We start from the raw sequence: 72089 nt of genomic DNA on the forward strand, positions 1-72089 counted from the left end.
TCTACATATCAAAATAATGTATACATCTTAAATTTGATTTGCAAATCTATACGTAGGTTTGCCTTGAGAAAAGAGCATATGCATGCAGGTTCAACACATGGAAGTAGCGTATACCTCATAAAATATGTTTTAGATACTTCTATTTGCTGTTGTAGTGTTCTGGGTTCTGGCTTGGGTTCTGGTTATTGTGTTCTAGTTACTGTATTCTTGTTACAACATTATGAAAAGTGACTAATTAATTCAGTTGTGATTGGTGCAAAGGAGATTGGTTGATGCAGATATATTTGATGATTGAATGATGTTATTGATGGATCCAGTCTGAAAATTTATGAAACGTGGTCCCTGGAAGAAAAGAGAAGGTTGTAGCCTTCTGTAGGGCGGCACCTACGTAATAGTAAAGATATCAGCTAGTACTTCCAGGAGAAGCTGGAGAATGAGAGAAGGTTATAGCCTTTTGCAGGTAGAAGCCTCTGTACTGGTATATTATTGCACCAATACAAAAATTGTAAAAAGAAGTTTCTTATTAAAAGGAAGAAAGGAATGATTGCAGCAGGTAGTTTTCACCCACATTGGGTTTCCACCTTATATCTTGTGTTCATGTGTGTGATTGTTTGTTCTGTTTTTACTACACCTGGTTACTATTTATATGGTTCTGATGCACTGATTAAAGATTAACATATGATGAATCAACCGAATCATAAGTTTGTAGGATATACGCTAGTTGCCTTAAATACAGTTGCGTATACACACAAGTTCCATTAACTAAAGTAGTATATATGAATCTGATTTTCGAAATGAAAAATTATTGATTTGATACTACTGATTCACCCCCCCTCCCAATATTATTTCTAACAATTGGTATTAGAGCAGGTCCTTCAGAAGAAGCTTGATCACTTGAAGGAAGATCCATCATCATGAGTAATCAAGAAAGAGAGGGATCCATCAGACCACCAATCTTTGATGGAAGCAACTTCGTTTATTGGAAGGTAAGAACCACAACCTATCTTCAATCTCTTGGAATAGATGTCTGGGAAATCGTGGAAGGAGGATATACATTTCCATCAGCAATTCCTATAGATGCAACAGGTAAAAAAAAATATGAAACCAATGCCAAGGCTGTCAATACACTATTAGGAAGTCTGTCAAAATCAGAATTTGTCAAAGTTATGCAGCTCAAATCTGCCAAAGAAATATGGGACAAAATCATTCTAAACTATGAAGGAGATGCTCGGGTAAAATGTGCAAAACTGCAAACTCTCATAATTCAATATGAAACTCTCAAAATGCACAATGATGAAAGTATAGCTAATTTTTTCTTACGTATAGATGAGAATGTTAATTGCATGAAGAATTTTGGTGAAGAGATAAAATAAGTTACATTAGTTGAAAAGGTTTTAAGATCCTTTTCTGCTAAGTTTGAATCAAAAGTATCTACCATAGAAGAAAAGCAGGATCTTCAGACTATTACTATGACACAACTACATGAAATATTAACTGCATTCGAGATGAGAAAAGGAGGTCCATCAGATATGAGAGAAGCCGCATTTAAAGCTTCAGGAAGAGAAGAACTCAATGAATCAGGACATATTTCAGAAGGAGAGGAAGAAGCAAACTTTGTTAAGAACCTTCAATGGGGTTCTGGAAGTTTCAGAGGTAAACTACCTTTCAAATGTTTTGCTTGTGGAAGATTCGGTCATTATGCTGCCAAATGTCCTCTTAAAGATAAGCTTGATAAAGGTAAGGAATAAAAAAAAATGGAATAGAAAACAAAGTGTAAGTAATAAGAGCTACTATACACATGAAGATAGTGATGGTTTATCAATTAGTGATGAAGATGAAAATAGTAATGACTATAGACTTCTGATGGCTTTTGAAGATAATGATTTCTTGGATGCTTTAGATGAAGATGACCTTTATGAAGAAATCTCTAAACTCAAAATATGTTTAGAAGAAAAGAATATGATTATAGATACTTTGACATTCCAACTTGCTAAAAGAGAAAAACACAATGAAAAACTAGAATGTGAAATTGTGGGTCTAAGAAAGAATATTGAGAAAACAAAAGCTATCAATCTTAGATTTGCCAAAGGATCAGAAACCTTAAATGAAATCATCAAAGTGCAAAGTTGTCCTCTAATAAAGACAGGTCTTATATACAGAAGAAGCATCTCAAGCACAGAAGCCATCAACCTCCACTAAAAGCTATCTTGATGTAGCAAAGAGCAGTGAATAGTTTGACAATCATCAGCAAAGGCATAAAGATGATCACAAGATAAATCAGGCTCAATTTACTTCAAGGATGAATAGAAGCTACAACCAACCTTAGGTAAATCATACTCAATTTGTTTCAAGAATGAATATGAATAGAAACTACAATCACTAGGTCAGTAGATTTGATAATCGCAAGAACTTCTTTAATGGCCAATGTTTTTCATGTCATAACTTTGGACACAAAGCTCCTCAATGTGTTGCTTACAAGACCATCATGATTAGAGAAGCACAAAATCAAAGGAATGTGACAGGGATCATGAAATAGACCTACAATAAATTTTCTTTTCTTGAAAATGAAATAGAATGCTCTATCTGCAACAACTTTGGTCATGAAGAATCTGAATGCAGGAGTAAATTTTTGCAAACATCTAAAAAGGAACAAACTTCTTTAAGTCCCAAAATATGGAGAAAGAAAGAACCACAAACAGAAAGATGTGGTATAGCCTTGTGTTATAGACATTTTTGTGCCTTACAGCATTGAGCATGAAATGTCCATAATCCAAGGGATCCAAAGTCCCTAAAAGAGTTGTTCCTACCCCTAAAGGAACAAGGTCAACAAATGACAGCTTCTCCCAGAAGTTCTCCACCAGAAACTGCCCAAAACTAGTCAAATCAGGATCAATTCAGAGGCTCCACTAGCTGCTTGCGTTGAAATGCAGAGGCTACACTGGCTAGGTGCATTGCAACGCAGGTGGAAGCACTACCAGGGTGCGCTGAGCGGGAAATGAAAAATGGCAAGCTCATTCAACGAGGTGGAAAGACCCTGGAAGCTTCCAGAATCTTCTCCAATGACACTTGCCTCAATGAATTCGACTAGTGATGAGTAAGAGGCTCTCAACCTCCAAGTGGAAGCAAGAACTGACAGAGAAAAGCCACAAGTCAAAACATAAGTTGACTCATCCTCTCTGCTTACATCTTGTTGTGGTCACCAACAACCCCCCTCTTTGTTTGATATTAGCAATAACACCAAGCAAAGGGGGGACCCTGAATAAAAATCCAAAAAATATTTTTGTTAAAGTTTTTGTGTTTTAGACTCCCTAAGGCTTGATCGCATCGCAAAGAGAGAGTGAAGCGTTTCCTAAGCGCAAAAAACAAGCTACGAAGAAGCGAGGCGAAGTTCATCGCGTCACATACATTCAAAGCGCTCTTAAAAAAGAAAATCTTAAGGAATCGCCGATCGCTGATATGCGACGTCGCATATCGCAACGTCGTTTGAAACAACATAAGTAACTGAATGAAAATCTGCGATCTGCGATATTAACGATCTGCGATCTGCGATCTGCGATATTGGCAATTTGCGATAACACTTAATGACGTCGCAGCCCTCGATACTGCGATTCCAATCGCAGAAAGGACTCATCGCAAGAATTCTCCGACATACACGGTAAACCCAAAATTGAGCGCGCACCTTAAGGGAAATTAATGATCGCATGCTTGAGTATCCAAGAATGATTGTATCGCGTTTTTCGAAGAGTCAAATCATGATGAGTGTCAGAATTACGCATTCATTAGAACTTAATGTTTTCATGTCAATCTTTTCGTCATTTCTCTTCTTCTTTGCGTAAACTGCAAGACATGTAACTGATATAAATCTATATGCAGGAAACATCTAAGGAAAAGAGGAAAGCGCCAATGGGGTAACAGAGAGAAGATGCCTCCGCAAATGGATGCCGCATGCAGCAGGACCGCGGATTCCAGAGTATCACCCAACAGGCGCTGATGAAAATAGACTATCTAAGACTCAGAGTCAAAGGCGCACAAAAGCAGCGTGTTTGCAAAAGATCTTGAAGCTCAGACCGGGTAAAGCAAAAAAGAGAAATGCAGAAGAAGGAGGATGCTCCAGAAAAGCCTGGAACAAAGAACGGAAGCAATTCTTGATACAGGGGATTGTCCAGACAACGCGACTCCTAACTCATTGAGTCATTCGCACGACCGGAAACCGAAATAGCAACAGCAAAATCAGTTCGAAAGGAACCTGGGTTGTACTAAGTATACGCACAGCGAATACACCCAGCTAGAGAAAGGTTTTCGAAAATATCTTCTAGTCTGTCAGAAAGAGGTGCCAGCTCTTGTTGTTTCCACTTTTATCACTCAAACGAAAGAAGAAGACAGCTAGCCGACTCTTCCCAGGCAAACGTTGCATTGCTTACAGCACTAAGGAGCAGATACATAAACGGTTAGAAATTAGATTTGATTTTTAGAAATAAATTTGCTTTTGGTAAAAGGGCGGTCATTTGAAGTCATTCCCTAAATTTGTGTAATTAAGATTAATTAGTTAGTAGTATTTAACCCTTCTCATGGCATTTGGAGAAGGGTCCGGAAATCTGTCAAAAAACTTGTCCTCAGAACATGCACTTTTGCACCCTCGGAGGGGGTTTTTGATGAATGGATGGATCGAGATTTATTTATGTTTGCATTTTAATGTCTGTTACTGATGTTGCACTTCTGTACTCTTAGCAGATATTAGAACAAGTAGAAATAAATCGTTATTGCTTGAAGTTTATTAGTGAAATCAGTCATAAATGGTACTTTTATCTCTTGACTAATTTCTGCTTATATTCCTAAAGTGATATGCAGCTGAGTTCTTTATATGTTAATGTATGAATGTGTGTATTACCATTTGGCACTTCTGTACGGTGGAGTCATTTATTTGTGCTTGACATATGAATAACTAATTATGCGATATGCTGTTCACAACTGTTTTGCCTAACTTTTTATGCAGAATGGTTTATCTTAATGGATTTCTATTCTTATGATAGCTGAATGATCTTTATTACCAGCTATTGTTCGAAATCTTTTTAGATCGCATAATAGAAGAAAAATACCTCGGGTTAGCATAGATTAGATGTATTGTTTTTCATTAGATTACAATAGCATAGAGTTAGTTTAGAAGTTAGAATTAAATTAGCTTAAAATACCCCTAGATCAATACCATCAAACTCTACACACACACACACCCCTCACATTGGGAAACTGGTCCCATTACCCCCAGTCGGACCCACTACTCCAAACGGGCAAGGAGCCACCAACCAGGTTCCGGACCGGGTGGGTATCCCCCTTGTTGTTGACCTGATTTCGGGGCCCTCAACATATTTGGTGCTAGAAGGAGGGCACGAGCTATGAATGGCGCATAAATCAAAATCTAAATACCATTCTGAGAGCAAATCACCCTCACCAACTCCCCCGACTTCTCCGGTACGATTAAACTCGGAGCTATAAGTCGCTCGGGCATCCACGGCTGCTACACACCCTAATACATCAGACCAACTTATCATTGATCCCCCTGAACTTCAAACTTTGATTCGTAAACTCCAGGGATTCTCTATTTTTACTCAGAGGTCTGATAAATCTAAAGGCAGCGTGACTTCGCAGTACAATCCTGCTCATCCCCTGACCAGTTTGAAGAGTGAAAAGTTTGGCATCCAGCCAACTGAAATCCCTCTCCCCACTAGGAAAAGAGCAAGGAAAGCACTTCCAGAGTCTGACAGAGAGACTCTTTCATCTACCTCGTCCATTTCAAATCCCTCACCGCGAAGTCAGCCACCCACATCTTCACCCCAAATCACTCATCCATCTTCCGCAACCCGTCCTCCGCGATCATCGAAGATCATAATATCTCCATCTTCTCAGCATCAGAGATCATCTTCTGCACTTCTATTAACTAGCAGCTCAACGATGGCCCAGTCTCCATGGAACAACCCTGGGGCGGTTTTAATGCCTCCACCCCTGAGTCCAATACCGGCCCATCCTGAGAAATGGCTACCTAAATTCAATCCAGAAACAGGCATGCTAGCTGAAGAACATATCAATAATTTCATGCTTTCTGTTAATCTCAACGGAGTTACCAACGAAGATGCTGTTGTCCGGCTTTTTCCCTATACAATGCAAGGAACAGCCGGGTCATGGTACTTTTCGTTACCTTCCGGATCTATCACGAGCTGGGACATTTTTCAAAGTCAATTTCTAACCAAGTTCGGTGATGATAGATCAACAGCGACATTGATCAACGACTTATCCAATCTTAAAGCTGAGGCTAGAGAACCCATTAAAGATTTCAATTTACGGTTCAATAAGATCCTCAACAAAATCCCCGCTGCTTCTCAACCTAGCGAGGAAGTAAGATGTGAATGGTATATTACGGCCTTACCATCAAACTTGGCCATCTTCGTAGATAGGGCAAGCAAGACAACCTTAGTTGAAAACTTAACAGAGGCGTTAGCAGTTGAAAAACACGTAGTAGCCCTTGAAAAGAGATCTGCAATTGAAGAACGTAAATCTAAGAAAATCTCTTTCAAAGAAGACACCAAGAAGAAACAAACGAAAGATCCTTTCGATATGGAAGGATTACAAAAAGTATTAAAGGCCATGTCCAATGAGATGATTGACATAAGAAAACAAGTAGCAGAAACGTCTTCAAAAAAGCCTTTCAGGACTTTTAAAAGAAACCCTCCCATGGAAACAAAGCCACCCAACGCTGTCTCAAACGTTGAATCTGAAGAAGAAGAAGAAGAGAATACCATCGAAGCACAGACCGACGATGAAGAAGTGGTGGAACTACAAGGAATGTGGGATTTCATCCTCCCACAAGAAGAGGATCAAGAAGCATTTCCGGTTAGCACACGAAGCAAAAATCAACTTGATCCTCCCCAAACTACCCCTAAACAGAAGGGCGCAAGCCCTGCAGCAAAAGATAAGGTCGCAACAAAGAAAACAATCGCCAGAGCGACCCAATTTAGCCCAGTCCAATCAGACCAATCGCCTCCATCAAGAACACTGATAGTGTCAGATGAAATGGAGTATAACATCATCGATGACATGAAAAAGACTAGGGCTAATATCACTCTTTACGAGTTGAGCAAATTGAAACATCAACAGAAAATAATGATGAAAGAATTACATGCCGTGCCTACTACACCTTTACCTACGGCTGTAGCTTCCCACAATGTGGGAAGACCTCCAATCAACATGATCAATAAGATTGATCCAAATGACATCGCCTTAATTGGAGGAAGATCTAGATCTCATACTCCTCCTTTTCTCCTCACTTATGAAATTTTCAATAAAAACGTGCACAATTGCTTGGTTGATTCTGGTGCTTCAACCAATATTTTACCCAGGTCAATATGTGCCAAATTGAATGTTCAACCGCAAAAATCCGCAGTGCGCATAGTTCAACTTGATCGATCGCAAGTCGAAGTGATAGGTGAACTTAATCAAGTGACCATAAGACTGTCGTCTAACCCCAAGGTATGCCAGGTTATCGACATTCTAGTAGCTGATATCCCTGAATTCTATGGTTTGATTCTTAGCAGGGACTGGTCCGAAAAACTCCACGGATACTTTTCAACCGACTGGTCGCACATGTGGTTACCCTACAACGGTAAACCAAATCAAATAAAGGTTGAACGAGAGTTGCACCAAAAATACATAGTGACGGAATTGGAAGGAGAGAATGAAGCAATAGCATACAACAGTAACATCATAGGCAACTACTCGGTAGATTCTTTCCTCAGAAATTTCAATGCTCATATATCACCTTATTTGGAAAATTCAGTTTTGTCCCAAGTAGAAAACTTTTCCCAAACTGATGATTCAAAATGTGTTAGATTTTTAGATAACCCTGTAAATACATCTTTATTTTGGAAATTATATTTTGATGGCTCTAAGTCCAACGAGGGAGCAGGAGCAGGATGCGTTCTGATTAGCCCAGACGGAAATAAGACCATGCTTACATGTAGACTTGAGTTCGATTGTACAAACAATACAACGGAATACAAGGCCTTGGTGCAAGGCCTATATAAAGCAATCGGATTGAACGTTAAGTATCTTCAAGTCTTTGGAGATTCTGAGATTGTCGTCAAACAGGTACGTAACACCATACACTGCCTGTCAAGTCATTTGAAGCATTATCAATCTTTAGTACAAGATCTGACTGCACATTTCATAGCGTTAAATATTTCGTCAATCCCGAGACTCCAAAATGCAAGCGCAGACCTGTTAGCTAACGTAGCCTCTAGACTTATTCCCTCCGAAGATTTCAGTCCAGATAGATTCTCAATAGAATTAATCTTTAGACCGTCCATCCCTGACAACATCACCAACTGGAGAGTATTCAACGACGATCCGGACATCGTAAGTTTCCTCACCTCTGAAGGATCCTACTCAAACCAGATAATCGACGAAGACTGTCATGATCACCAAATACAACAAAGTAGCACTGATAATGCTATACCCAAATCGGTGGTCAAGTTAGAAGACCTATATGATTTGAAAAGTCGGTTCAAAAGGTCAGCTAATGCCAAACTCTACAGTTCAACTCTGAACTATGAATCGGTGAACCTAGGAACCGATGAGAAGCCACAAAACGTTAATCTAGGCCAGGGCCTAGCCCCTGAAGAAAAATCAGCATATATCCGTCTTCTGAGACAATACAAAAACGTTTTTTCCTGGAATTACGATGAGCTGAAGACTTACAACACTTCTATCATTCAACACACTATCCCTATGATTGACAATGAAAAACCTGTCCAACAGAAGCTCAAGAAAATCCACCCCAACTTGGAAAATCAGATAAAGACTGAGCTGAACAAGTTGTTGAGAGCCAGAATAATTTTCTCGGTCAGACATTCCAAATGGGTATCCAATATGGTACCCGTTAGAAAGAAAAACAGAGATATTAGGATCTGTATCTACTTCCGGAATCTCAACAAAGCCTGCCAGAAAGACAATTTTCCCCTCCCACCTATGGATCAAATATTACAGGCAGTAGCAGGCTCAGAGTTAATGTCTTTTTTGGATGGATTTTCAGGATACAATCAAGTGCTGGTACATCCCGATGATCAGTTAAAAACCACCTTCCGAACCAAATGGGGTACCTACGCGTATCGGAAGATGCCATTTGGTCTGATCAATGCTGGCGCTACCTTTCAAAGAGCCATGGACATTGCATTTAAAGGTTTAGTCAATAAATCGGTAGTGATTTACCTGGACGATATAACAATGTACTCCAAGAACCGAAGCGACCACCTCAAAGATTTGAAACAAATCTTTCAAAGATGTTTAAGGTATGGGATCTCACTTAACCCGAAGAAATCTTTTTTCGCATTAAGTGAAGGGAAATTGCTAGGATTCATAGTGTCGAAATCTAGTATTCACATTGAACCTGACAGAATCAAAGAAATTTCCGAGATATCCATGCCCCATAACAAAAAGACCATGCAATCTTTCCTGGGACAGATCAATTTTGTAAAAAGGTTTGTCCCGGATTTTTCACGTATTATTTCTCCTTTACAAAAAATGATAAAAAAGAATTCAAACTTTAAATGGGGTCTAGACGAGCATGAAGCATTGAACTTGATCAAACAAGCCATCATCAACGCTCCATCTTTAGCAACCCCAAATTTTTCAGAACCGTTTATCTTATACACATTTGCCTCAGAGAAATCTTATGCTGCGATTTTAACTCAAGCGAATCAAGAAAAGGTAGAAGCTCCAATCGCATTTTTTAGCTCGAACTTACAAGGTGCTGAACTCAATTATTCAGACGTGGAGAAACAGGCATATGTTGTTTTCAAAGCAATCAAATATTTCATACCTTTCTTGCTAAAAGCCCATACCAAAGTCGTAGTACCGTTCTCAGCGGTAAGAAACCTCCTAATACAGAAGGATGTGGGCGAAAAGAGAGCGAATTGGATCACCGCCTTACAAGAATACGATCTTGAGATCAAGCCAACACACATCGTGAGAGGTCAAGGCTTCTGCAAGATGTTAGCTGGAGCATCGCAAATTCCTGAGAACTCATCTGAAGAGGTACACACATATGAGGTAAGCCTAAACGACGTAGAATCATTATATGCTGACACCATTTATTTTCTTAAGAACGGGTATGCTCCATTTCACCTAGATCACACCAAGAAGAGAGCCCTGAGATTGAAAGCTAAACAATACCAGCTCATAAATGATGTTCTGTTTAAAAGAAATTACGATTTTGTGCTTCTTAGATGTCTTGAGAAAACTGAAGCCGAAAAGGTTTTGCAGGAACTTCACGATGGACCAGCAGGTGGACACTATGCTGGAGAAGCCACCGCACATAAAATCTTACGTGCAGGATATTACTGGCCCACGTTGTTCAAAGACTCATACAATTACGTAAGGAAATGCCAAGTCTGCCAGACTGCTGCAGGGAAACAAAAGAAGTCATCCATGCCACTGCAGCCGGTTAACATTGAGCAACCGTTCAGTCAATGGGGCCTGGACATAATAGGTGAGATCGTTCCTCACTCTTCTAAATAGCATAGGTATATCCTCACAGCAACTGACTATTTTACCAAATGGGTAGAAGCAGTTCCTCTCAAGACAACTAATTCTGAAAACATTATTGAATTCATAGATCAGTTTATCATCACTAGGTTTGGATTGCCAACGGCCTTAATGTTTGATAATGCATCATATTTTTCTGGAAATGCAATGACTGAGTTTGCGCTCAAAAGAGGGTTCAAACTGAAGTATTCTGCCAACTACTATCCGCAAGGTAATGGGTTGGCCGAATCAACAAACAAGAACCTAGTCAGGATTATTAAAAAGACAGTTGACCAAAACCAAAAGAATTGGCACAAAGCGCTGGTAAATGCCTTATGGGCAGATAGAATTACAAAGAAAGCTTCTATCGACACTTCTCCCTTTAATTTAGTTTATGGGAGAGAAACGGTTCTTCCTACTCACTTAGTCATCCCCTCTTTGTCCTTAGTTCAATACATCGATGAAGTACCTACTTCCTCCTTACAATTAAGACAAATGGAAATAATCAAACTAGAAGAACGACGAGAACAAGCTAAGAAAACCAATGCTCACCACCAAGCGCTAATAAAATCCTCTTTTGAATCAAACATAATGACCAGAAAAAATTTTCAGATGGGAGATTTAGTTTTAAAATGGGATAAGGCTCATGAAGAAAAGGGCAAACATACGAAATTCCAGAAGCTGTTGCTTGGTCCTTTTCAGATTGTAGAGGTCATAGGCCCATCGACTTTTGTGTTGCAGGATTTAACACGCAGGAGAGATTCTCTGCCTGTGAATGGACAAATTCTCAAAATGTATTTTCCATAGAAGATCATTCTTCTATTTTTTGTAGGATAGTTTTAGTTTTATTTTTGTTTTTCTTTTCTTATAAATAAGACTGGTTGTGAATGATCATAAATAGTATTCATGAAAGAGCACACCATTTCTCTATCAGATTTTATTTTCACTTGTATAAATAGCAAAACTTTTCGAAAAATCTGACTTTTATTATTGACAAATAGAGTTAACTTTAACCTGAATATGATGTTAGTTTCAACTTCGAAAATCTTGGATGAAAGCAACTCTTAGTAAAATATTGTTTTATGTCAACACAATGAAAGGTATCATCAATAATAAAATAAATATTCTCTGTAAAGCTGTTGTTTTCAAACTCTATTATTGTCGTCCAGAGCTTTCTTAAGGAAAAACAATGACTTCCTCCCTGCTGAGGGAAATCGTAGCATCCAGAGAAACAATCCGAGAAAACACTATATCTCAAAGAATAAGAGGTCTCATCACGAGCCGGCTTATCATGATCACAGATATTATAACTTGCTGACTTTGCCAATACTGTCTATCAAAACAGGGCAACGACTCAAGATTGTTGCAATCAAAAGACAAGGGGTCTCATCACGAGCCAGCTTGTTCAGCAGAAGTGTAAATCAAGTGAATGATTGTGTCATAATTTGGCCACCAAACCAAGACATTGTTCTTTAGAGAATAAAAAAGGAAAAAGTGTCAAAAGGATTTTTCTCTTAAATGTTGTAAATAACCTCAAGCAGGAAAAAGGATCATTGCTGGATAATATGGTAACCCTGTCGAGGCTATGGACGCTTGCGGGCAGCAGAGGCTCTACCTACGACAAATGAGCATATTTTAGAAAGCCAGTACGCAGAGAAGACCTTATTTTATCTTCAAAAAGGACCGAGTAATGTCTGGTATGAATGCAAGAACTAACCCAGAGGAAGCAGACAATCAGAATAAAAAAGGTTGTGACGAAATATCATTGACAGGATAAGGGGTAATATACTCTATCTGTCCATAACAAAATTTAGACATACGAAATTTTTTTTTTTTGGAAGTGAAAATGCAATAGAAAAGCAAAGATAACTGGTTCTTCACAGTGAATCGCCATTGTTGTGGTCACCAACAACCCCCCTCTTTGTTTGATATTAGCAATAACACCAAGCAAAGGGGGGACCCTGAATAAAAATCCAAAAAATATTTTTGTTAAAGTTTTTGTGTTTTAGACTCCCTAAGGCTTGATCGCATCGCAAAGAGAGAGTGAAGCGTTTCCTAAGCGCAAAAAACAAGCTACGAAGAAGCAACGCGAAGTTCATCGTGTCGCATACATTCAAAGCGCTCTTAAAAAAGAAAATCTTAGGGAATCGCCGATCGCCGATATGCGACGTCGCATATCACAACGTCGTTTGAAACAGCATAAGTAACTGAATGAAAATCTGCGATCTGCGATATTAATGATCTGCGATCTGCGATCTGCGATATTGGCAATTTGCGATAACACTTAATGACGTCGAAGCCCTCGATACTGTGATTCCAATCGCAGAAAGGACTCATCGCAAGAATTCTCCGACATACACGGTAAACCCAAAATTGAGCGCGCACCTTAAGGGAAATTAATGATCGCATGCTTGAGTATCCAAGAATGACTGTATCGCGTTTTTCGAAGAGTCAAATCATGATGAGTGTCAGAATTACGCATTCATTGGAACTTAATGTTTTCATGTCAATCTTTTCGTCATTTCTCTTCTTCTTTGCGTAAACTGCAAGACATGTAACTGATATAAATCCATATGCAGGAAACATCTAAGGAAAAGAGGAAAGCGCCAATGGGGTAACAGAGAGAAGATGCCTCCGCAAATGGATGCCGCATGCAGCAGGACCGCGGATTCCAGAGTATCACCCAACAGGCGCTGATGAAAATAGACTATCTAAGACTCAGAGTCAAAGGTGCACAAAAGCAACGTGTTTGTAAAAGATCTTGAAGCTCAGACCGGGTAAAGCAAAAAAGAGAAACGCAAAAGAAGGAGGACGCTCCAGAAAAGCCTGGAACAAAGAACAGAAGCAATTCTCGATACAGGGGATTGTCCAGACAACGCGACTCCTAACTCATTGAGTCATTCGCACGACCAGAAACCGAAATAGCAACAACAAAATCAGTTCGAAAGGAACCTGGGTTGTACTAAGTATACGCATAGCGAATACACCCAGCTAGAGAAAGGTTTTCGAAAATATCTTCTAGTCTGTCAGAAAGAGGTGCCAGCTCTTGTTGTTTCCACTTTTATCACTCAAACGAAAGAAGAAGACAGCCAGCCGACTCTTCCCAGGCAAACGTTGCATTGCTTACAGCACTAAGGAGCAGATACAGAAACGGTTAGAAATTAGATTTGATTTTTAGAAATAAATTTGCTTTTAGTAAAAGGGCGGTCATTTGAAGTCGTTCCCTAAATTTGTGTAATTAAGATTAATTAGTTAGTAGTATTTAACCCTTCTCATGGCATTTGGAGAAGGGTCCGGAAATCTGTCAAAAAACTTGTCCTCAGAACATGCACTTTTGCACCCTCGGAGGGGGTTTTTGATGAATGGATGGATCGAGATTTATTTATGTTTGCATTTTAATGTCTGTTACTGATGTTGCACTTCTGTACTCTTAGCAGATATTAGAACAAGTAGAAATAAATCGTTATTGCTTGAAGTTTATTAGTGAAATCAGTCATAAATGGTACTTTTATCTCTTGACTAATTTCTGCTTATATTCCTAAAGTGATATGCAGCTGAGTTCTTTATATGTTAATGTATGAATGTGTGTATTACCATTTGGCACTTCTGTACGGTGGAGTCATTTATTTGTGCTTGACATATGAATAACTAATTATGCGATATGCTGTTCACAACTGTTTTGCCTAACTTTTTATGCAGAATGGTTTATCTTAATGGATTTCTATTCTTATGATAGCTGAATGATCTTTATTACCAGCTATTGTTCGAAATCTTTTTAGATCGCATAATAGAATAAAAATACCCCGGGTTAGCGTAGATTAGATGTATTGTTTTTCATTAGATTACAATAGCATAGAGTTAGTTTAGAAGTTAGAATTAAATTAGCTTAAAATACCCCTAGATCAATACCATCAAACTCTACACACACACACCCCTCACATTGGGAAACTGGTCCCATTACCCCCAGTCGGACCCGCTACTCCAAACGGGCAAGGAGCCGCCAACAAGGTTCCGGACCGGGTGGGTATCCCCCTTGTTGTTGACCCGATTTCGGGGCCCTCAACACATCTATATATGGATCTCTCACCCAGAGGTTCAGGAGGCTGGAATGTTGTATTTTGCAGAGAATTGCTGTTGGTTTGAGATTGAGATTAGTACATTGGGTGATTTATGCTTTGTTGGAGGAGAGGAAGGGATTCCTTTGCTGGGAGGTAGATGCTGGATTGGGACTCACTTGGTTGTATCTCCTCTTGGACTTTATTATCATATCAATAAACTATTTGAGTTTCTCCTACATGCTGTGTATCAATGATGTTTTGTTATATTTGCATGTTTAGCTTAATCTGATCTTGAGCTTTTTATGAATGTATATCTATATCTTCGTGTAGTTTCTCTCTCTTGTGATCTTGCAGGGATTCGGTGAAGCTGGGCCAGTGAGAGAGCTGGGAGCTGGGAACTATTGAAGAGAGGAGCGATTGGATCAAAAAACTAGCGAAAGACACAAGTTAGTTAGATCCTTTCTCCTCATTTACATTTCATAAAGAAGAATACTCAAATAAGTTTCCTTGTTTGTTGGTAAGGCACTATCACACCTTAGAGTGGGATAGGGGCATTCCGAATTGGATACTTTTCCCAACAACAAATTGGCGACTCCACTGGGGAACGTATCTAGTTAGTTTATTTGTGTTTCTATTGTTGTTCTTCTCATAAACTTAGGAGTGCCGAATCGAACTGCATTTGCTATTTACAAATGCAAAGTAGAGATCTGCTACTCTATTCCATTCACTGGGCCTGTTTATGATCTGAACAGCTGATCCACAAATGCTCTAATGACCCTTTGTGATAGCTCTTAGTCCTCCTTTAAATCATCCCTCTAATTGTACCTTGTTGATAGCTTTTACCCGGCCAAAAACCTTAGATCAAACTGCAAACCGTGACCCAGAACCCGGAGACAATTCTCATTTCTGCTTCAGCGCAGGCTCTGTGAAGAGACTCTGCATTTCAACGCAGGTCCCGAGAGGGCTACCTGCGCTGCAATTCAGTTTCTCTGTGCAACAGGTGCGCTGATCAGCCTTTGCCCTGTGCAGCTGTGGTTCTTTGCTTCATTTTGTTCAGTTTTATCTCTGATTTTTGCAGCCTGTTATCAGTGTGTGTACCTATCTGAAAACCCCTTTTCTTTGCCTTGATTCAGCCTCAGTTGTATAAAAGAAACTGTATTTGTTTTTGTGTATTTGTTACATCATTTGCAGTTTCCCATTACAAAAGTAAACTAGTCATACTGTCGCCCTTAGATCTAGACTTGTCGTAAGTGTCGTTTTGATCTTAGGAGTGAGTTTGTTTGCTGTTCACAGTTGATTACGCTTTTACTTTTGTCGTTTGGTTTGAATTTATGCGTTTCTAGTGTCGAAACAAGTAAATCATAAAGTGTCGTAATCGTCTTTTTGATTTCGAAAAAGGAGCTTGTTTGTGTTTTTCACTTGAAATCGAATTCAAATTTGTACAACAACTTTCTTTTTAGGCATCAATATTAAGAAAGTGAAAACAAATACATGCATATGTGCATTTGCATTTTGACAGTTTGCATGATTTGATTTAGGAAAAGTGCATTTACAGTGTGCTCTATGCTCTTTGAGAAAAGATTGTGTCTTTCTTTTCCCCTTGTAGCTAGGATTTTCATTGTTGAAAAGAGATAAAAGCTTGCTTATCATCTTTAGACTGCATTTAGGAATTGTATCTACATCTCGTGGTGATCCAAAAAGGCAAACTTCTAAGAAAGATCAACCTAAAATAAATTGAATGAACTTAACAACGCTTTGTAACTTAACGCACAACATAGAGGTCTAGGCTAGAGACGTGTTCCGGCGTCGTAAAACCTGGTAACTGTTGGCCTCACTGATGGTTGGGTGATTTCTCCTGAGAGACGATAAGTGCCAGTACGGATTATGCTCTCACGTACCGTCGAGTATATATTGGGAGACCCCTATAAGCATAAAACCTTTATCCATAGGAAGCCGTGTCGGCCGCCCTACTGATCACAATGCACTGAACACAGCATTCTGGAAGATTGACCGCCCGTACCCTAAAAAGTATTCTGCGGTTTTGCAATTGGTTTGGCACACCCTCTACCTAGAACTCCAGAGCAGTCCCTTTCGTTCCTTTTGAGACTCCTTAACGGAAAAGGTCCATCTGAGCACTTGTCACTTCAGGCTCATTAAAAATCGAATGAGACTAGAGTCATCTTTTGTTTTTTCTCGACTCTTTAAAATTGAAAAAACAAGTTGTGTCTAAAGCGTCTAAAAATTCATTTAATTCGGAAACACACTTTCCCTTTTTTGTATTTTAGTTGATCGAGTAATCCGCAATCGTGGAAGGAAGTCAATTGAAACCCCGTCATTCGCGGAGGCTTACGAGTCAACTGTCTTTGTCTCCGGAATCGAAAACAGTACGAACAAAGCGAACTCGTTTAACCGGTTCGAAATCTCCTATTAAAGTTAGAACAAGTGTTCCAACAACATTTGAGATTCCGGTTACTCCAAACATTTCTGGAAACCCTGCCTCTACAGAAGAAGTTCAAAAGCCACAGAGGGACGGTGATACTGATCCTAGTCTGAGAGCAAACACTTGTGTTACTGAACCAGTTCCATCTGCAACCGGTTCGGAGAGTCTTGCTCCTCAAACATCTGTCGCTGTCGATTCAACCCCTTCTTCGGCACCAGAAATATTTTACGGACCTGACGGTCTTCCCCTTCCACTTGGTTTGATTGGGATCGAAGAAATTGTAGAAGATCCACAAGCAAGTACTCCAACACATTTTGGAGTCGGGGTCACTTTAGTTCCTTCGGCATCAGAAGTTGGTCCACCACCAGCGGAAGTTCCTGTAGAATCGCTAGGTAATCTTTTGGATAGACTCAAAATGTCTGAACAACCGTCAACATCTAGGACTGTGTCGACTAACACAGCGATAGCAGAACTCCCTGCCGTCACTTCGACAATGTTTGCCGGTGTACCATCTGTCCCGACTAGCTCACAACCGCTAGAAGGAGTCCATCCAGGGGCTATTTTGACAGTATGGTCCGTTCCTGTTTGTTCTTCCGGAATAATATCCGGCAACTCTTATGTTGAAGCTCGACAAATTGATCCATTTGGAGGTCAATTTGGGCAATCTAGTCCCCAAGGGCAGACAATCCCCTTGAGTTCCGGATTACCACCGTATGGGGGGCAGTATGCCCTTTCATTACCCCCTCTGGGAGGATATCCATACGGGAGTTCACAACAGTATTCAGGTTATACTGGAGTTACATCAAGTGGTTGGGTACCTATACTACCCCAACAACCAAGGGTTGTATATTCGATGCAACAATGTGTACCTGTGTCGAATATACCTACTACACCGGCTATTGTGACAGTGTCACAAGTTCAAACGCTGCCTGTTGTATGTCAACCTCAAATTTCTCAGGTTGTAATGCAATAGCCCCTTGACCCTGTAACTCAACCACAATCGCCAACTGGTGGGACGACACAGGTCCAAACGGGTACAATTAACCCACACCTTGGTCCAACGGTTAGTATAGCGCAACAGAACATGGCTTCACAACCGTGGCTGGTGCAATACCAACAACCACAATTCCAACAAGTATACCAAGGTTCTGAGCAGCAGATCTTTGCGAACAGTGGACAGCCGTACATTCAAAACGGTCAAAATCAACCATTTTACAATGGCCATGTCCACCAACCTTACCAGTCATACCAGCATCAAATGCATTATGCTGGCACGCAAAGACCAACTGCTCAGGCGATTCCATCGTATCCTGGGTATGCTTCACCTAACCTGAATCAGCAGTTACCATTCGTGGCAACTTTAGAGTTACCTGATTTACACCGGTTAACAAACGATCCAATTGCTTACGCCCCTTGGTGGCCAGCGATTCCACATAAACTTCCATCAGATATTCCTAAATTTAATGGAAATCCGGGTGAAGATCCATCGAATCACGTGATGACATTTCATCTATGGTGTTCGTCAAACACCTTAAATGATGATTCGATAAGGCTTCGCCTCTTTCAGAGGACGTTAACGGGTCCAGCGGCAAAATGGTATATTGAATTACCTAGAGCTTCGTTCGACAACTTTAGTACCTTAGCCACAACCTTTTTAACCCATTTTCAATTACCGATAAGGTATGAAACGGGAACGGAACTCCTAACCAACTTCAAACAGACAACGACCACTCACATATCTGATCATATACACGAGTGGCGACGTCGTCGTAGGATGGTAAAAACGTACGTTCCTGATCAACTATTAGCTGAATGGTTTATCAAATCCTTACCTCCCACAATCACGGAATATGTGGCAAAGGGGGGAGTCGTAACAGAAGAGTAAGTTATCGCTCGTGCGCAATATCTAGACTTGGTCTATACTCGGTCTGGCACGCTCTACGACAAAATACCTGATGCCCCTAGACCGGAATTCTCAATTCCTCCTCCTCCTAAATCAAACCATGACTCTCATGCCGGCGATGGCGTGATTGGCAAAACAGACACGTAATCGACAAAGGCTACATCTAAGAAGGCCCGTAAGATTTCAGATCAAAATGAAAAAGACGAATTTCTTGCTTCGGAAGTAAATGCCGTATCGACAGATAAGGGCAAAGAAACCAAACAACCAGGAAGCAAGAAGAAACAAGGCAAAGGGAAGAAGAAGAAACAGGATGAATCATCTCCTGAAAAATCTTCTTCAAACCCTCCTGGAAATAGGAAACAAAAATATCCATGCATGATATGCGATGAGGATCATCAGACTTTAGATTGTCCACACAGAGCTGAGCTTAAGAAATTCTTTAAGAATTCAAAAACCTCAGCAGTGTTAACTGATCCGTTTCCAAATCTAGGAACAAATCTGGTTGAAAGTGGAAATGCTTCCCCGTCTCAAGTGCTGATGTTGTCGATTTCAAAACAGCAGAATGATGCTTTGATTTCGACAAGGAACAAAGATTACGGGAATCCGCGGCTGTCGAACAACAAGGATAAAGATCAACCAAGTAGTTCGACAACAACTTCGCCAGAAGTTGTACCACCCACCATCCCTGAATTAACGATAAAACCGCCAAAGGGAGTAGTACACAAGTCGACATTTAATCCCCGCGCTAGAGCGGCATAACATTATAACATAGTGGAAGATTTGGCCCAATCGCCATCCGCTCTGTCGACTCTTGAAGTACTACAAAATTGCCCATCCCAAAGGCAGGCGTTATTATCAACCATTGGTGGGATTGACCCAAAGGATTCCAATCTTGTATCCTTCGATCATAAAGGATACGATCCTCAGTTACCAGCTCAACTAGCTTTCCTTATCCAAGTGAAAGCCCTCAACAAAACTGTTCATCGAACAGTTATTGATGAGGGGGCATCTACATGCATTATGTCGATGAATTGCTGGAAAACTTTAGGATCTCCAACCTTGTCGCGATCTTCGACGACATTAAAAGCATTTGATGGACGGACATATACCCCATATGGTATCCTAAATAACTTGAAAGTTGAACTAGGAGGGAAAACGGTAGAAATAGATGTTGAAGTCATCGATGGGAATCTTGATTACAACATCCTACTAGGAAGACCATGGATATATGCCATGGCAGCTGTTGTATCGACCTATTTTAGAAAGATTGCATTTCCCTTTCAAGGAGGGATTACAATCGTCGACCAACAAAATTTCCTCCCCAATGGTTCTCAAGTTACTGGAAGCATTCCAATGATCCATGGAAGCAATCATTCGCTCCAAAACATCGGAGTAGGTCTCCTAAAAGACCCTACCTTAATGGGTACTTTTGCCCTACCGCCTCCGAGTAATCTGGCGGAAGTGGCCTCAGTAGAATATGAAGCCTTCTATATCTAATGGATTTGGATTCCAAGGACGGTTCTTATCTCGTGTCAACCTCGTTAAAAAATGAAACAAGGAGTCATGAGGATAGTTCTTTTACTGTGTCAACCTCATTAAAAAATGAAACAATCCCCTTTCCAAATCTCAAAGGTAAACCTTCATTCCAACCACCAAGTTGAATGCAATGAAGCTTGGGGGGCATGCACCTCGATTTGTGTTATTATGCTGGGGGCATACAAACTTATCACGAGCAATGTTACTGCAGGGTTCAAGCTCGCATCGAGCAGTTTTAGCACATAGTTCAAGCTCGTTAAAAAATAAACATAAGACCGAGCAAGTGTTTCAATCTGCGTTTAAGCTCGTTAAAAAATGAACTATCCTCCGGTAAATAACCACCGTGAATGTAACATTATCAGCCATTAAAGCCTTGGTCGTGTTTGCACCGTCACCTCCACTTTTCCATTGGCTGATCATTCACCTCCATTTGATTGTTTACCCATTTTGAGGAACAGCTGCGAAGAGTGATTTCACTAGCCATCCTTGTGACACTGCCGTGCTTGGAAAGTTCCAACCCTTACCTGGAATTAGCTGCTACCCATTTTATCACTCGTTCCTCAAAAGACGAGTCTTCTTTAAGCTCTTTTCATCTGACTCGTAAAATATGAAAAGATTGCCAAGTTTTGGCCTTCCAGCTCGTTAAAGCGATTGGAAGTGCTACCCCTCCTCTAGATTTTAATCTTTTTTGGACCTGAGGGATTATTGCACAAAAAGATCGAGCGCTTGTTTTGTTCGACTCGTTGAAACTATCGAAAATTCATCCCTTCTGTATTGTTTTATACTTTTTCGGACTTAAGGGATTAGATGACGAAAAAGGACTTCCGGAGTTATCTTTACGTACCTTTTCAGACTCTCTAAAAATGAAAAGGACCGAGTTATCTTTGTCGTTAAACTCGTTAAAAACATTAATAGCGACAAACTTGTCTTTAGACGAGAACGAGTTTCACTATCGCTAGGCTCATTAAAACATAGCGATGGGTTTGCCTGAAGGGAAAATTATAGAACAAGCATATGTTATCCTCCTCAAGCTTGACAAAAATAAAGAGGTACTGGTCAGAAATGACTGGGGAAAAATTGGGAAGAAACGCAAAGAACTTTTATTGGTAGCAAGTCGCTCTTGAACATGACACTTCTGCTCCATGCCTGAGTCGGGTTGGGTTGTTTCATTCACCGGTCACATCACCATGGTCTCACCATACCATCTGTCTTTGGGGTAAATGCTACCAATCCATCACATAAGTGTCGCCGATATGTTCAAGAGAAGTCATCCAGAGAAGTCAACCATGTCCCATCCACTACCATACATTATCCTTCATTCTTTCATGACCGCCACCCTGAACCATATATCATCAGATCGTTTTCACCTCCATAAAAATCATTTGCTCCGTTCCATGTCACTGATGTGGGATACATCAAAGCCCTCCTTTGACGGATCGCTTCTTGTCGACATCAGCTCATTATCCAAGAAGTTGATCTAGGAACACCCCCTTCAGTACTTTGAAACTTGCATGCCTCAATGGCAAGTTTCTCACTTCCGGCGACATGTATACATCAATGACCTTCGACCGAAAGATTTTGCGTGGTGTTCGACGCCAAGTCCTTTATTCACACCACGTGAATTGTACTGCAGTACCTTGAGGGTCATTATCATTATCGGTGATTCCTCTCGCGCTTGTTAACAGTTTACATCATTGACTGGTAATCAAGCGATGTCTTTCCATGTTCGACTTCAGAACATTTCTCACATGGATCGACTTGTACTTAGAGTGAAGATCAGACGAGATTGAAGACCCCGGATCTAGTTTCATCCATCCGGGATGCGATATATATTCAGGAAAAAATAAAGACATTGACATGTACAGCATTACAGCACAGATGATCATCCTACCAAAAGGATGATGATTTCATCAAAATCATCAGTCTACCATCAGACGATTGTCTGTTCTATGTACAGGGAAATGAATTTATAAAGCTGAGCATGGGAATGCCCGCCTCAGCTAGATCATGAAAACAGTATGAAAAATAATGTATTGTATTGTATCTTATTACAGGTCTCCTCCCAGCATTGAAAGAACTTCGGATCCTCCTAATAAAGCATTTCACCCGATAAAACGGCCTCATACTTTAGGGGGCAACTGTTATAGACATTTTTGTGCCTTACAGCATTGAGCATGAAATGTCCATAATCCAAGGGATCCAAAGTCCCTAAAAGAGTTGTTCCTACCCCTAAAGGAACAAGGTCAACAAATGACAGCTTCTCCCAGAAGTTCTCCACCAGAAACTGCCCAAAACTAGTCAAATCAGGATCAATTCAGAGGCTCCACTAGCTGCCTGCGTTGAAATGCAGAGGCTACACTGGCTAGGTGCATTGCAACACAGGTGGAAGCACTACCAGGGTGCGTTGAGCGGGAAATGACAAATGGCAAGCTCATTCAACGAGGTGGAAAGACCCTGGAAGCTTCCAGAATCTTCTCCAATGACACTTGCCTCAATGAATTCGACTAGTGATGAGTAAGAGGCTCTCAACCTCCAAGTGGAAGCAAGAACTGACAGAGAGAAGCCACAAGTCAAAACATAAGCTGACTCATCCTCTCTGCTTACATCTATATATGGATCTCTCACCCAGAGGTTCAGGAGGCTGGAATTTTGTATTTTGCAGAGAATTGTTGTTGGTTTGAGATTGAGATTAGTACATTGGGTGATTTATGCTTTGTTGGAGGAGAGGAAGGGATTCCTTTGCTGGGAGGTAGATGCTGGATCGGGACTCACTTGGTTGTATCTCCTCTTGGACTTTATTATCATATCAATAAACTATTTGAGTTTCTCCTACATGCTGTGTATCAATGATGTTTTGTTATATTTGCATGTTTAGCTTAATCTGATCCTGAGCTTTTTATGAATGTATATCTATATCTTCGTGTAGTTTCTCTCTCTTGTGATCTTGCAGGGATTCGGTGAAGCTGGGCCGGTGAGAGAGCTAGGAGCTGCGAACTACTGAAGAGAGGAGCGATTGGATCAACAAACTAGCAAAAGACACAGGTTAGTTAGATCCTTTCTCCTCATTTACATTTCATAAAGAAGAATACTCAAATAAGTTTCCTTGTTTGTTGCTAAGGCACTATCACACCTTAGAGTGGGATAGGGGCATTCCGAATTGGATACTTTTCCCAACAACACCTTGTATGCAGAAGGACAAGAAAATCAATGGTACATCGACAGTGGATGCTCAAAATATATGGCAGGTGACAAAGAAAAACTTCAGTGATATAATGCCTTAGAAAAGAAAAAGAAGGTCTCATTTGGAAATGACACCCTTGCTATCATAAAAGGTAAAGGCTCTATTCTCTTAAAAGAAAAAGTTAAAGTTGGGAATGTTATGTATGTTGATGGTCTAAAGCATAACTTGTTGAGTGTCAGTCAAATGTGTGATCAAGGAAATGAAGTAGTATTTTGATAAAATGGATGTGTTGTTCATGAGCTTGATACAGGAGAAACCGTGATCAAAGGTATAAGAACTCAAAACAACTTATACATACTCAAGGGAGGACAAAAATAGTGCTATCTAAGTAAAAATGGTGAACACTGGCTATGGCACAGAAGATTGGCGCATCTAAGCTTCTCTCAAATAAGAAAAGCATGCAGATTCTAGGTTGTTCGTGATCTTCCTGATATCAGCATCCCAGAAAATACAATATGAAAATCATGTCAATTTGGTAAGCAAACGAGATCGCACTTCCTTGAAAAGGAAGGATCAGCTAGTAAGCCTCTTGAACTTTTTCATATTGATTTATGTGGACCATCAAGGAAAAAGTCACTTCGTGGAGAAGAATACTTTATATTGTTCATTGATGATTTTTCCAGAATGTGTTGGATAGGACTTCTAAAGCATAAAGATTAAGCATTTGAAAAATTCAAAGCCTTCAATGCTTTGGATGAAAATTAATCAGATCACAAAATCAAATGCCTCAGATCTGATCGAGGAGAGGAATTTACCTCCGATGAATTCTTTGACTTTCGTGAAGAACATGGAATAAAAAGGAAATTCTCCACTGCAAGGATTCCTCAGCAAAATGGAGTGGTAGAAAGGATGAACGGAACTGTTCAACAAAAGGCTCGTGCTATGCTAGATGAGTCTGGAACTCCTACAACCTTCTAGGGTGAAGCTGCATTCGCTGTCGTCACTATTCTCAACCAAGCAAATGTTCGGGTAAATAACACTCAAACTCCACATGAAATTTGGCATGGTAAGACTGCTACTATAAAATTCTTCAAAGTTTTTGGAAGAAAATGTTACATCAAAAGGACTGATGAAAAACTTGGTAAGTTTGAACCCAAAGTAGATGAAGGTATTCTCCTTGGTTACTCTTCCTGAAGTAAAGGATATAAATGTTATAATAAAAGACTTGGGAAAATTATTGAAAGTATTGATGTTGTGGTTGATGAAGCATGCAAAAATACAAAGAAAAATAAAAACCGAAGATTGTGAAGAAGATGAGGATTATCCTCCCACATTAAATCAGACTAATTTTGAAGAAGAAACCAATGAAGCACCAGAAGAAGAGATAACGGTAGAAGACAAGACTCCATCCAGGGATGTTTAGAAAAATCATCCAAAGACTCAAATTTTGGGACAGATAGAGGCAGGTGTATAGACAAGAAGAACTATTACAGAAGCTTCAAGCTATCTACCATTGCTATCCTCCACCGAACCTCAAAATGTAAATGAAGCATGCAAAGATGAATTTTGGGTCAAGGCGACGAATGAAGAACTTGAGCAAATTGAAAAGAATAACACTTGGGAATTAGTTCCTAGACCTCATGATAAGAATATCATAGGAACTAAATGAATATTCAAAGACAAGCTGAATGAAAATGGAGAAGCTATTAGAAATAATGCCAGACTTGTTTGCAAAGGATATGCTCAACAAGAAGGTATAGATTTTGAAGAAACCATTGCACCTGTTGCTAGACTTGAAGCCATATGAATGTTCCTTGCTCTTTCTAGTTTTCAGAAATTCAAAGTATACCAAATGGATGTAAAATCTACCTTTCTTAATGGAGACTTAGAAGAAGAAGTCTATATTAAGCAACCAGATGGATTAATTCTTGGAAATGATGAAGAACTTTTATGCAGACTCAGAAAGGCTCTCTATGGTCTAAAACAAGCTCCAAGGGCCTGGTACTACCGTCTTGACAAATATCTCCATCAACAAGGTTTTTCAAAAGGATCAGCTGATAGCAATCTATATACAAAGATTGCCAATAATAAATTGCTAATACTTGTTGTGTAGGTTGATGACATCATTTTTGGTAGCAATGAAGAAGCCATGAGTCGGAATTTTTCTTTGGTAATGTAGCAAGAATTTGAAATGTCCATGCTTGGTGAGCTTACATATTTTCTTGGTCTACAAGTTCAACAAAATAAAGATGGTATTTTTTTGTCACATACCAAATATCTCAAACAGATCTTGAAAAAATATTGCATGGAAGATTCTAAACAAGTATGTACCCCAATGGTAATAGGATGTAGTCTAAGCTCAAATAATGAATCAACAGCGGTACATTAACCAACCTAAAAATCCATGATTGGCAGTTTTCTTTATCTAACAGCTACCCGACCAGACATCATGCATGCAATAGGAATAGTTGGAAGATTCCAAGTAAATCCAAAGGAATCACACCATCAAGCAGTCAAAAGGATTTTCAAATATCTTCAAGGGACACAGAATTTTGGTTTATGGTATCCTAGAGATACAGATCTTACACTTCATGCATATACAGATGCAGATTGGGTAGGAAGCATTGATGACAGAAAAAGCACTAGTGGCCGTGCATTCTATATGTGTTCCATATTAGTGTCTTGGTTCAACAAGAAACAAAGTTCAATTGCATTATCTACAACCGAAGCAGAATATGTAGCTGCTGCATCTTGTTGCACACAACTCCTTTGGATGATGCAAACATTGCAAGACATTCAGATCACATGTACTCCACCCATCTCCATTCTATGTGATAATACAAGTGCCATCAGTATTTCAAAGGATCTAGTCATGCATTCCAAGACCAAGCACATACCAATCAAATATCATTTTCTACATGAACAAGTGCTTGAACAAAAGGTCAAATTGGAGTATGTTCCCTCCAAAGAATAGGTTGCTGACATATTCACCAAACCATTGCCCAGAGAGACATTTGAATATCTCAGACAAAAGCTGGGAGTATTTGATGCATCATCCCGCTGTTAAAAATTATTTGTTTCAGAGAAAGGTGGTTATACGCGAGTTGCATGAAGCGTAGTCGTGTACATACGCTAGTTTCTATGGATACATTCGCGTATATATTTATTTGAAGAAAAGCAATGGGCCAAAATCAGGATGAAAGGAGTCTGATATGGTTCAGGGGGAGCATATACTTCTAATAATGCATTGTTGGCATTATCTTAGAAGATCTTGGTACAAATTCACACAGTTGTTTTTTATTTAGGTGGAACAGGTTCAAGGGGAGATCATGGTTGCTGGTCTGGATGCTAATTGACAGATGCTACTGATGATAGTTGCTGATGACTATCATGGTCTTGTCTCAGATATTTGGTCTCTGTTATATATGTCATGTATATCTTTTAATGTAAAGGTCATGAAACGACCTATTTTGTTACCCCACTATGCATGGGATGGATGATGTAATGTTCTTATTTTGACATGTATAAATAATTGGTATATCCCCACTTAGCCGGGTGGATGAGTCAAACTTGGTATATCCCCACTTGTTTGGGAGATGGATGTATGTATGAGTCATTGGTGATAGGAAGGTCATTTATGATGTATGTATAGAGTCATGTTCTTCTTTTAGAACATCTTTTTGCAGACCTTGCTTATATTCAGGGGGAGCATGGACTCAATCATGGAGCTCAATTAGCACACTTCGGCATATCAAAGAATTCAGCATGTACTCAGGGGGAGCACAACCCTTTTCCCTTGATGACAAAGGGGGAGAGTGACTTGGGGTTTCCATCAAGTCTAAAGGGGGAGATTGTTGGCATTATGACACAGATTTGGCACTATGACACAGGTGTTGTCCTTGATGGCAACTCACTCAGATGACAGATCATAGTTCAGACTCACAGAATGAAGAAAGAGAGGTATACACAGGTTCCCCATTGACCAAGACGTGTGTACATGTGGGTTAACAGACCAAAAGGAGCGAATAATGTACACACACACTTTCACAGAAGGAAAGGCACGTACATGTTGGAAAACTAAGTTTTTGGCTGTGGTATTTGGTCCATGGTATTTTGATCCATGGTATTGGTCCAAGGTATCTGTTCTGAAGTGTTGACCCCAAGTATTTGGTCCAAGGTATTGGTCCTAAGTGGTTTTGGACCATGGTATTGAATAAGGCATAAGACTATAAAAAGAGGAAAAGATCTTTAGGCAAATGTACTCAAGAATTGAATATCTGATGAAGAGCAAGATCTAGTATACATGTTATTGGGTTATGATGCATAGATAGATTTGAACCAAGGATTAACCTTAGTGCTTGATGAAGGATAAGATCTAAGCATAGGTCAAGATTTTAAGGCTTGAAGTGAAGTATCTTTATGTGGTTTGATCATTTATCTAAATAATTGGCGCATGTTGTAATATGTAAATATGATGATTTGGGTATAACTGAAGTCTAGAATTGTTGTAAAGTTTAAATCATCATTTGTAGATCTATATGTAGGTTCACTTTAGAAAAGGTGCATATACACGTTATTTCTCATATAAAAACAACGTATACATCTTAAATTTGATTTGCAGATCTATACGCAGGTTCGTCTTGAGAAAAGAGCGTATGCACGCAGGTTCGACACATGGAAGTAGCATATACCTCATAAAATATGTTTTAGCTGCTTCTGTTTGCTGTTGTAGTGTTCTAGGTTTTGGCTTGGGTTCTGTTTACTGTGTTCTGGTTATTGTATTCTGGTTACAACATTCTAAAAAGTGATTGATTAATTCAGTTGTGGTTGGTGGAAAGGAGATTGGTTGATGCAGATATATTTGATGATTGAATGATGTTATCGATGAATCCAGTTTGAAAATTTATGAAATGTGGTCCTTGGAAGAAAAGAGAAGGTTGTAGACTTCTGTAGGCCAGCACCTATGTACTAGTAAACATATTAGCTAGAACAAGAGCTAGGGGGTTGTAGCTCCCTTCTAGGAGAAGCTGGAGAACAAGAGAAGGTTGTAGCCTTCTGCAAGTAGAAGCCTCCATACTGGTATAAGACTGCACCAGTACAAAAATTATAAAAAGAAGTTTCTTATTAAAAAGAAGAAAGAAACGATTACAACAGGTGGTTTTCACCCACATTGGGTTTCCACCTTATATCTTGTGTTCATGTGTGTGATCGTCTGTTCTGTTTTTACTGCACCTAGTTACTATTTATATGGTTATGATGCATTGATTAAAGATCAACATATGATGAAGTAACTAAATCATAAGTTTGCAGGATATACACTAGTTGCCTTAAATATAGTTGCATATACACGAAAGTTCCATTAACTGAAGTAGCGTATATGAATTTGATTTTGGAAATTAAAAATTATTGACTTGATAATACTGATTCACCCCCCCTCTTAGTATTATTTCCAACATGTATATGCAGTTTTATTAATGGCCTACCATGGTCCAACATCTGATGCAAGGTTAGCCTTGCTTTACCCACAATATGCATGTAGAGCTATGCATAAACCATTTTCCCAGAAATAGATATGACCTACTAGGTCAAAACTTCATTAATAGTAATGGTTAAGGCCCTTCCCATTATCTCTCATGTGGAAACATATTAATAGACTAACCCAAAGTCTAAACCCTCATTATCAAGACTTTAATCACCCCTTAGCCTTCATTCCCTTTAATATCAGGACTCATATCCATGGTCTAAACCATTATTAAATCCTTATTCTACACCATATACAAAACCCTCTTTTAAGTTTGGGTTATAATTGTGCTTGACCTTAAAACCCTTCTATCGCGCTTCAATCCATTATAAACCCTTTATAATTGATAACACATAAAACCACATACATCATACCCTTTTCTGCCAATCCTTGGTCTTTGCACAATTCCTAAGAATCACCTTTATCACAGTCACTCATCGGTAGTTACCGTGGTCATACCACATACATACTTTATCCCCCTCCGACTCCGATATGTGACTATCAGAACGTTTGAATAACACTTTTGCATAAAAGCCCTCGGCACAACACTTTATAGAAATACAAAGGAAATACATTAAATTTCCACTTCAAACCATATAAGTGGATCTCAAAATTTATACATCCACATTTATAAATATCATTGGGTCCACTCATTAGCCTTCCCATTATCCTTCGCCATTGATGTCCCCCCCACAAATCTAACACTTTACATTGGTTTAGAGATCGCATCGCAATCTTTCAAAGGGAGGAAGTGATTGCGACATGAGATGTATCGCCAGACTCAAAACCTTATCAAATGTGACTTAGAACCCATTGGGTCCGTAAACACATGTTGGATCAGAAGTTTTAAAGTGTAGGGATCAAGCGATAGCCGATAGCTAATAGTGATAAGTGCTGATCGGAGATCGGGCAGATCGGCGATCAGAGATCGGAGGAGGAGTAGCGCAGTGGAAGGTTTATATGGAGGGGCAGACCCGACAATAAATATAAGTGCGGACGTATAAATTCTGAGTTCCGCTATATGGTTTGGAGCAGAATTTTAGTGTATTTCCTTCTTTTCATATTAAAAGGTGGTTTAATTGTTCCGATAGTCGCATATCAGAATCGGAGGCATGACAGAGCATATATGTGATAAGACCGTGGGTAACTGCGATGGCCGATTGCGATAAAGGTAATTATCGATAACTGTGCAAGGCTTATGAAAGGTGGAAAAGGTAAGTATTTGTGTGTTTGGGGTTATTTCCTTTGTAAATGGTTTACGAAGGATTAAAGCGCCGATAGAAGGGTTTTATGGTTTAGTCCAGTTATAACCCAAAGTTTAAAAGGGGGTTTTGTTTATATATGCGGTTAAAGGGTTTTATAAAGGTTTTAGAAGGGTGTATGTGTCCCGATAGTAATGATAGGAAGGATTTAGGGAAAGGCTTTAATAAAAGGGTTAATGAAGGCTTGGGAGTTGATTTAATTCCCAATAGTGAAAGAATATGAAGGGTTAGACTATGTGCTAATAGATGAATGTTCCCACATGAGTTCTAACTAATGGGGGCCTAAGCCTAAGAATAATAATAATAATAATAATAATAATAATAAGAATTATTATTATTATTATTATTATTATTATTATTAATACCAATATTATTATGAGTTTATATTATTATAATAAAATTCATATAATAATCATAAATATATAAATATATAAGAATATAGTTGCTATTGTTTGTATAGTTATTAATTATCATAAATAATAATATTAATTATATTATTATTATACTAGTAATTATATTTGTATATTATTATAATAATATAATAATAATATAATTTTATTATAATATTATAATCAAATATTAATATTAATATTATTATTATTAATATTATTTTATAATTTTATATTATTAGATTTTTAAATAATATAATGATAATCTAATAATATAATATTTATACAGTAATATATATAAATAATCTAGTTGTTAATATTTATATAGTTATTAATAATCCTATATAGTTATTTATATAGTTATTAATAATCCTAAACACTGATAACAATTAACCCTATGTATACAAACCCTAAGATAAATATTAAAAATACTAAAGCCTAATAATAATAATATTATGAGTTTATATTATTATAATAATATTAATACAATAATCATAAATATATAATTATATAAGGATATAGTTGCTATTATTTGTATAGTTATTAATTATCATAAATAATAAATAATTGGTCTTTATTTTTCTTATTATAATAATATATTATAATAATATTGATTATATTATTATTATGATTATTATTATAATTATATTTGTATATTATTATAATAATATATTATTATTATTATATTATAATCGAATATTATTAATAACTATATAAATATTAACAACGAGATTATTTCTATATTGATGGGACCACCCATGATGTCTTACGGTCAATAATTAATATATGATTATGGTTGATATTTTTGACGGTTGATTGCATTGATGATGTGTTTAATGATATGGTACTGGCTTTTAGTGTGGTGAGGACAGTTGTCGTGTCCTTGGGCTCTGCTTCTCCCGCCTCTACACCTTACTCTCGAAACCCTAACCTCACTCATTCGGTCACTTGCTCCAGCACTCTGCTGCTCTGTCGAGAGGGTTCTCTGTCACTGGTTTTGTTTGCAATCTATGAGGGCTTGATGGCGCTCCATGAGGGTAGCTGTCCACAAACCCTTGTTATGAATTTCACTCCTGTAGCTGTGGGTCTCGGTTGTGTGTTGGCTTTCTCGTCACTGTGGGGTTGCTCTGGTGTCTGTGACCTGGTCCACAGCTTCTCTGCCTGCATGAGCTCAGCTCCTCTGGTGAGTAGATACTCTGCTAACCCTCGTCTTTGCTTTTCAATTCGCTTTGGGTTTCTCTACCTGGTTGCTGATGGGTTGTTTTGTGGTCATTGGAGGTGGACGTTGAGCCTCTCTGGTCCTTGGTCTCCTGTCCTGATACCTATACACTATAACAGGTAAGGTCGTGCCACGTTACTCCTCTTGTTTACCTGTCTCGAGCTTTTTGATGTTTATCATTTCCATTGGGTCTATAATCAAGGGTCTTAGGGCTTCGGCCTCGCTATCTTCTGGGCACTGTGTAATTATGTCTTCGGCTATGATTACCCTGTAACTTATATTGGGTCTCTGGTTAAATTATAGTCTTGGCGTTTTGGACCATTGTCTCATTGTTTGGTCTTGCAGTTGGTTTGTAACTTGTCTATAACTTGGATTGTAAATTTTGATACCTCTATATATATATACATAGATTTTGAAAAGAAAGAAATAGTTAGATGCTTGGTACCTGTAGATGCTAGTTGCTTTCTTGTTGTGAGTGTGTTTGTTTTTTCTGCAAAAACCTCTCTTTCAATTGATGGAATTCGACTAGCCTCTGTCAATAATTACTTGTTCTCTGTACTGTTAGGAAATGAACTCAGTTTCCTGTTCTCGGCAACTGTTATGAAATGAACTCAATTTAATTATTTAGATAGGAAGAAAATAATTTTATGCTGCAATGGACATGGATTCAGATTCTATCTTGCTTTCAAAATGATTGTATACTTCTGTTTTTTCCGTACTATGATGGATGATTCCATTTTTTGATTTCTTTTTCCTTTAATAAGTTCACTGTACAGTTACTTAAAACTGTCAGCAGTTACATTTTAGTTATTCCTTGATAACTGTTCATCTTTGTCTAAACTCTAAAGTTAACCTAAAGCAATAAATAAATAAAAAACAGTAATGAAAATAAAACAATGGGATGGGACAACCTTAAACTTGACATAAAATCCTAAATGTTATTAACTAAAAATTTAAATGAGACTTAGAAAACTAACTGAAAACTTCTCTAGTCTGCTAAGACAAATACTCCAGCCATGATCTCCCTTAGCTGGATGCTCCTGCATTAGGCTTCTAGGGTAAATGAAAATTCATGGCTCTGGTCCATGAGCTCCTCAATAGAATACCCTGCACGTTGTATCTAACCTGCGTCAAGCCATGAATTGTCCTCAATGGGAAGGTTCTTCCACTTGGCAAGGTATTGTAGGTACTATTTTCTTCGAGTCCACCTGGCCACCTGTGTATCGAGGATTCCTTCGATCTTAAGTGGTTGAGTTGAAGGCATTTGTCTCATCCACGAACTACTTCCTTTCTGGGTATCCTGATTTGGCTGTGTCGAACTATCGTCTTCAGGACTGACAGTGTATGGAAACAAATCTACCACATTAAAGATAGGCAAGATGCCTATACCTGGAGGAAATTGTAGCTCATAGGCATTTGCAGAAAACTTACACAGAATTTTGCAAGGTCCAATTTTCTTAAATCTTAACTTATTGTATTCACCCTTAGGGAATCTTTCTTTGCACAGATGCACCATGACTTGATCCCCTATGTCAAATTGTACCTCCCGCCATTTCAGATCTACCTTCTATTTGTACCTTTGACTGTTGTCCTACAACTTTGACTTCACCTGCTCATGTAGGTCATTTATTGCTCTTGCGAAATCTTCCCCGTTAGCACTCCTTCTTTCCAATTGTCCCAAATCTTGTAACTCATGCACGCCGTGAGGATGCATACCATACAAGATCTAAAAAGGACTATTTCCCGTTCTTCGATTTGGTGAATCGTTGTAAGCAAATTCCACTAGGGAAAGTACACGATCCCACATCTATGAATTTTCCCCAACTAGACTCCGTAGTAGGTTTCCCAAGCTCCTATTCACCACCTTTGTCTACCCATTGGTCTGTGGGTGATAAGTGGAATTGAAATTCAACTGTGTGTCCAGCTTTCTCCACAAGGTGTGCCAGAAATTCCCTGTGAATTTCACATCCCTGTCGGAAACAATGGACTTGGGCAGGCCATGCAGTCTGACAATTTCAGTGAAAAACAAGTGTGCTACATGAGTGGCATCACTAGTTTTCCTGCAAGGGATGAAATATGCCATTTTGGAGAATAGGTCCTCCACCACCATGATGGAGTCAAAACCTCACTGTGTTTTCGGCAGACCCAAGAAAAAGTCCAGACTGACTGAGTCCCATGGTCTACTTGGAATAGGCAATGGTGTGTACAATCTCGTGTTCTGACTGTGTCCTTTCACCAACTGACACAATTTACACCTAGGTACATATTGCTGCACATCTCTTCTCATCTTCAGCCAGTAATAAAAATGATTGAGCTGATCCAAGCTCTTATCAATACCGAAATGTCCTGCTAGACCTCCCCTATGTTTTTCCTCAATGATGTTCTCCCTCATCGAACATTCTGGAATACATAGTTGTCCTCCCTTGAATAACAGCTCCTCCTATAAGTTAAAGTCCAGTGATGGACTATTATTTCTCAACAAGGGATTTTGGCAAGCTTCATAAGCCTCCTTGAAATCTACATCTGTTTGATACAAGTCCTTCAGGTGTTTAAAACCCAACACTTGTATCATGCTCTCCTGCAAGAGTAAATCTCTTCTGCTTAATGCATCTACTACCTTGTTGGCTTGACCACTGATATGCTTCAATACGAATGTAAAACTCTGCAAGTACTCAACCCATTTTGCGTGTTTATGATTCAGCTTATGTTGCTACATAACATACTGTAACACAGAATTATCAGAAAACAAGACAAACTCATTACCCAACAAATAATGTCTCCAATGCTTCAAGGCTTGGACAATGGCATAAAACTCCTTACCATAAGACATGTATTTCTGCCTACTTTCATTTAATTTTTCACTGAAGTAAGCTACTGGTTTGTCTTCTTGGCTGAGTATGGCTCCAATGGTTGTACCACTGGCATCACAATGAACTTGGAAAAGTTTGTTAAAATCAGGCAATCTCAAAATTGGCCTTTTAGTAATCTTCTTCTTCAATATCTGGAAACTTTTCTCTGCAGCTTCAGTCCAATGGAAAGGCTAACTTGCCTTTTTGATGGTATCCAACATAGGTGTGTAGATCCCACTAAAATTCTTTATAAAATTGCGATAGAAACTTGCCAACCTGTGAAAACTTTGAACTTCGAACAGACTATTAGGGGATGTCCAGCTGATTATAGCTGCAACTTTTTCTGGGTCCATTTTCAGCTCATTTTCTGAAATCACAAAACCCAAATAGACTAATTCCTTATGAAAAAAGAACTTTTTAAAAAATTATCAGCAACTTATTTTGCTGTAACTTCTCCAGCACATATCTAACATGTCGAAAATGTTCTTCCCTGGTTTTACTGAAAAACAGTATATCATTAAGATATACAATCACGAATTTCCCAATGAACTCTTTCAACATCTCGTTCATTAGGCACATGAAAGTGCTAGGGGTGTTACTCAAACCAAATGGCATCACTAGCCATTCATACAGACCTTCATTGGTTTTGAAAGTTGTTTTCCATTCGTCCCCTTCTCTTATTCTGATCTGGTGGTATCCACTTTTTAGATCTATTTTTGAAAAGTATGTTGCTCCCACTCAAGTAGTCCATCATGTCATCCATCCGTGGAAATGGGAAACTGTACCTGATGGTAATTTTATTGATGGCCCTTGAATTAGTACATATCCACCACTCTCCTCCTTTCTTGGGAGCTAAAACTGTCGGAAATGCACAGGGACTTAAACTTTCTCATATCAATCCTTTGTCCAGCAATTCCTGTACTTGCTTTTTGATCTCTTCGTTGTCCTTAGGACTCATCTGGTAAGTAGCTTTGTTTGGTAAACTAGCTCCGGGAATGAAATCTATGTGATGACTGATACTTCACTTGGGTGGTAACTTATCTAGTAAATCATCCACCACAATATCGCTGAATTCCTGTAACAAATTTTGAATTTCTTCAAGTAAGTTAGAAATTTCAGTATGTAACAACACTGCTCTTGACCTCCTTACAACAGCATACTTTTTCTCATTATCTTCAATCTCTTTTAAAAATTATTTTCCCCCCATCAGTATCGCTTTGGCTCCACTAGTCTCTGTTATTTCTTCTTCCTTGATGGGTACAAGTGTATGCTTAATCCCATCCTTGACAAACTTGTAGCAGTTTGTCTTTCCATCATGAACCACTTTTCAGTCATACTGTCATGGTCTACCTAGCAGAATATGACACATGTCCATAGGCATAATATCACAAGTTACCTTGTCCCTATACTTACCAATATGGAACTCCACCTCACACTGTTCATCAACTAACACTTGATGTCCTTTCTGTAACCAAGACACCTTATAGGGAGTGGGGTGCTTCAACCTTTTCAAACCCAACTTCTCCACCATCTCTGTAGCAACTAGATTATCAGTGCTTCCACTGTCTATAATCAGTTTGCAGCATTTTCCGTGTGACTTACACACAGTCTGGAATAATTCCTTTTTTTGGGTTTGGTCAACTATCTCCTTTGCCGGTTTCAGTATTGCCTTATCCAAGACTAAGGCCTCTCCTGTCTTCGGTACATTCTCTATCTCCTGGGGTGGTGTCATTGCTTCCTCTATTTGAGCAACATATGCTCCTCTTTGTCTAGCATATTCACCTTCAGGACACTCAAAGGATCTGTTCCCCCACTTGTGGCACTTGTAACATTGGTAGGCAGCTCCTCTGCCTCTACCACAACCTCATCCTCGCTGGTATGGCCTTCCTCCCCTAGTGCTACCTTCCTTTTCTGTTGTTCCTGAGGTCTTTGAATGGCTGCCTTCTTCACTGTGGTTGACAGTTCTACCTCTGCCAAAGGATTGTCCTTTCCCTCTGCCAGATCCACGTCCTCTTCTGGTATTCTATTTCCTAGTGATCTTCTCTTCTACCTTCAATGCACTCTAATATGCTTCCTCTATGGTTTTTGGAGAAAGAATAATTATCTCATCCAATATCTCCAGCCTTAGGCCATTTACAAACCTTGCTATTTTTTCTGAGGTGTCCTCCACGTAACCTGCTCTTATATTCACCTGATAAAATTCTTCGGTATACTCTTTCACAGTCATTCCCTTCTGCTTTAGATTCTGCACCTGTCGATATAGAGCAATTTGATAATCTTTGGGCAAAAACTTACCCTTCATTTTGGTTACCATTTTGGTCCATTTTTAATGGGTTGTTTATTTGATCTTCTCCTCTCTGCTTAGACATTGTCCCACCATAAGGCCACATGTCCTTTCAACTTGGTGGCAACGAATTTAACTTTTCTATCTTCACTGATCTCCTCTCAATCAAAGTACTTGTCTAACTCATTGATCCAATCCAACAGTACTTCTATGGACAAACTACCATCATAGTTTGAAATCTCAGGCTTTGGCTTACTTCCAGCCAACAAAACCGACTTTAACAACCTAATTTCAGGTCCTTCCTCATCTGATCCATTTGTCATAGCTGCAACTTCTTCCTCACTGTCATCTCCTCCTTTCGGATCCCTTCTCCTTCCTGCTTCTACTGCCTCCAAACGGGCACTCAGGATCCTAATCTCCTCTCTCAATACTTCATCTGCTACTCTTCGAATAGCTCTCCCATGACCCCTTCTTCCAACTTCCATTTATAGTAAAATGAAAAATTAACCTTAACCTTCTCTGATACCAAAATTTATGGGACCAGCCCTCATGTCTTATGGTCAATAATTAATATATGATTATGGTTGATATTTTTGGCGGTTGATTGCATTGATGATGTGTTTAATGATATGGTACTAGCTTTTAATGTGGTGAGGACAGTTGTCCTATCCTCGGGCTTTGCTTCTCCTGCCTCTACACCTTACTCTCGAAACCCTAACCTCACTCATTCGGTCACTTGCTCCAGTACTCTACGACTCCATTGAGAGGGTTCTTTGTCACTGGTTCTGTTTGCAATCTATGAGGACTTGATGGTGCTCTGTGAGGGTAGCTGTTTGCAAACCCTAGTTATGAACTCCACTCCTATAGCTGTGGGTCTCGGTTGTGCGTTGGATTTCTCGTCTCTATGGGGTTGCTCTAGCTAATGTGACCTGGTCCATGGCTTCTCTACCTACACGAGCTCAGCTCCTCTGGTGAGTAAATACTCTACTAACCGTCGTCTCTGCTTTTCAATTCGTTTTGGGTTTCCTTACCTGGTTGTTGATGGCCTGTTTTTTGGTCACTAGACGTCGAGCCTCTCTGGTCGCTGGTCTCTTGTCCTGATACCTGTACACTGTAACGGGTAGGGTCGTGCCACGTTACTCCTCTTGTTTTCCTGTCTCGAGCTTTTTGCTGTTTGTCATTTCCGTTGGGTCTATAATCGAGGGTCTTAGGGCTTCGACCTCGCTGTCTTCTGGGCACTGTGTAATTATGTCTTCGGCTATGATGACCTTGTAACTTATATTGGGTCTCTTGTTAAATTATTGTCTTGGGTTTTGGACCACTGTCTCACTGTTCAGTCTTGCAGTTGGTTTGTAACTTGTCTATAACTTGGACTGTAAATTTTGATACCTCTCTCTCTCTATATATATACACACACAAATTTTGAAAAGAAAGAAATAGTTAGATTCTTGGTACCTGTAGATGCTGGTTGCTTTCTTGCTGTGACTTTGTTTATTTCTTCTGCAAAACCCTCTCTATAAATTGATGGAATTTGACTAGCCTCTGTTAATAATTACTTGTTCTGTGTACTGTTAGGAAATGAACTCAGTTTCTTGTTCTCGACAATTGTTATGAAACGAACTTGATTTAATTATTTAGATAAGAAAAAAATAATTTTATGTTGCAATGGACATTGACTCAGATTCTCTCTTGCTTTCAAAATGATTGTATACTTTTGTTTTTTCCGTACTATGATGGATGATTCCAGTTTTTGATTTTTTTCCTTTAATAAGTTCACTGTATAGTTACTTAAAACTGTGAGCAATTACATTTTAGTTATTCCTTGATAACTGTTCATCTTTGTCTAAACTCTAAACTCAACCTAAAAAAATAAATTAAAAGAAAAGGAACAGTAATGAAAATAAAACAGTGGGTTGGGACAACCTTAAACTTGACATAAAATCCTAAATGCTGTTACCTAAAAATTTAAATGAGACCTAGAAAACTAACTGAAAACTTCTCTAGCGTGCTAAGACAAATACTCCAACCATGATCTCCCTTAGCTGGATGCTCCTGCATCATATATATTATTATATTAATATTATAATAATAATATAAACCCCTAATACCCCTAATAATATTGATTATATTATTATGATAATATGGTAATTATATTTGTATATTATTATAATAATATAATAATAATATAATATTATTATAATATTATAATTATTTATTATTATTGTTATACCATATAATTGTTATTATTTCTTTTATAATTTTATATTATTAGATTATTTAAATAATATAATTGTTATTATTTCTTTTATAATTTTATATTATTAGATTATTTAAATAATATAATGATAATGTAATATGACCTAGTCTTATTATTAATTAATATATATTAGGAGTTTATATAGTTATTATAATATTAATATAATATTTATACAGTAATATATATAATTGTTAATATTTATATAGTTATTAATAATCCTAAATACCCATAATAATTATTAATGTGGTTGATATAATCCTATCCGTGTATATCAGCTACATTGGAAAATGTAGTTGTATATATGCTTGATATACCAGTGTATATCAACCATATTGGTAAATATAGTTGTGCTAGTATACCTCCAATTGTTCTCTTAGATCAATCATCTACTCCTATCAATATTCTTCAATTTATGCATCTTCTCTAGATGTTCAAATGAGCAAATCCCAAAGATAGTGTTGAAACGCCTCCTCTTCTACGAATTTCTTCCTTGGATCAATCGTCTTCATCAAATGAATGTTCTTCAAGTTATGCTTTGGAGGTTGAGATGACATATTGAAGAAGTAATCATATCGCCAACACTCCCTACTAATGTAGTACATAGGCATCACATAAAGTGTTTATTTTACCTCTGGATAAGGTAGTATGCATGCATTGCAGAAAATGTTTATTTAGATAAAAGAAATTGTATATAGAAAATGTTAAGTTTTGCATTGATTTGTAAAATATTTGTGTCTTTTCAATGAACAAACTCATGAATGTGTATTCCTTCAAAATTGTCAATCTTGTTTCATTATTCTCATGAATGTGTATTCTTTCAAAATTGTTGTCAATCTTGTTTCAGTGTTCTCATGAATGTGTATTCTTTCAAAATTGTCAATCTTGTTTCACTTTCTTTTATGTTGATTGTAGATTTTGGAAATATCAAGGATATCCCAACGAGTTCATTTTCTATATTGTATGTATAAAATATTTATTTTACTATTGTATGTATAAAATTTCTATTTCTGCATTGATTTATAAAATATTTTTGTCTCTTCAATGAACAAACTCATGAATGTGTACTTCTCCAAAATTGTCAGTCTGTATCCTTATATGTATAAGAGGGGTCAATCTTATGGCCTCAAATATTTTTTAATGAGTAGATCAAGAAAGAGGTGTCAATTATATGGCTTCAAATATTTTGGAATAAGTAGTTTGAGATGGAGCATAAAAATGTAAAGGAAAGGCATACGAAATGACTGGTCATGAACTTAATGTTGCTTCTAAGGGCACCTCAAGCATGACCAGAAATGGTATCAACCACTTTGAAATTTGGAGCATTCGAAATATTCATGGTGTGGTAGCGAGACCATTGAACTCGCTCTCCAATCCCTGCTTCGAGTTCTGAGTTGATATATTTTCCATAAGCCAACGTTGTCAATGAAAAACAATAATTTTACCAAACTAGTTGACAAAAATCATTTATATACATGCTAAATGAAAAATAAATGTAGTCTACGGAAATAAGCCAGTGTTGTCAAAGCAAAACAACAGTTTTACCAAACTAGTTGACAAAAAATGTTTTATATACATGCTAAAACAAAAATAAATGTAGTCTACGGAAATGTATTCGGTATTGTATCTTTATTTAAGTGAAGGTTCAAGTTATGTACTCGTTACCTATGAATTCTGCGATGTTATTTTGCTTAAAATTAATGGAGAAGTGGAGATAGATTTTTCTAGTTGTTGCAATGTGAGGCATGCATATTAACATAATAATTATGTTTCTTTAATATAAATACAATCAATCTAAAGATACCTTTTAGACTATCTAATTTTTATATTCAATAAATTAATTGTTTTCTGTGAACATTGTTTTGTTAATATAAATACAATAAGTTTAAAGGTATAATTTAGGTTAATTAAATCTTATGTTTAATAAATTAATTATTTTATATGAACTTAGTTGTTTTATCAGGGTCATCGAGGTTGACAAGGCTAGTCTTGTAAGGATTAAACTAGTTCAAGTCTAAACTCTTTATACCACGACCTTGTTGGGAACATGCATAGAAAAATAGAGAAAGAGTAGAAGATTATGATATTATCGATTTAGATTTATTAAGGAATGAAATGAAATAAAGACTTAAACAAGAACACATAGATACAATGAAACAAAACTTCAATTAATAAATAGCAAGTGTTTAAAATTGTTTACATACTAAAGAGAAAAAAAATTAGGATGGTAGTTTATCTCTGTGCAGAGATGTGACAGTTAAATTCCTTTTAAATTGTGTTATAATGAGGGCCCGCGAATTTTTTATTATCAAGAAACAATGAAAAACCCTAAACATTCAAACGTTTGTGGGCCCTCCTTGGGTTAGTTGGAACTTTAACTTCCCCATGTCGTAACATTGGCATATGATCTCCTTTTAGCATGGACAATACCTCGTTAGAAAGATATATCTAAGGAAAACAATTTTTTATTGTGAAAAATAAGGTTATTGGTCTTTCTTTTTCCCATTTCCCAAGAAAAACATCATTTATGGCCTCAAAACAACTCAAGAGGTCGAGGACCCAAAAAAATGTTAAAAGTAGAAAACTGCTGAAATAGGAAACTATGTTGGAAATTAGGACACTGAAAGAAAATAGTGATGAGGATCTAAGTGGAATTGGTGGGTGGCCAATAATGGGAACCTACATCATAAATGGCTCCAAGGGTTGGAGAAATACACCTTAGGTATAAGAATGGTATATAAATTTCTCACGTCAACATTGCTACATCTCATTCATGGTGACAATATAATGGAAAATATAAGGTTGAATAATCATATGCAAAGGTTTCTTATTATTGGTGATGTGGCTCTAGCTAAGAAAGAAAAGCATGCATAGGATAATTCCCCATTAAATCTACATGATCAAACCTTTGCATTTAGACTGAATAACCTGCATCAAACTAACCCAACACTTCACTCTGTCATGAATTCTAAGAAGTTGTGAATCATTAATATTAATGGTCATACAATGGTCTCTCCTTGTGGGGCTATTGGACCCTACATTAAATCCATGGCCTATGTCTTCCCCCATATCTATGACAGGGTGCAATTATAGTGTGGTCATCCTCCCATTTTATCCCAAGTGCATTTTGCATCAATCCATTATGAAATATTGCCTAGTTAGCTACCCTTGGTGACATTGGGTTATGTAATTGGCTCTTTGTGGATATATGTTCTATTTGTGTCCATGGGTTATGTAATTGGCTCTCCCATTCTTACAACAAGGTCAATTGGAGAAATATCCTCTCAGGGGTTCACGAGATTTCTCAATCTGTGCAAAGAAGCGGTAGTTGTCGGGTTTGTGGATGCCTCAAATGTATGGAAATTGAAGACATTGGGTGAAATTGTTAGATATGTTTTATTTATCAGAGTTATGCCATCATTGGTTTCCTATGCTCCCTATGGAGAAATCCTTAGTTCCCTTGGATTGTTTTCACCCTTGGTTATTGATTAGCCTTCTCTGGAATTTCCCCTTTCCATTGGCTTGCTCAATTCTCCTAATCCCTAGCCTTACAAATCCTTGTGGAAGCATGGAAGTCAGGTTTTCCTCCCTTCAGGTTTCCCCTTCTATTTGTGTAAATATTACTAGATCAATGCCTGTTGGTGTCTCTTGTACTCTGTTTGACAACTCTATCACCTCCCATTTGAATTCCTCAAGCCCAATCTTCTTTATCACCTGCCCCTCATTCCACACCATCAATCATGTTGACTAGGAGAGGAAATTCATCTATTATTGGAAGAACAAATGCTTGTAAAAGGTTGTAGTCAACATATTGAGGCCCTTCAAAAAGAGAACATGAATATCAAATGGAAATCTCATCAACAAATGATTTCTCTTATCTTTCTCACGAAGGAACGTCAGTCCTTGAATAATAGGATCTCCCATCAGGATGACGAACTTAATGCATTTTAGCGACAAATAAAGGAGCTGAAGCAAATACCTCAAGCTCCAGAGAACTAGAACATCACCAATACTACTTCAAGCCCTCCCAAAGGAAATTTGCAATTACATCTCAACAAGCCTCTAGAGTAGGATTTCTGTTTTCTTTGTTAATGGTTTTCTATTGTAAATGCATCCTTTTGCTAGAACAATTTTGTAACATTAGCATTTTGAGTTTCTATTGTAGTCTATTTCCATCATAGTATTTTTGGTACATCAGATAGTGCCTACTTGGAGGGTTGTGTGAAAGAGATGCAATGTACTAAATCTCTGGTTTATTTTCTATGACCGGACATAAATTTTAATACAATATCTACTCATTTATGTTTATATATATATATATATATATATATATATATATATATATATATATATATATATATATATATATATATATATATATATATATATATATATATATCTATCTATATCTATATCTATATCTATATCTATATATATATATATATATATATATATGAAATTCTAAATAAAAACAAAAATATTATTAAAAATAATATAGTTTACCTTATTAATAATAAATAGGAGTTAGCCTAAACGGAAAATTAATAATGTATTTTTTCAAATTAAACATATTGAATATTTATTCCATGACTTAGTTTACATGTAATTTATTATAAATAAAAACAGATTTTATTTTCCTAAACAACATTAATTTTGACCAAATCTCCATGCTTAAAATTAGATTATGGCTTTATTGTTATGATAAAACAAAATATAAAATAAGATGGCATGAGTATATAACATCATATTCGATTTAGTTCATATAGAAGTCATGTATATCATGTGGGATATTTCAGTGATAATGAGAGGGATTTGTGAAAAAAACCACACCCATCATCATAAATAACAAGAGGATTTGCAAAACAACAAGTCCCTAGCAATATCAATTGGGTTGTAATAGATAAAAATACAATAAGAAATTTAAAAAGAAAACAGGTAATAGTCCATTTCTCTTTTGTAAGAATTTTTAAATTCTCTTTGTAAGACTATTTTGGGGTTCATTGCGAGTGCACCAATGAAGTTACCAAACCTTTGAATTAGAACATAAGAAAACATACTCTGTGATTAGGACTTAGTTAACCATATCATACTTGTTTTGAAGAAAAAGCTATATATATAATTCAATTTCAATTTCCATAATTCATTCAAATTCAAGGCTTGGAACATTACTTCTATAACATATAACTTAGCACAAACATTTCCAATATTGAAATGATGCACTAGTAGAGCCAAATCAAGGCAGTTTGCAATCTATAAAAGAAATTTGGTCAACCAACTATGTACTCTAGACAACTGCAAGTAAGAGTAGGTAATTGTTTAATATCAATTCATAAAATATAACCTTTATTCAGTAATCTATCATTATGAAAAATATGAGAGAAACATTCATATGTTATAATGTGATAAACTATATTCTTTTCATAAGGGGCATTGAAAATTGATAACACTTTCTTAGGCAAAAGAAATTCTCCAAACAATCAAAAAACACTTGAGATTGGCTTATTCAAATCCTAACATTAGATGATTGGTTTCATTCAAATCCTAACATTAAACTAAAAAGAAAATGAATATTTTGTGCAAAACATAGTCAAAATGAATAGAATACAAGCTCTGAAAAACTATATTAAGCATTCCAATAAATACAATTTAGTTCATCCATAAGAAATCTTACTTCTTCTAGTATGTTTTTGGTACAAGTTGGGATAACCAAAATTACATCACCACACCAAGCTTTAGTGAATTCTCAGCTCCACAGTCTACAATAACATATCAATATAAGAAAATTGCATGATGAGAAAACAACATAACAAAAGAAACAAAGTAACTTATCTTAATACATTGACTTTTGAAAAGTAACAAAAAAATCTTAACTCAAACCCCAGTATGCCTTTTCTTTGGACCTGATAGCCTTTAAAATAAACTAATGAATAGTGTGTTTTACATAGAAGACTTCTCATGGTGGTATATGGAACTAATAGAAAAGAAGAGGGAACTAGTTTCATGCCTTGAGAAGTTCGTAATCTAGTACAAAATAGAAAAATTATTAAAAAACAGTGATGAAATTATGAGATCAAAAACCTAAAAGCAATTTGAAAGGGACTACCATATAATGGTTGACAACCAAGATTGCACATCAATTTGAATAATGCTAAAAGCCTCAACAATACCTTCACCTGACGCTGCACGTTCCACTTGAGTAGTGATAGATCCAAATATGCTCTTTGGTCTCTACGCGTTTGGGGAATCAATTTTTTCCACTACCTGTTCTTGCAATTTATAATGGTATTACTATGTCGAATTTTAGGGAAGGACATATGGATTTGTGATGCCTGAGTTTACAAGCAATTCGCCACAAATCTAGACTTTCCAGAAACCAAAATTTCATGTTGAAAATTTAATTAGTAAAACAAAAATATAAACAAATTGCATATTTCACCATATGGATTGAGGTATGACAAAAACCTATCCTACAAATCCTACAATACAACAAAAAATTTCGATAAGGTGTTCAAATTTGACTCAAATCTATTGATCTATTACATTATTGCTTCTTTACTTGAACTTACCTCATAAGATCATCAATATCCTTAATATAATTTCTCAATCATTATAACAACTGAATCAAAACTTAGTCTTCCTTCCTAGTATTGATATTTTCCCGAAAGATAGTTGAAAAATTCTTACATGGATTCAATTTTTTCATTGAAAAGTTGTCAAACTCTCTCTATAGAATTTTGTGTACAATGAAACTTACAATATTTCTCTCTAATACCAATACCTATTAATATTTCAAGATTTATTTGACTTGTTTAATGCAATTTTTTTTTGTAAATGAACACTCATGCACAATTTGTTGGACGTGGAAGAGTGACTTTCAAGACTTTTTCTTATTATTCGTTAGTTTATGTTTTGAAGCTCATTTGAGTCTATTAAAAATGGCTTAAAATATGGATGTCAAGTATTTGTTCGACTAGATTCCTTAGATCTTGAAAATAAGTAGTCTTTAGGTTAACCATCTGAAAACCATAATTGCCACTTTAAAACTAAGTGACTTTGCACTACTTAATATTGAAGTTAATGTTGCTACATTCCATGACATTTTCAAGTTTTAAGTTTTTGAATCATACCCAACTAATGTAACAAGAAAGCTCACACTTACAGATACTTTACTTTATTAATTTCTACCGGGACTCCTATTTCATAATACTCAAATCTATTCATGAAAAAAGGTGACTAACTTATAACTTTAAACAATGTTTGACAATTAATATATTCAAATTTATTAAAAAAATTATAAGAAAAAATTATTTTCTTATTCATAAATACAAAAAATTTAGTTGTGTATATTCTCTAACCTTGCATTATTAAAAATTAAAATATTTTATCTCATCATAAATGATGGATTAATAATCACCCATTTAAGATGAAAGTGGTTATATATTTATATTATGTGAATGATTGAATTTTGTAGATTTTAACCTCGTATAGAAATTACTTGCAAACAAATTCTTAAAAGTAGAAAATAAACAATGGCAAGAGTATAAAACATATATACACAAAGATTTTACCCTGGATCCCAAAATCAGGACTACCAGATTAATTTTTCATTATATTCCTTTCAATGATACAATATAGATATATACATGTCGAAGCACCCATAAACCCCAATCCATTAACCTTGGATAAGAACATAACCATAGTTCCCTTGACCGGATTTACAAAATACCATGGACAGAAAACCATCATGCCCAAAACCATGTGCGAATTCCATGCACAAAACCATAGGTAGGTTTGTCCACCTAATATAGGGTCCAAATAAAATTTCTCAGGGCGCTTCCATGGACCCCATGTAGGGGGGCTACTGCCCCACTGTAAGCCACCCAACAGGGGGGCCCCTGTGTGACCCCCCTCCTGCACCCGACACAATGTACAGGGGCATTTGTCGCACCCCCGCCACCCCTCCCCCCATGACCCCCATGCGTGTGGGATAGTCATGGAAAGAATATAACACACGGCCAACAAATGTGAATACATGGCTATATGTAGTAATCTTGTGTCATAGGTGCCAAAGATTTGTCACAGTCCCATGAGTTAAAATTTCTCATGTCATGAAGCTCTAATTCAATGTAAGACTCTAAATTAAACATTAGAAGCTTTTGTGCGGTTCAGGGAGGTGGAATGGGAGGAGTGCCATGATAAATCATGGTCGTCTATGTACTTGGGTAGAATTATGAGTGGTTTCCTTTGCAACCCCCCTTGAGAATTAAAACTTGATAGGCCTTGAGGTCTCACTGGCTATTAGGTAATGAAATATTATTTTTAATTTTATAGCTATTGTAATATTAACTTTATTAATAATTAAAACAAAGTAGAGTATAAACTTTAAGTTTTCTTACCCTTAGAAATATGAGGGAAAATGTGGTTTGATGTTCACTTTTGGCATTGAAGGGTTGCCAATCTAGAGGTTTTCTTTGTGAGGGAATTTATCTTGCAAAATGGAAATCACACCCTAATTTAGATTGTTTGTTTATTAGCACCACTATGACTTCTCCCAAATTATAACCATTGAATGACCAAAACACACGGTTATCTAGAATTCGAAAAACAAAATGAACTTTTTTTCCACTTTATCGTGATTTTTTCTTAATCAAATTCATTTGACATGAAGGCTTAAAATTTTTATTAATTGAATTCATCTAAATCAGAGGCCTCACCAAAAATAATAGCTGGTACTCCATGACATGGAATTAGACCAATTCCAACTAGTCCTGGCACTTCTTCGAATTCTAGTGGACATCTTAGGTTGACTTTTAGTTGTGAAATTAAGCTAAATGAATTATTTTTGGCTTGATATAGTGTCTCGATAATCGAACAACAATTTTAATTTACATAATAAAATAAATATTTATATAGAAATTGTTACCATATTTTTTACAATTTATGAAAACTTAATAGATTCATATAACTTAATACATTAAAAAAATTAAAAAGTAAAATTTTGTTCAATATTCAAGGTAGCTTAACATGTGGAATTTTTCATTGAACTCATTAGAATAGAGAGTGACATTCACCTATGGTATTCATCTACCCATGGTATTTATCCGCTCATGGCATTGTAAGTGGCATCTATCCATGGTATTCATTCACCCATGGTATTTATCCACCCATGGTATTCATCCACCCATCGTAATTACCCATGATATTGTAAGTGACATGTACCCATGGTATTTTCCCACACATGGAATTTACCGATGGTATTGTAACTAAAAAATACTATAAGTAACAAGTCGCATTTTGTATAAGGATAGATTGTCCACCACAATGTAGCCTCTACAACTATTATTTGTTTCAATAAAAAAATTTTCTTTGTGGTTTTGTTTATTGTGTATTATCCTCTTTTTCTTCTAGAATTTCATTTTTTTAGATCTTGAGGGCCTCCCCCCAAGATTGAGATCAGTGGTATCATATTCAGGATATGATTCCATGGGAATGACAGTTTGAAGCATAGTTCAGTTTCAAATTTTTGCAGCAATCTTCAGAAACATTCATGTAAGTGATACAACCTCCACAAAGTATTTTAAAAGGTTCAAAATATCTCCTTTGAAATTATTTTCTGTTACATCAAATGGGTTTTTTTACGGAGTTTGATTTTGTTTCCCGGTTTGAGAGATATGAACAATTAAAGTTATACATGTCTAGAATGTTGTTCAACTACGCATACTATGAGTTTCAGGAATCATTTTCTCACTCCACAGGTCATCAAATTTGAAGTTTCTTATATCATTTTCTCTTTAATACCTCAAATAGGTCTTTGGCATAATTTGATTTGATCACCTATAGGAGAAGTTATCATCAAACTTGCAACAAGCATTCCATAATGTGAAATAAGCCTTTACAACATCTCATTAGATAGGAGAATCTACCAGACAAGTCATCATGCTTTTACCAAGAAAACTTACAAGCATCATGGTTATGGGTCATCCACAAACCCAAGGTTATGGGTCAACCATGCAAAACTCATGTCATCGAAGTTCATTTTCTAGGTCGCACCCTATTAGTATCACAATTGGTCACACACATTACAAGGTGTCTCTATCCTGGGATCTTTTTTTTCATGGTTGTGGGTCATCCACAAACCCACACTTCATCGAAGTCCATTTTCTAGGTTGTACATTGTTAGTATCACAATTGGTCACAAGCATTACAGGGTATCTCTATCCTCTAATCTTCATTCATCACGAGTATGGGTTAACCATACAAAACCCTTCTCTTTATTGGCTCTTCATATTCAACAAAGGATTCTCAGGAGGGAAGTTCATGCAATGGGGACCATTTATTCTTAAGGGGGGAGGAATGGACTGAATGAAAAGTGGAATTCACCTATGGTATTCATCTACCCATGGTATTTATCTTCCCATGGTATTGTAAGTGGCATCTATCCATGGTATTCATTCACCCATGGTATTTATGCACCAATGGTATTGTAAGTGGCATCCACTCATGGTATTCATCCACCCACAGTAATTACCCATGGTATTCAGTCACCCATGGTATTTACCCACCCATGGAATTTACCCGTGGTATTGTAAATAAAAAAAGACTATAAGTAACATGTCACATTTTGTAGAAGGACAAATTGTCCACCACAATGTAGCCTTTGTAGTTATTATCTGTTTTAATAAAAAAAAAAATCTTTGTGGTTTTGTTTATTATGTGTTCTCCTCTTTTTATCTCGGCATCTCAACATTTTAGATCTTGGGGACCTCCCCTCAAAATCCAGATCATGAACACATGTTAACTTAAAGCCTACATACATTGGCCACTTGTTAAAATCCCTTATTCCCATAATTAATAACAACATAATATAAAGATATAAAACTTTTTCCTACCACCATTCATAAAACTTGTCGATATGTATGCAGTTATGAAAATAGTGTCATGGTCTCCAACCAAAAGGTGTCACTGGAGCATGTATCAAAGTACGTAGATAGTGCCAAATGTATCTATCATCATATGCATTATTTTCCACTTGAAAGTTGCAACAAATTATGTAGCTTGAAGTAGATAGTGCCGTAGATAGTGCAAAATGTATCTATCATCATATGCATTATTTTCCACTTGAAAGTTGCAACAAATTATGTAGCTTGAAGCTTATGTCATGGTTTTTTTTTTTTTTATCTTTCACTCCCATAAAAAGCACATGACTCTATTACAAAGAACCTTCTACTTTGACTTATAGTGACAAAAAAATTATTCTTTTCTCTGTATAATGGATGATCCCAGGAGAAGGGGTCTACAATGGCCAACCTCTAGTGAGTAAGGAAGGAATGACTGTTGTGATACATACTACTCCAATATGGGTCATGTTGCAGCCTATGCATAAAAGGCAGGGGAAAATGAGGGAAAAAATAAAAATAAAAATAAAAACTTAAAATCAAAGGTACATTGGTTATACCTGCATGATAGCTCCAGCACGTAGACGCACTTAGCTTGTTAGGTGTCCAAGAAACCAAAAACCACTAGAATTTCACACATCATTGACTATGGATTTATCTAAAACAAATGAAACCAAATGGCAATTATGTGTCAAGAGGAGCAATATGAATACTTTTATATGATATATGGAAGATGGACGGACCAATTCCTAGAGATTGATACTATATTCATCTCTATAACAATAGATTGTTTGGAGACAAAGATTTGAGCACAAGCAAGATGGAGTTTCATCTGTGTATTTTACCGTTGGCTATGAGACCCTATTGTAGCAAGATGTGTGAGAAATTTCTCACCTCAAAAGAGGTAAGCATCAATATGTTATCTCATTTAATAGATAAGGGACCTTCCTTTTCAAGCATCTTAGAAAAAGGAACAAGGAAGATAATTTGGATGAGTAGTGTCGCAGTCATATTAATTCAAGGCTCCATTGCTCCCAATCTATTATCCTTAGAGGCTTTTCATTATTTAAATGGTTGTTCTGTAGGTTTTCTCAGTTAAGATGATTTGGAATGGTCAACCTAAGCCAGAAAAACATCTTAAGAAACTACTATGGAAACCAAATTGGTCAAGAAGAGGAAAACATGTATCAACCACTCTCCTAAAACTAGTAAACGTTGGTAGACAAAATAGAATACTACTATGAATTTTGTACAGGAATCAGATCAGGTCACAAAAGCAGTTGAGGAAACTGAACAGGTCGATGTTGCAGAAGAAACGACCATGGGAGCCAAATCACTTAAGAATAAGAAGGGTATTGACCACTTACAAGGTAGGTCTCCTCACATTAAACCCTTATTTCAAAATAAACCTTCTTATGCTACATTACGAAAAATTGATCAAAGAATAAGGAGGATGAACAAGAGGTTATCTTGAGAATTGGTTATTTCCCAAGACAAAATAAAATAATCCATAGACAAAGAAAACTTATACACTTTGGTCTAGGTTATTGAGGATCAGTGCAAAGGGAAATGACCACCTTCCCTCAACTTAGCCAATCATAGTGCTAGGTTTAGATCAAAATGCAATTTCCATTCCAAGGCAATGAGTATGAGCCAAATTTTTTATCATTACACAAAATTGCTTGAAAGGAAATAATGTAATTCTAGGAATAACCATAGAAACAAAATGAACATTAGAGTAATTATAACTACAAAATATAAATTACACACGAATCTACAGGAAATGAGTAGAAAGCAAGTTAACCATCAACGATAAAATGTGTTTTTTAATTACATGATTAATAAATGAATCAAACGGATAGCGAGTATCAATAGGTGTATATCCTATATGTATTAATTTCGATATTTGAAAATAAATTTTGATGAAGTTTATCATATCTGAAATTTTCTATTTTTTTTTTTACAAAACCTACTTCTCACTATCATTTTTTGTTGAGGATTGAAACATGTCTTTGTCACTGTCATCCGTTTAGGAAACTATATCACTTTTCTTCATATAATACTCATGCTACTTCTTCTTTCCATCTCCCCAATTTCAGAGATAGCCTGAGCATAAGGTAACGATGGATTATCTTTATACAATGCTCTTGTTGCTTCCACTATCCATCTTCCAATTTCTAGAGATAGTTTGATCATAAGGTAATGAAAAACATAGTGATGATTTATCGAGAAGGACATGGGCCCAATCAAGTAAATTGAATAGGAAATTGGGCAGTCGCGTGTTGCGTAAGGTTCATGGTATGGCGAGAGTGAGGGGATTGTGGCAAGAATTGATAGCAATGCCAACAACCAAGTGTTGTAAAACAAACAATTAATGTTAACAAAGTAATACTAGAGTAATGTTAGCACTACTTCATTATGAAAAAAAATTCCTCACCATATTCTTTTTAGATTAAGTTTTTCATATTGTATGTGCCTCTTTGCTTTGGGAAGAGGCCAAATAAGATGTACAAATTGTTCATTTTTTGATGAAGAGTGTTTTCAATATTTAATATGGTGGAAGAAAAGAATATTATAGCATTTTCCTTCAAACTTTAGGTTTTTTGTTTTAATTGGACTAATACTAAGCACCTACCAATTACTATAGTCCCTTCTACCTTACGATAGGGACTAATAATAAAAATTAAAATCATATTGAAGATTTCAAGACGAAGGAAGATATTTTGTGAACAAGACAAATATTGTGATTATCATAAATAATAATTAGAAATTAAAATTAATTTTCCTTTATGAGAACCATTCCTATCAAAATCTACTTCCAATGGATTTTAATTTTATTTGGATGCATATACCATGATCTTGTTGTATTCTTCAAGATGGTTATATTATTTAAACAAATTAAAAACTAGGAAGAAAAAGTTTGATTAATGAAACATGCAGCTCTTATGTGAGAGTACCTGGAGGCTGCAAAATGATATTGTTCTTTGATTAACCAAATTAATCAAAATTATACATATTTAAGTGATTACATTCTATTTAGAGAGATTAGAACCAACTCCTAGGAAATAGGATATTGGACCTAAATATAAGCACAATCTAAACAACTTACTAATTCTTTCTCCATTATTTTCAAGTCACCCCCTTAATGGAGAAAGGGTTTATTTCCACATATAACATCTCCCTAAACAACTCAAATTTCATCTTCCAAAGAGGCTTAGTGAAAATATCAACAACATTTTCTCAAGTATTAAAATATTGAAGAAAAAAATATTTAGACTGTATGTTCTCTTTAACAAAATTAAAGTGAGAATCAACATGCTTTGTTCTTGCATGATAAATTGGATTATTTTCCAACTTAATTGAACTCTGATTATCACATTTGGTCACTATAGCCTTCTTTTGTTCTTCTCCAACATCTTAAAAACCTCTCCTCAACCAAACAACTTCAAAAGTTGTTGCACACAAATCTTTATACTCTGCCTTAGTGGATGAAAAAGATACACCATGCTACTTCTTTCTACTCCATGAAAAAATCCCAGATCCAATGTTAAAAGCATAACCTATAAGTATATCTCCTATTATCTGAATTACAAGCCAAATCTGAATCTGAGTAACATGTCATTTCAACATCAAATGAATCAATATATTTAAGACCAAAATCAATTGTTCATTTAAGATACTTGAGTACATCTTTCACTTCTCTCCAATGTCTTTCTAGAGGTCTCACCATAATCTGGCTTAACACACTAACATGGTATGCTATATCAAGTATAGTTGTAGTAAGATACTATACATTGTACCATTAACCTCCTTTGAGCCATCATCACTATGAAGTTTCATATTCTATTTTATTGGAACAAAAGAAGCTTTACGCTAATCCATTTTAAACTTATTAAGAAATTCTCTAACATACTTACCTTGAGAAACAAAATTTTGAACAACATCTCTCCAAACTTGAAGACCTAGACAGTAATGTAACTCACCAAGATCTTTCGTCTCAAATACTTGTGACATTAGCACCTTAATTTCATCAATTAATTTAATTGACTTTCCTCTAATAATTAAATCATCAACATACAAAGAAATCATTACAATTTTCCTCTTTGAATCAAATTTGGTGTATAGGTTTGGATCACTTTTATTCCTCATAAAAACCCTGTTGAAGAGAGAAGGAATCTATCTTTTCATACCACGAGATGGGTTCCTTCTTCAGTCCATAAAAAGCTTTCTTTAATCTGCAAATTAAATGTTCTTGTCCCTTTTTCATAGACCCTTCAGGTTATGTCAAATACACCTCCTCCTTTAATTCAACATCTAGAAAATAATACTTTACATGTAATTGGTGATGATTCTGTTTGTACTTTGTAGCTAACACAATTAATAATATAATAGTGTTTAATTTAGCTACAGGTGAAAATGTTTCTACATATTCAATGCTCTCTTTTTGTGAGCACCCTTTCTGCACCAATATGGATTTTTATTTATCTATATTATGATCTAATTTAAAGTTGGGTTTGTACAACCATTTACATCCTATGGGCTCTATACATTTAGGTATTTCAATCAACTCCTAGGTTTAATTTTTCATTATTGAGTCATATTATTCCTTCATCACTTTTCTCCACTCTTCATGTTCATTAGATTCATTAAAACTCATGGGTTATATCACATTCAAAACAATACTCATAAGGGCATAATCCTTATGCCTTTTAGGTAGGTAAATTTTTCGAGTAGATCTCCTTGGCACTTCATTATCTTCATCCTTGTTCTCTGAAGGTCCTTCTCCACCTTTAGGTGAGGTATGATTGTTGGTCATGTCCATATCATTGGATTCTTCCTTAAGATTCTACTTTTCATTGTATTCTACTTCTTCTTTAGTGTCTCCAAATTCAGGAAGTATGTGCCACCTTTCATAATTTGTCCTTGTTTCCTTCATTTGCCTACTCATGGAAAATTGCATCTCTACTTGCAAATACTTTGCATGTAGAGGGATCAAACATTTTATAAGATTTAAATTATGAACATTATCCTAGAAAAATACATTTTATGGCTTTAACGTCAAGCTTATTTCTATTCTCCTTTGGAATATGTGAAAATTCCTTACACCTAAATACTTTCAAATGATGTACTATTGGTTTAAAACCATACAAGGCTTCGAATGGAGTCTTGAGATAAAGATACATTGTTGGAATTTTATTCTTTACATAAATTGTAGCATTAATGGCCTTTGCCCAAAAAATACTTTCAAATGATGAATAGTTCGTTTAAAACCATACAAAGCTTCGAATGGAGTCTTGAGATAAAGATACATTGTTGGAATTTTATTCTTTAAATAAATTGTAGAATTAAAGGCCTTTGCCCAAAAAAAATTTGAGATATTTTTACCTTTCATCATATTCTGTGCACACTCCACCAACAAACAATGCAAAATTACACACAAAAAACTTAAGATTCTTGAGATTAGAATTCAGGGCTTCTCTTGCAAAATGTCTTGAATGTCTTTTGTGTTTATGCTTGGCTTCATCAGTTTTGTTCTTTTAATAATCTCTGCCAATATGCCCACTTTTACCACAAGAATATCATTTAATTCTAGAATCATTTCTAGTAGATGACATATCTTCATTTGGCTTTGGAGATGGCTTTCTCTGAAATGGACTTCCATGGTTACTTCCTTCTCCATGTTTCCCTTTAAATAGTTTCTTATTCACAAAAAGTGCTAAGTCTGGATTTTGAGGCTTAAAATTCCCATGCCTCTCTTCTTCCCACATCAATATACCTGTTGATTCATCAAAAGTGGGAGCTTTCTCCATTGCTGCAAGGCCTGTAATAAACATCTGATAGTCTTCTGACATTTTGTTTAAAGTCATTGTAACAAGATCAATACTAGGTACTGATTCTCCTACGTCTCCCATCTTATGTTTCAAGGTTTTAATTTTTGAAACAAAATTACTAACATATTCATTTTCTTCCATTTTAATGTAAAGGAAATTACTTTTCATGAAGAGGACCTCATTTGTATTTTTTGTCTCATATAGATCCTTGAGTATGGTCTAGGTTTATTTGGAATTCTTACAGTCACGAATAAAAGGAATTATACTATCTTTCATAATTGCTGTTGTCACACCTCCTATTGAACTCGACTTTGCTTCCTCTCCATTTTTGATCGTCCATATGCCATAACCTCCCATCAGTGTTTGCAACTTAAATTTCCATTGAGCATAATTTAAGTCGTCCATATTATTGGCCTCATTGATGTAGGTCTCTACAAGTGGATTACTCATCTTGACATAAAACACCAATATTAAATAGTGCTCTTCTAGTTATTTTGTACTTCACGAGCACCACCAACAACTAAAGATATGTTTGCAAAACAAATCTAGAGAGAGGCTCTAACAAAGAGTACACTTCTCTCAATAACTTCAAATAAAGTGGAGCTCAATTAAAAAAAATATCATCATAATAAACAAGCCTCTTAAACAATCCTAAAAAACAAGCCTCATAAATAAGCCTCATAAACAATCCACACAATTCTCATAGTTGCAAACAAATAATGAGCAGAGTAATTGTTAGAATAAGGAATTACTGAGAGGAGGGGTGAATCAGTAATAGTGAAGTTCTTAAAACTTTGTATGAATAAGTCTTTAATTATTTCCTCTACTGTCAATTATTGGTGAGAGCATTCATACACAATACAAGTGGACAACGAGATAAGGCATTCACATGTACATATAATCCACCAGATGAGCAACATACACGTATTGACACAAGTATTTTTTACGTGGAAACCCAAAGGGTGAAAACTACCAATTGTTTTGTTGTTATGATGTAAATTAAGAACCTACTTAATTACATCAATTTTTTTGTGAGCACCCACTCATAGGATGTACTGACCCCCTAAAGATAACAAGAACCTACTTTCCAATGGTTACCAACCTCTTATGAATGAAGCCCGACACCAGCTCTATCCATTATTCTACTATTCATATAATTTTCATACTAAAAATAGGGGCAATTACATATACAGAGAAATACAAATATGATTCATTGCAGTATCATAAATCTTCTCTCAGTCCTCTATGCTTCCACAAGAACTCTCAACCTCACACAACAACACTAGCCCACTCAACCCCTTTTCTTTGTAACATAGGCACACACACAACCCCTTTCTACAACACACACACTCTTCGACTCTCCTCAGAAACACACTCATACACACAAATGTCCACTATACTCACTAGAAACAATACAACTTTCCCACTTTTCATAACTGCTCTCCACGATTTTGTTCCTCTCTTGTGTTGTGATAAATGTTATCTTTGTCAACCATCCATTCACACTGCCTGAGTGTATGCACTTGGATTCTCCATCTTGTTGTTGCATCTCTTGGAATGTATCATTGTAGCATTAAATAAAAGATGGGCTTCATTCACTCACCCATTGTTGCAAAATTAAACATGAGGATGGGAACCTGAGTGTTCCCATGCTGAGACATAAATACTCAGTCAACCTACACACTGCCAGGAGGTTCTTCCATGCTTATTAATTTCTCATAGAGCTTGAAATGAACTTTAACATGGCTTCTCCAAATTATGATCAGCCCTCCAGAACTTGAGGCTCTGTTCTTCACTTAATTCAACTAAGCATGCATGGGGAGATCATAGGTTGCTTACTTCTCAGCTCATGACAGGCTCCATTTAAATAAAATTGCGTAATTGTGGTCCTTGCTTCCCTCAACCCAATGATATTTGTCTTTGTCTCCTGCGTATGAAAATCACCATTAAATCCATCGACCAACTCTTCTAGGCACATTTACTCTTGGATTCCAACCCATTCATCCTTTATACTCCTTTGTGCTGCAATATTGGAGCCCCTCATTTCATAACTTTTATTAAGGTGACATTTTGAAATTGTGATATTATGATTGGCCTTTTAACCCTTTTGCTTCGCCCCTTATTGTTTTACACCATAAGACCTGGTGTTGTGACCAACAACTTCATACACCTTTGTATTAGGATTTAGGGGCGCTGCATATCGTAACTTTATTAAGCCTGGACATTACGAAATCACGATATTTCAATATTGGCCTTTAGTCCCCTTTTCTTTGCCCCTTATCACATTTCCACCATAGGGATGGATGTTTTCACCGGTGGCATAGCACTTAGATGCTAACCCTTTCAAGATATTTCTAGGGGCCTATCTCCTTGTGTTCTTTCTCTTTTCCCTTGGTTCTTTAGGCTCCACAACCAAATGACAATCAAAATTGGAGCTCCCTAGTATCGAGACTTTCTCAAAATTCAATTACGGAGGAGTTACAAAATCTCCAGTATCTAATATCCCGACCTCTTGAAGCTTCGACATTCCATGAATTGGGTCCCTAGTATCAAGTCATAACTTTCTCCAAATTAAATTATAGAGGAGTTACGAAATCCTGACCTTTGATATTCTAACTTCCAATATGACATCATGCTCTAATCATTAACCCTACATGGCATATCCTTAGTGGTGACACATGTCACCATGATTTTTCCCATTAGGCCACCCAATAATGTTGAAACTGACTACCACCTGTCCTCTATATAGCCACATCATGCTGATGTCATATTCTACTGTTAGCTCCTTGGGGCCAATCACTTGCTTCCATGTGTCTTGACTGAGGAGGGAGAAAGGGTCCCTCGGTCCTTGGTTTTTGGTGGCCTGGGTGCAGGCAATATGGTCAAACAGCCGAAGCCTAATATAATTTCTTCAATTTCTGGCTGAATTTCTCTTTCTACTTCATTAGGTGTATCATTCATCTATTGACAGCTTCATGAGTTTTACTCTGATACACTCCAATCTTTGTTATCAGCGCAAAACATATCACAGGGTTGTTTTTTCCTCTATTGGAACTATAATCCCATAGGAATTATAGTGATAGACTATTGTTGCTTTAAAACAAAGAAAATGTGTTAAAAATGCTATACACACAGGTAGAGGGCTCTCGTTCCAAAGGAACAGAAATACACTATCGACGCCTTATTATCACTATATTGTTAATTCTAAAGAATTAACTATCGACGCTTTAAATTCAAGAAATGTGTTTAACGCAATTAACACTATCGGCGGTCACCATCGGTCCTTCCAATGTTCCTTTCTCTGACGCGATAACACATAGTGTTATTGAAGATTCGCAATCGGCGATTCCAATGCTCCCAATACAAGGCTCCTTCACTCTGAACTTGTGATGCGATAATAATCACAGACCCAATATGTTATTAAAGCCTCCTTATAATGTTTCGGCTCCAGTAGTGTCACGCTATCGGAGTTCGACGTTCCAACGGTTCAGCTCTATCCCGCTTCCACTCAGAGATGTAATAAAGGTTTCGGAACCGACAAGGGTATAGTCTCTGTGCAATAAAACTTCAAGTCTGGAACTCTGTTCCGGCTAAGTATTTCACGATTTCTTTGTGTAAAACAGAGTTTTACTCGTAGAACTCAACTAAATCAATTAAAGAGCCAGGCTCGTTGATATAAATGAAAACACAATCTAAAGGCTTCAACCAAAATATTAATTGGAAATAAGGTTAATTCATTGATATTCAGACTTAGAAGAAAGCCTTAAAATTGATACACGCATCCAATTACCATTCAACAGAGAACCATAAAATCAGATGCACAAAGAGAGGTTTTTTTCAAATGATAATGCTTCCGGGCTCTCTAACTCAAAGCGTCCCGTTATTTCATTTTATAAATAATAGATAATCCCTCTTGATCCTTATCCCATACAAAATCATGCCTTTTACATATATCAATTTAAATTAATTATGCATAAAGATTGTTACAACTTATCCATAAGCAATTATTACAACATGATTTTATTCTTAGTTCTATCCTTATCTTAAACTAGAAAAGCATGGAAATTACTGGCTAAAGGACTCCAGTCCTTTGCCTGTAGATTTTTTTGGATTTTTGGAATAAGTTTGATGATTTTCCCTCCAAGTCTCATGCTCCTGCATCACACTCCTAAGGACAAAATTCTTCATGGGCTCCTGTCCATGAGTTCATCTACAGAACTGCCCCGTTTCTCTAGCATGACTTTTGTAACCCAATTAGCTTCACCAGTTGGCTGATCCTTCCATTTTACCAAATACTGGAAGTATTCTCATCCCCTTGTTTTCTTAAACACCTTCTTGTCCAAAATTCTTTCTGGCTACAATTATTTTGTTGTGGGTCACTGTTTTACCCAGTCAATCTCTTGTGTCTCTTGATCTCGTGTTGTATCATCTGCAGTTTCACCTTCATACTTGTACAGGTCTGCAACATTAAAAGTTGGTGATATTCCAACATTAGGGGGTAATTCAATCTCATAGGAATTTGCAGAAAATTTCCTCAACACTCTGCACTTCTCATCTCTTCTTTTCCCAAGTTTCTTAACTTAGATACTCCTCTCGGATGAATTCCATAAACAATATGAAATGGACTCTATCCTGTACTCCTGTTAGGTAAGTCATTATATGCATATTTAGCTTGTGCCAACACTTGATCCCATTGCTTTGGATGTTCTTTAGTAAGGCTCCTTAAGAGATTGCCCAAACTCCTATTCACAACTTTAGTTTGTCCATAAGTTTGTGGATGATAGGCAGAACTGAAACTCAATTTAGTTCCTCCATAAATGTCCAACAAATTTGGAATCCCTGTCTGAGACAATACTCTTAGGCAACCCATGAAATCTTACAGCCTCCTTAAAAAACAAATTAGCAATGTGAGAAGCATCACTAGTCTTATAACATGGAATAAAGTGTGCCATTTTTGAAAATCTGTCCACCACAACAAAAATTGAATAATTACCTCTTTGAGTCTTTGGTAAGCCCAAAACAAAATCCATACTTACCATATCCCAAGGCCTATCTGGAATTGGTAATGGAATATACAAACCTGTGTTTTGGCTCCTTCCATTTGCATATTGATAGAATTTGCAAGTTTTCACATACTTTTCCACTTCAAATTTCATTTTTAGCCAAAAATAAGATCTGTTTAACTGCTCATAAGTCTTCTCTACACCAAAATGTCCTGGAAGTCCTCCACTGTGTTTCTTTTTTATTAAGTTCTCCCTCATAGAACAGTTTGGTATGCACAACTGATTTTTCCTAAACAACAGTCCATCTTGTAAGAAGGAATCCAACCATTTACTCCCATCCATCAAAACAAGATTTTTACAAGCTTCAAATGCCTCTTTAAAATCTAGAGCTGTTTCATATAATTCTTTAAGAAAATCAAAACCCAACACTTGGATTTGACTCTCTTGAAATAATACATTCCTCCTACTTAAGGCATTGTTTGATTGGCCATTTATATGCTTCAAAACAAAATGGAAACCTTGAAGATACTCTAGCCATTTGACATGTTTCTGGCTAAGCTTTGGCTGTTGCATAATATAATGTAGTGCATGGTTAGTTGAGTAAAGGATAAATTCTTTTGACATTAGATAATGCCTCCATTTCCTTAATGACTGTACAACTCCGTAGAACTCCTTATCATAAGAAGAATATTTCTTTTTGGAATCATTTAGCTTTTCACTAAAATAAGCTATTGGTATGTCTTCCTGACTTTACACCTCCAATATCTTCTCCGCTGGCATCACAGTTCACTTGGAAAGGCTTACTAAAATCAGGTAAAACCAAAATAGGATTTTCAGTGATTTTCTTCTTTAAGAGCTCAAAATTCTTTTTTGCTTCAGCAGTCCATTTAAATGGTTGTTTTTCCTTCTTTATGGTCTCAATAATAGGTGCATTAATCTTACTAAAATTCTTGATGAATTTTCTATAAAAGCTAGCAAGACCATGAAAACTTCTTACCTCAAAAATGCTCTTGGGTGAAGGCCACTCCATGATTGCCTTGATCTTCTCTGGATCCATCTTCAGCCCTTCAACAGAATAACAAAACCCAAGTACACTAGCTCTTGTTTCATGAGTGAACACTTCTTCAAATTCAGCAATAATTTCTCCTACTGTAACCTTTGTAAGACATAATTCAGATTCCTCCTATGCTCCTCCTTAGACCTGCTGTAAACTAATATATCATCCAGATATACTATTACAAATTTACCAATAAAATCTTTAAAAACTTCATTCATGAGTCTGATAAACATACTTGGTGCATTTGACAACCCAAAAGGCATTACTCTCCATTCATACAATCCCTCATTTGTCTTAAAAGCGGTTTTCCACTCATCCCCTTCTCTTATCCTTATCTGATGATACCCACTTTTAAGATCTAGTTTTGAAAAGTGATTTGTTCCACTCAAGAAATCCATTAAATCTTCAATTCTAGGTAAAGGAAATATGTACCTGATTGTAATTTTATTAATGGCCCTTGAATATGTACACATTCTCCAACCTCCATCTTTCTTTGGACTCAACACAGTTGGTACTATGCACGGACTCAAGCTTTCTTTGATCAGCCCTTTATCAAGAAATTCTTGCACCTGCTTCCTAACCTCTTCATTTTCTCTAGGAGTCATTCTGTAAGCTACTTTGTTAGGTAGACTTGCTCCAGGAATCAAATCTATATGATGGCTAATTCTTCTTATGGGTGGCAACTCATTTGGAAAATCATCAATAATAATATCACAATATTTCTCCAACATTTGTTGAATTTCAATGGGTAAATCAGAAAATTTAGTAGAGGTCACCATTACCTTGGGCTTGCAAATTACACCAAATTTTACCTCATTCTCTTCAGTGTGCTTCAAGTATTCCTTTCCTCCTAGTAATAGAGTTTTTGGATCAGTCTTCTTTCCTGGTACATCTTCTTCTTGCAGAGGTAGCAACATACGATTGACACCATCCTTTCCAAACTTGTAGGTGTTTCTTTTTCCATCATGCATGGCTCCTCTGTCATATTTCTAAGGCCTTCCAAGCAATATGTGACACACATCCATTGGCATCATGTTACATACAATTTTATCTTTATACTTTCCCACCTGAAATTCCACTTCACACTGTTCACTCACTAACAATTGATGTCCCTTTTGTAACCATGACACCTTGTAAGGTGTTGGATGTTTTATTGTCTTCAGCTTCAATTTCTCCACCATTTCTGTAGAGACCAAATTATCAGTGCTGCCACTATCAATGATAATGTGACAACATTTCCCTTGAACTTTACACATTGTTCTGAATAAATTCTTTCTTTGTGATGGTTCAACTATCTCCTTTGCTGGCTTGAGCAAAACTTTATTAACTACAAAAGATTCTCCCCTCTCTGGTATATTTCTTCTTATGCCACTGCTGTTTCTGGTGCTTCTCCCTCAACTAGAGAAACAATTGCATTCCTCTGGCTTGTTCTCACATTCTCTGGGCATTCAACTACTCTGTGTCCCAACTTTTTACATCTATAACATCTTATTTCTCTTCCTCTTCCTCTGCCTCCTCTTCCTCTAGAAAAACTCCCTCTTCCTCTTGCATCACCTCCTGTGGGTGCATGCTAGTTTGAGCTGCTGCTAGCTCCATCTTTAGGTGTTGTATATCTTCCTCTACCACCTTGACTTCCCCTTCCTTGGAAAGTACCTCTCCCTCTGGTAGACTACTTCCTCATGAGTTTTTCTTCAGCTTTCAGTGCTATCTGATAAGCTTCTTCTATTGTTTTAGGAGACAATATACTTATCTCATCTTGAATGTCCATCCTAAGGCCATTCACATATCTAGCCACCTTCTCATCTGTATCTTGGGCTTCTCCAGCTCTTATGCTTACCTTGTAGAATTCCTCTGTGTATTCTTTCACTTTCAAAGACCTCTATCTAAGATTCTGCATCTGTCTAAACAAGGTTTACTGATAATTACTTGGTATAAGCTTACCTCTTAGCTTTGTTACCATCCTGCTCCAATTCTTGATAGGTTGCTTGCCAAGTCTCTTTCTTTCTACCTACACACCATCCCACCAAAGCACTGCATGGCCTTTTAGCTTGGTGACAACAAACTTTACTTTCTTCTCATCTTCTGTTTCTTCATAGTCAAATAATTTCTCCATGCCATTAATCCAGTCTATCAATTCTTTTGGATTCAGTCCTCCTTAATATATTGAAACCTCAGTCTTTGGCCTAGCTGTGGATCTCAACACTGACTGGAAGAATCACATATCAGGAGTAACTACTACAACTTCCTCCTTTGCAGCTTCAACCTCAGGTTCACTAACATCTCCATCATCTATGTTTCTGCCTATTGTTAATGCATCCAATCTAGCTTGCATCTATTGCACAACTTCCATTACTTCAACGTTTGCAACAGGTCGTCGTCTTTCAAATCTGAAAGCCATATTAACTTTCCTTCTCCTGCTTCTGAGATTCAATTTAGTGTCAACACATGCTTTGATACCACTAACGGTAGCTTGGGTGTAGGCGATATGGTCAAATAGATGAAGCCTAATATAATTTCTTCAATTTCTAGCTGAATTCCTCTTTCTGCTTCATCAGGTGTATCAGTCGTCTATTGACAGCTTCATGAGTCTCACTCTGATACACTCCAATCTTCATTATCAGCGCAAAACATATCACAAGCTTGTTTTTTCTTCTATCGGAACTATAATCCCATAGGAATTATAGTGATAAACTATTTTTTCTTTAAAACAAAGGAAATGTGTTAAAAACTCTATACACACAGGTGGAGGGCTTTCGTTCCATAGGAACGGAAATACACTATCGATGTCTTATTATCACTTTATTGTTAATTCTAAATAATTAAATATCAATGCTTTAAATTCAAGAAATGTGTTTAATGCAATTAACACTATCGGCGGTCACCATCGGTCCTTCCAATGTTCCTTTCTCCGATGCGATAACACGTAGTGTTATCGGAGATCGCAATCGGTGATTCCAGTGCTCCCAATACAAGGCTCCTTCACTCCGAACTTGTGATGCGATAATAATCACGGACCTGATATGTTATTAAAGCCTCCCTATAATGTTTCGGCTCTGGTAGTGTCGCGCTATCGGAGTTCGGCATTCCAACGGTTCAGCTCTGTCCCACTCCCACTCAGCGATGCGATAAAGGTTTCGGACCCGACGAGGGTATAGTCTCTGTGCAATAAAACTTCAAGTCTGGAACTCTGTTCCGGCTAAGTATTTCACGATTTCTCTGTGTAAAACAGAGTTTTACCCGCAGAACTCAACTAAAGCAATTAAAGAGCCAGGCTCGCTGATATGAATGAAAACACAATCTAAAGGCTTCAACCAAAATATTAATTGGAAATAAGGTTAATTCATTGATATTCAGACTCAGAAGAAAGCCTTACACATCCAATTACCATTCAACAAAGAACCATAAAATCAGATGCACAGAGAGAGGTTTTTTTTTCATATGATAATGCTTTTGGGCTCTCTAACTCAGAGCATCCCATTATTTCATTTTATAAATAATAGATAAGCCCTCTCAGTCCTTATCCCATACAAAAGCATGCCTTTTACATAGAGCGATTTAAAGCAATTATGCATAAATCTTGTTACAGCTCATCCATAAGCGATTATTATAGCATGATTTTATTCTTAATTCTATCCTTATCTTAAACTAGAAAAGCGTGGAAATCGCTAGCTAAAGGACCCCACTCCTTTGCCTGTAGATTTTTTTGGATTTTTGGAATAGGTTTGAATATTTTCCCTCCAAGTCTCATGCTCCTACATCAATTTTTCAAAAAATATATTTGTAATTACCTACTCCCCGTAGCCCTCGGTGCTTTCAAAAGAATTAAAATGATAAGAACTTACGAAATCTTGAAATTTTGAAGTTCCGAACCTCCAAGGTTCTGTGGTTCCGAAGTCCCAAGGTGTCAGATATTCGTCCTACTTATGATATTCGACATACTTTGATATTCTGACGTAGTTTTGATATTGGGACTGCTCCGATATTCTGACCTTCCAAGGTCCTGAGGCTCCGACCTTCAAAATTATGAAGTTCTAAAATTTAGGGATCTGATTTTCAGCCTACTTCCAATTGTCTGAGACTCTGAAATTTGACCTACTTTCCTAGTTCTAACGTTCGGAAGTTTGGCCTGATTCTAAGGACTTCAAGGCCCTTACTTCGACTATCAATAAATTTTGATCTGGAGATCCATTTATGGACTTCCATATACCATTGGAAATATTTTTCAAAGCAATTTCCAGTGGAGAAGGTCTGATGTAGTCCTTGAACCCACTTTCTACCTTAAACATGCCTGCAAACTGTTTGCCTGGAATCTGCCTAAAATGTTATTCCGGTTGACATCAATGCCAACATACCAAGTGCCACCAATCAATCAGAAAATTTCAATTTTCCAACAATCTCCCCCTTTGGCATTGATGTCAACAACATAAGCTCCCCCTGAAATTGGGCATGATCTTCTTCATTCTTGTTCTTCTCTGATGCACCAGTAAAATTATCCCCTTTTGGCATCAATGGAAAAGGATGCTCTTGAAAACTCCCCCTAAACCACTGCAACGTACTCTTCAATTGATCCCACATGTTGAGTAGCTTCCAACACACATTATAATTTAGTCATTCGGAAGGAGAAGTCACAACCCCTATAAGTTATCTAATATATTTAAAAGTTTCTCTTGCCAGTAGCCTAGTAAAGATGTTTTCAATTTGTTCTTTAGTGGCCATATATTCAAGTCAAACAACACTAACTACAATATGCTCTCTTAAGAAATGGAACTTGATAGGGATGTGCTTGGTATTTGAGTTCATGACATGATTCTTAGAGATACTGATGGCACTAGTATTATCACACATGATTGGAATGGGATCAGTCAACTCTACCTTAATGTCCTTCAAGGTTTTCTTCATCCATAGAACTTGTGAGCAATCAACTCTACCTTAATTTCCTTCAAGGTATGCTTCATCCATAGAATTTGTGAGCAACAAGTGGCAGTTTCAATATACTCTGCTTTAGCAGTTGATAAAGAAATGGAGTATTGTTTCTTGCTGACCTAGGACACTAAGAAATTTCCCAAAACAAATCTTGCATTAAAGGTACTCTTCCTGTCATTAATATTTCCTACCCAATCAAAATCAATATAGGCCTTCACCTTAAACTCTCTTCTTTTAGCATACCACATTCCATAATTAGTTGTTCCTTGAAGATATTTGAAGATCCTTTTGACAACGATGACATAACTTTCATGGGAAAAGCTTAAAATATGGCTGCAAGACCCACTTCTTGCATGAATTTTGGTCTCAATGCTATGAGATAGAACAAGCTTCCTATCATTGATCTATAATCAAATTGATTTACAAGTGGTGTCTCATATTCTTTGCACAATTTGCAACCTATAACAATAGGAGTGCTAAATGGCTTGCAATTTTCCTCCCAAAACTTCTTTAGAGTTTCTCGTAGGTAGTTGGAAGGGAGATAAATACCCCATTTTTTGACTAAGAAAATTTCAATCCTAATAATAAGGACAATTATGTGATCATGGACATCTCGAACTTTGTCTGCATACATTTTGTGAATTGATGTCCTAATTGTTTGAAGTCGTTGCCAAAGATTATGTCGTCCACATACACTACTACAATTAGTAGATGATAATATTCATACTTTATATATAGATTGTTGTCTACAATACCTTTCTTAAAGCCTTGTTATTGAAGGTATTGATCCAGTCCTGCATACGAGGATTTAGGAGCCTGTTTGAGTCCATAAAAGGCCTTTCTTAGTTTTCACATAGACCTTTCATTTTTGGTGAGCATTAATCCTCCTGACTGCTGAATATAAACTTCTTCTTCCAGATCTCCATTGAGAAATGTCAACTTCACATCCATCTAATATACCTTGATGTTTTTATGACTGAAAAAGGTAAGAAACATTCTGATAGCTTCTAGTCTAGCTACTAGTGCAAAGGTTTCCTCAAAATTTGTCCCCTTTATCTGGGCATACCCTTGAGCCTTCTTCCTAATTACTTGGCCCTCCTCATTTAGCTTATTTTTGAAGACCCATTTTGTACCTATGAAATTTTTCTCTATGGGTCTTGGAATAAGCTCCCAAGAGTCATTATTCTCAATTTGATCAAGTTCTTTATTCATAGATCTCACCCAAAACCTTTCCTCACTTTCCTCGCTGATATTTTTAGGCTCAGCCTGAGATAACAGAGGAATATTTACACAAATTAAACTACCAACAAATTTCCTCGTCATATGAACACCAAGTCTTTGATTTGTAAGAATTTGACTCTTAGGATGTGCTTTCTGTACATAACTGAAAGGTCTTTTTGGCCTTAAATTTGTGCTCGTTTCTACTTCTTCATTATTTGAATCTGTTTCATCTTGATATGAGGGCCTAATGTCTGAACTCTCTTCTCCATCTGAGTTCATGTTTCCTTTGAAGGACTCAAGTTGTGAATCTATTTCATCTACACTACATCAATGAAATCCTTAACCCTCTTCGTCTGTTTTTTGTAAAATTTGTATCCTTTACTTCGAGAAGAGTACCCAAGTAATATACCCTCATCAGTGCATCAATCAAACTTTTTGGGATTTTTATCATTTATTTTGATAAATAATTTTCTCCCAAACACCTTATAGTTTTCAAATGATGTAGGTCTTCCCTTCCACAACTCATAGGTATTTTGATCAGTTTTAGGCCTAAGTTGTGTTTTGTTTGATAGGTACACTATTTTTTCTCCTAGAAGATGTGAGGTACATCCGCTTCATCCATCATAGCTCTATCTATTTCCTGTATTGTTTTGTTCTTTCTCTCAACCATTCCATTTTCTTTGTGGACTTCTAGCCACAAAATATTGACTCCTTATGCCATTCTCTTCACATAATTCTTCAAACTCTCTTGAACTGCATTCTCCTCCTCTGTCTGATATTAAGCATTTGATCTTTAGATATTTCTCATTTTCTACTTGAGATTTAAATTTTTAAAAATGTTTAAATACTTTTGATTTTTCCCTTAAGAGCATGATCCAACTAGCCCTGGTAAAATCATCAATAAGGAACATAAAATACCTTTCTCCTCTTGGGATTTATTCATTAGTTAGGCTGTAGATATATTTGTGAATTAGCTCTAGTGTTCTAGATGAAGATAACTATTTTATCCTGAAATGAGTCCTAGTTTTCTTACCAAATTGGCATGACTTGCAGATTGAATTATCAAGCCTTAACAATCTTGAAAAACCTCTCACAACTCCCATGTTGTTGACTCTTATTAGATTGTCAAAATTCATATGACCAAGTCTCCTGTGCCATAACCGAGATTCGTTTGACTTTCTCAAATAAAAACTTACTTTGGAGTCATAAAAAACATATAAATTATTGTGAGTTCTGACTACTTTCCCTACCATCTTTCCATTTTCTTTATTTCAAGTCTCACAGTCCTTGTATCAAAAGGTCACATTAAGGCCATTATCACACATGTGACTTACACTAAGCAAGTTGTGCTTGAGACCTTCTCCATACAACATAGTTTAGGCTTTAGTCTTTTCATCAAGATTGACTATGCCCTTACCCTTAATTCTTGTTGCCGCATTGTAGCTGAAAGTGACCATGTTCCCTCTATCCTTTTCTTTTAGAAACATAAAGTTACTCTTATCCTCAGTCATATGCTAGGAGCAACCACATTCACATACCATCTGTTTTTTGTATGATTTACTGATAGAGAAAGTCCACATTCCATGCTCTTTCCATATTTTCATTTCCAATTCTCCTTATCCTTTCAAAAATCTAGACGTCAAGTGTTATGAGACCTAGATTGGCACTCAATCCTACTTCTCCACTCACTTGCCTTGTGCCCAAAATCATTTCATTGGAAACATTGAACATCACTCATTAGGGGAGGGAAGACATTTCAATTTCTAAGACTAGAGTTTTGAGATGTAAAATTTTGATACTTATTGTATCTAAAATTTGTATCTCTTTCAAATTTGGTCCTTCTACAATAAATAGTATTATGTCCAAAGATGTGAAATTTATGACAATGACCATAAAATAAATGAGAGTACCTAAAGTTGGAAAGTTCATGAGTTTGTGCATGAAGGTACCTCTGTTGTCTGGTTGATTGATTCATTCTTTGTTGGTGTGGTTCCTTTGGATAGATGGAGTTATTGTTCTAGTGATGGTATCCTCTCTAGCTTGCTACCTTTTTGTCTTCATTGATTCTCTCTTGATACATATTTTAATAGCTTTGAGGTTCCTCAAATCCTGCTAACCTGAACTTCATATTTCCCATAGAATATTCCTATGGTCTAGAATATCCCAGACCTGTTTTGTTTCCTGAAGACCTTTGATTGTTTATAATCTGATCTAGCTTTCTTATTCCTTCTGTAATTTTTTCATTTATACCTTTCTCGGTCTTCATTTTCTCAAGATCTATTCTCAAAGAGACAACCTCTGCCTTGAGACTAACAATTTTCTTCCCATTCATGGATAAAATATTGAATAACTTCTTCCTTTCATTTAACTTCTTCTAATTTGAATTTCAAGGACATAATTTCATCTTTGCATGTTTTTGAGATCGTTTCCTTCTTTACCTTGAACAACTCATGTTTTAAATGCTTGTTCTCTTCTTCTAGTTTCTCACATATTCCTTGTTTTTCTTCTACTAGAAAGGCTAAACTATCTTTGCTTTTAATGGCTTCTTCAATTTTTTCTTTTTGATAAACAAACACCTCATTATTGGAGTTGTGCATACCTTCTTCAGCACATTGTAGTTGTTCTTTTAGCTACTTGTTCTTTCTCCTTGCCTTCTCTAACTCATAAAGAGCACTGGTGAGTTCCCCTTCAAATTCCACTACTCCTAGTTCATCTTCTTCATCTTCAAAGTCAGGAATATTTTGTTTCTTGGAGTCCACTCCAAATTCCATTAGTAAATAAATATCTGAATCATATTTTGAATATTTTTTTAATTTTTTTTCTGACTTTGGTGTTGAATTATCGTCTTTGGAGTAGAACCCCTTTTTCTTATAGAACTTCTTCTTCTAATGTTTTTTAGATTTGTTTCTAATTTATTATCATCTTCCTTTTATTTATTTTCTTTGTAAGGGCACTTCGAAAAAAAAGGTCCAATTCTTCCACAATCAAAGCATTTAAAGGGAAACTTCCCTTTATATTTTCCTAAGCCACACTTTAATTTCTTGGAAAATTGAGCGAAATCCTAATTAGATTCATAGCTGGAGAAATCTTGATGATCTTTGTGCTCTTTGGCTTTCTTGGACACTTTGAATGTTGCCTCCTTGGGTTCAAACTTATCTCTTCATACTCTCATCTCATAGGATGTGAGATTACCAAGCAACTAATCCATCTTGAGATTATTTAAAGTAGCCATTTCTTCAATAACAGAGACTTCATAATTTAATCTCATGGGTAGAGATCTTAAAACCTTTTGAACAATGATATATTCCTTGACTTCTTCACCAAGTCCTCTAATCATATTGGTTACTTCATCAACTTTGTGGAAGTATTCTGCTATGATTTCTTCTTCAATCATTTTTAATCTTTAAAACCTCATTCTGAAGGTTTGAAGTTTGGCCTACTTGACTTTATCATCTCCTTCATGACTTTGATTGAGCTTCACCCGCAGTTCCTTGGCATAATTACAGTGTATAACATTTACAAGTTCGGATTCACTAAAGCCAAAGAAATTGGTATACATGTCTTTAGCATGATTTACATACATTATTTTACCATTTGCATTAGTAGGAGGGACATCAGGGACATCATAATCTACCAGTACAGAGCTCCAAACATCTACTCGTAGAGACATAAGATAGGCTTCCATCATAACTTT

The sequence above is a fragment of the Pinus tabuliformis genome, chromosome 6, assembly GCF_031772625.1.
Source record: "Pinus tabuliformis cultivar Carrire ecotype Pingquan chromosome 6, CPIR1, whole genome shotgun sequence".
Classification (NCBI taxonomy): domain Eukaryota; kingdom Viridiplantae; phylum Streptophyta; class Pinopsida; order Pinales; family Pinaceae; genus Pinus; species Pinus tabuliformis.